The sequence below is a fragment of the Hyaena hyaena genome, unplaced genomic scaffold, assembly GCF_003009895.1.
Source record: "Hyaena hyaena isolate Hyena2069 unplaced genomic scaffold, ASM300989v1 scaffold_230, whole genome shotgun sequence".
NCBI classification, from domain to species: Eukaryota; Metazoa; Chordata; class Mammalia; order Carnivora; family Hyaenidae; genus Hyaena; species Hyaena hyaena.
Window position 1 is genome coordinate 651,756 of NW_024080863.1, and position 51,307 is coordinate 703,062.

General features: G+C 50.0%; 1 protein-coding gene across 3 annotated transcripts; it reads right to left on the minus strand.

Annotated features, from left to right (window-relative positions):
* Window positions 1-11,357: 11,357 nt before the first annotated feature.
* SLC25A37 (solute carrier family 25 member 37) lies at window positions 11,358-51,042 on the minus strand. Of its 3 annotated transcripts, XM_039243761.1 has the most exons (5): window positions 50,641-51,042; window positions 44,172-44,291; window positions 16,560-16,788; window positions 14,515-14,571; window positions 11,358-12,549 (listed from the first exon to the last, which is right to left on the minus strand). In XM_039243761.1, the coding sequence occupies exons 1-5, from the start codon at window positions 50,848-50,850 to the stop codon at window positions 12,029-12,031; spliced, it is 1,137 nt and encodes a 378-aa protein (XP_039099692.1). In that variant the 5' UTR covers window positions 50,851-51,042; the 3' UTR covers window positions 11,358-12,028. The 3 variants fall into 3 exon arrangements, with proteins under 3 accessions (XP_039099692.1, XP_039099693.1, XP_039099694.1); XM_039243762.1 differs by lacking the exon at window positions 44,172-44,291 and having other exon boundaries at window positions 50,641-51,039; XM_039243763.1 differs by lacking the exons at window positions 16,560-16,788; window positions 44,172-44,291; window positions 50,641-51,042 and adding an exon at window positions 16,060-16,532.
* Window positions 51,043-51,307: the final 265 nt, after the last annotated feature.

The following is a 51,307-nucleotide window of genomic DNA, read 5'->3' on the forward strand; positions in this document are numbered from 1 at the left end:
AAAAAAAAAAAGAAAGGTTGCAGGGATACATGGTTAACATACAAAAGTCCATCACCTCCCTATATACCAGCAATGAACAAAAGGAATTTGAAATTCAAAACACAATATCATTTACATTAGCAACCCAATACTTAGGTCTAAATCTAACAAAATATGTAAAAGATCTATATGAGTTAAACTACAAAACTCTGATGAAAGAAATCAGAGAATTGAATAAATGGAAGGATATTCTATATTCATGGATAGGAGGAGCCAATACTGTCAAGATGTCAGCTTTTTCCCAAATTGATCTATAGATTCAATACAATTTCAATCAAAATCCCAAGAAGTTATTTTGTGATATCAACAAACTGATTCTGAAGTTTATATGGAGAGGCAAAAACCCAGAATAGCCAATTCAATAATAAAGGAGAAGAAAGAACAAGGCCAAATGACTGACACGACTTCACCTCAAGATTTACTATAAAGCTACAGTAATCAAGACAGTGTGGTATTGATGAAAGAATACACAAGTAGATCAATGAAATGGAATAGAGAGCCCAGAAATAGATCCACATAAATATAGTCAACTGATCTTCTTTGACAAAAGTGCAAAGCCAGTACAATGGAAAAAAGATAGTCTCTTCAACAATGGTACTAGAACAACTGAACATCAATATGCCCCCCAAATTAATCTAGACACAGACTGTACAACCCACCCTTCACAAAATTTAACCCAAAATGGATCACTGACCTAAATTTAAAATGCAAAACTTACAAAACTCCTACAAGATTACATAGGAGGAAACCTAGATGACCTTGGGTTTGATGATGACTTTTCAGTTGTGACAGCAAAGGCATGACCCATGAAAGAAATAATCAATAAGCTGGACTTTATTAAAATTAAAACTTTCTGCTCTGCGAAGGATGCTGTCAAGAGAATGAAAAGACTAGTCATTGACAGGGAGAAAATATTTCAAAAGACATATCTGATAAAGGACTGTTATTCAAAATATACAAAGAACTCTCACAACTCAACAATAAGAAAATAAACAACCCAACCAAGAAATAGGCCAAAGACCGTAACAGATAGCTCACCAAAAAAAAAGATATACAGATGGCAAACCAGCGTAGGAAGAGATACTCCAGATGAGGTCATCAGAGAAGTGAAAATTAAAATGAACTACAAATACACACCCATTAAAATGGCCCAAATCCAGAACACTGACAAGGACATAAAGCAGCAGCAGCTCTTCATCATTGGCAGGAATGCAAAATGGCACAGTTGCTTTGGAAGACAGTTTGGCGGTTCCTCACAAAACGAAACATACTCTTTCCAAACAGTCCAGCAGTCACGTTCTATTCAAACCAAAGGAGCGAAAAACTATTTCTTTTATCTATCTACTTATTTATTTAGTTTATTTATTTTGAGAGACAGACACAGTGCAAGTGGGGGGAGGGGCAGAGAGCGAAGGTTGGGGGGAGAGAGAATCCCAAGCAGGCTCTGTGATGCCAGCACAGAGCCCAATCTCACAAACTGTGAGATCATGACCAGAGCCAAAACCAAAAGTCAGACGCTTAACCAACTGAGCCACTCAGGTGCCTGTGAAAAGTTATTTCTACACAAAAACCTACACACGATGTTCATAGCAGCTTTTTTGGGAAGCAACCAAGGTGTCTTTCAGTTGGTGAATGGATACATACACTGCGGTACATCCAGACAATGGAATAGTATTCAGCATTAAAAAGATTGAGACAGCAAGCCATGAAAAGAGATGGAGGAAGCTTAAAAGTATATTAAGTGAAAGAAGCCTCTCTGAAAAGACTACATACTCTATGATTCCAAGTATTGACATTCTAGAAAAGGCAAACTATGGAAACTGTAAATAGATCAGTAGTTGCCAGGGGTTAGGGGAAGGGACGGATTCACAGGCAAACCGCACCAGATTTCAGGCCAACAAAACTACCCTGTGTGATACTACAATAATGGACGCATGTCATCATACATCTGTCCAAACCCAGGGGCAACACCAAGTATGAACCCTAAACTATAGTCTTTGGAAGATACTGAGGTGTGGGTTCACCAACTGTGACAAATGTACCCCTCTGGTGGAATGTTAATAATGAGGGGGGCTGTGCGTGTGTGGAGGGGCAGGTGGTATATGAAACTCTCTGTACCTTCCTCACAATTTTACTGAACCTAAAACTATTTTAAAAAAATACAGATATATAAAAATATTAAGTTTAAACAAACATACAGTCTCTGTGATAAAAAAAGAAGCCACAGAAAACCCACATGGTGTCTTCCCATAGAAGAAAACAAGGGCATCACCACTATCACATTCCCCAAGCTGCAGGCACTTGGTACATTATGACCTATTTTGTTTCGAGCATTGTGCCGAGCCTAGAGTTCAACACACACCAACAGTCCTCAGAACTTAGGTAGACATATAGGCAAACGAATTATTTAATCACAGTTATACAGAAATGTCACCATTAAAAGCATATTAAAGAGAAGGGTGTGAAATACACTTAAGTCCATCCGTTTCCTATACCAAGTTCTTGGATTTCTGTATTTTATTTATATAGGAAATGAGAAGCAAATGGTGGTACAGAAAAATGATAATGAATGATTCATTATGGCAGGTGGACTAAAAGCTTGGTGAAGATTTTCTTTCCAATCTCATATAAAAAGCATGTAATCATACTTTAATTACAGACTGAGAGACTGGTTGGAGCCTATATTATATGAATATAAGCAACTGCAGCTTAAGGAACTATTACAGGACATCTGGCCCAACCCTTTCATTTTGAAGATGAGGAAACTGTAGACCAGAGAGATTAAATGATACGCCCGAGGCCACTCAAGATTGCCCAACCAGTCAGCGACGTATAGGACAGGTGTCCAGGCTATTGGACATGTTGACCCATCTGCTGCGTGCTCAATGGTTAAAATGGACCAGAGCAAATAAATTACTTCATTATAGCACAAATAAAATGATCCGTGTATTAGATCGTTCAGTATAAGATAATTGTTTTTCAAATATGTCTTTTAAAAATCTGATCTTAAAAACAAGAGAGTTAGAGAGGCCAAGGTGGAAATTCAAGAGAGCTTCATAAGCACAAAGATTTTGATCAAAGTCGTATCAGCAAAAAGTCTTCAAAATAGGAAGCTGGATCAGATGAAGCATGACAGGAAGACTCTAAGAACATCTGCATATATGAGTGCTCTTGGCAACTCTACCTCGCTGAAACACCACGAGGCTTAGAACCCCAGGCTCCATTTTGCGTGAAGGAAGTTTTTCTACCACAATGAATAATAATGGGCTCAGAGTCCAGGAGTCTAGTATAGTCTTTCCATCTAGAATATTCTTTTTCCTGGCTGCTCCTCTCAGTATGATTGCTCTCTCAGTATCATTAACCATGAACCCCTTAATGTATAATTTACCCAGATTAAGAGAGGGAGTCATACACATACAACTACTTGTAGACTGTGAACTGACCATAAAGTTTCACTACTATGGGTGTAAACTAAACCAGAAGGTTCACTGGAAATGCTAGAAAATAAACAAGAGCCAAAAGAAGCTGTTGGCACTTGGGTCTTACCAGCTTCTAGGCTGGTGATATTTTTTTCAGTCTTGGACCCAAGGTGGTTGGAACATGGACATTGCCTTAAAATACTGGGTGTTTTTGTTGCCCCAGACTCTCATTATCGGAAATGCGTGCCATAGAGCAGTATTCATTAAAACCTCGTGAAGTCCAGTGCTACACAAAATTAGGGTATTATGGGTTTTTCAGTAAAGTTTACACATTATTTTATTCCAAATATTACACAGATACAATTAGGGAAAGGGAGAAAATCTGCTAAATATTTCACTCACATGGTTGCACTAAGCTCAAAATGTGAATCTTGGGGTATATACTTGTCACCTGTCAACCTAAGCTAAAGGCATCCACAAAGACTATTCTCACTATTCACCAGAAAGCCAGAATCCACGGCCACAAGTCCACAGACTCATGAGAGCAGATGTTCCCGTGATTACTCTTCATGTCTTCTTTTTAAGCTACCTCTTCCCGAAGCAGCCACAAGGGCCAGCGTGACAGTAATGAGGATCCCAGATATCCACAGTGCCTGCTTCTGTCACTCGGGGCCCCATGAAGCTTCAGTTGGGTTCTGCTTGATTCAGGAAGAGCTTTCAGCAGTGAGTCCTTCACAACAACAGAATTCATGAGGACTCGAAAGCAATGACGGGCTTCAACTGCCATTGTCAAAGATAAAAAGCATTGCCAGGATCATCTGGATTTCTATTTCTTCTTCTCACAGAGGAGTTTCAGTAAACAGTGAACATGGGCTGGGCTGTCGCCTCCTATGGTGGCACGTGTGTTCTCTTAACAGAGCGCCTATGGCTCCCCCCACCCCCCCGCCCAGGTGCCCCACCAACAGTGGAAAATGCAATGTCATGGCTGCCACAGGTAAATAAGAACATAAGCAAAGAGCTTCCTAACGAAGCCGTGTCAACAGAAACCTGGAATTCTCAAGTGTCACCTCATACCCACACGTTCACCAAAGAAAGTGCACATGTTCCCTGAGATAATGTTACTTTTAGGAGGCAAGGCTAGGAAAGTAAGCTTGGAAGTATTCTCAAATTGTATAAATGTATTGGGGAGTCCGAATTTTAAAGGTGCTGTCTGGCCGGAGACCCTTTGTGAATTTTCCTTCCTTCCCACTAAACTACTAGGATAGCCCGGATGTTCTGCAAATCATTTAACTTCTTGAAAGATGTCGTTTGTTTCCAGCTTTTGGCTTTCGTGAAGAATCCTGGGAAGTGCACTGTAGAGTGCTTCTCTACTTACCACCTTGGGAGGTTACTGGAATATCACGTCAGATACATTAGGCACGGTGCTTGGAGGGAAAGTAGCTGAACTGTAAAGGTGGGGCTTAGAAGGATACCAGAAAAGGCAAAAGTAAGAGGAGGGGAAAACAAACCAAGAACAAAGAGGACAAGAGTAAGGAGGAAAATCTGGGAATTTTGTTAAAATGGTTTTAGTTGTTTTTCCCTTACACAGAAGCAGGTAGAACCGAGGACCCCTCCCCCTTCGTAAAAGTCTCACCTCTCAGCAACCTTCATCATGTTCTGACCACTCCAGTGTCTCCCAGTTCCTATTTCTCTCATTATCACATTTATTTTTTTAATGTTGTATTTATTTTTGAGAGAAAGAGTGCAAATGGGGGAGGGGTGGGAGGGCACAGAGGATCTGAAGTGGGCTCCATGCTGACAGCAGCGAGCCTGATGCGGGGTTCAAACTCCCAAACCATGAGATCATGACCTGAGTCAAAGTCTGACACTCAGTCGACTGAGCCATCCAGGCACTCCTGTTTCTCTCATCATTAAATATGAACATTCCACAAGGTTCTCTCTCTCTCTCTCTTGACTCTCATCTGTGTGCATTGCTTCAGCCATCACACCCCTTCAGGTAATGGTCAAATCCTTACCCTGATTCTGGCTTTTCTCCTGAGCACCGATACTGTCATTAATTCTGGGTAAGGATCTCTACCTCCGATGTCGCACAAGCCTTCCAAACTCAACAGGACTTCAGAAGTTTGCTAAGTACAAATAACAATGATTGTTGCTCTTATGCAGAAAGGGGGAAATGTTGGTTTGGGGGGCTGTGGAGAAGAGAGTGAATGAACAGCACTCATGGGGGACCCATTCCAGACAGACGGTGGCAAACGTGCAAAGGGAGGTAGGTCCCAGCCCTCTAGGCCAGGTGCTGATGAGGAAGAGAAAGCTCGCATTTGATATGAGAATCAGGAAGGACTGCGATGGGGTAGTAAGTGCCATCTTCAGGGCACCTTAAAAATAGGACTTGGAAGGCAGAGAAGGAAATAGGGAAGAAGGAAGCAGGAGAGGAAGGAGGACATTCCAAAAGTTCTGGAAGGGAGGTAGTACTGCCCTGTTTAGGATATTGAGACTAGGATCTCCTACCTCCATCCTGCTATCCTATCCCATTTCTTTGTTCCTTCATATGGGAAGCTAAGTCGGACACTGGGAGATGTCAGGGAGCCTCTTCTTAAGTTCAGGAGGCAAGGAGGAGCCCTCCAAGGTTTTGGGCAAGTGAGCAGCATGGCAAGCCTCTGGCAGCAGGGGGAAGGAGTCTCTTGGGGCTGGGGGACAAGTGTTAAGATCTGAGAGATCTCCAACAGGCACCTGTCCATTTGGATCTGGAGCTCGGGAGAGAAGTCAGGGGGCTGTGTCCCACTTCTGGGAGTCATCTTTCCAGCTGAAGCTGTGAAAGCAGACCGGCACCAAACAGGGATGGAGAAACAGGAGGTCCAGAGACAGAAGCTTCCTGAACAGCCATCCCTAGGTGGCCAAGAAAGGAACCGAAGCTGGTGAGGGGAGCCAGAGATGGTAGTAAAGGTGGGCAGCCTGGAGGAGGGCAAGGAGACAGAAGCAAAGAGAAGGGAGCTAAAGAGGCAGCTGTTGGCCAAGGGCTCAGAGCTCCGGTGTTGCACGTGCCTAAGGAGAAGCAGGGCTAGGAGAGATGGAAGGAGGTAGAGACATCTGCTGTGTCACCACCTGCTATTTCGCCCAGCCAGTTCTCCCTCCTGACACCACGCCTGCTTTCAGACAGCAAGTTCTTGGTCTCATCTTGCCCTACAGTCACGAGTGCCCCACCCCCCCAAGCCCTGTTGATTCCACTCTGACACTCTCATCAGCTGCGCACACTCTACTCCAGTCACCCTTACCTTTCCCTTCATTATCCCTCTTCTGGGCAATTTCACTGTGGCACCAAAGCGACTGCCTCCTGGCCTCCTCAGTGTTCCTTCTCCACTCCATCCTCTGCACTTGTGCCAGATGACTCTTCCCAAAGCTGAGCTCATGGTGTCCTGTGCTCCAAGACCCTTCATGGCTCCCCGTTACCTACTGATCAAAGGTCGAAGCTTTGACGGCAGTCAAAGCTCCTATTTGCAGCTTTATCACCACAGCAGCCCCTGCAGTGCCCAGATGGCTGCAAACTCAGCTGTTCTCCCTACTTGTCCTGGTTACTCTTAGGCCACTCGTCGCATTCTGCATTAGACCCAAGACAACTCTTTATTTCCCTGCGAGCCGTACTAGCGCCCCCTGCTCCTGGGGATTGCATCTCTGTCTTGTACAACTCTGGGCTTGTGACAGTCTTCTCTGAGATGTTTGTTCATTAAGGCTGCTCCTGTGGGTGGGACTGGAGTCCCTCCTGGAAGGGGTGGCCGAGCAATTAGAGGCCATGGGAACTCAGACAAAAAGGAGACCTAGGCCCAGCAGGAAAGGGAACCCCCTTCCCTTCATGGCTTTTCTTGGGCTGGAATGTGAGGAGCGAGCAGGTGCTGGAGAGGACTCCTAAGTGGTGAAGACGGCCGCTGGCTACAGGAGGAACCGAGAGGGCCAGCACTAGAAGGGATGCAGGCCAAGGATGACAAGTTTATCGCCTTCCCTTCTCTGTGCACACATTTACTAAACACCTGCCCGTACCAAGTGCTGCGTGCCAGCCGGGGTGGGCTGGCAAGCTGGTGAGAAAAAGCCCTTATTCAGAGCATTTGTCTATTTCTGAGGTTAACTATTCCCACCATTGCCGATTTCAAGCTAGCAACATGACAGTACTGAAGGCGAAGCTGGGAAGAAACGTGCGGTCTGCTATGGGAAGGTCGGTGCAGGGGCCGGCCCCAGCACACCACTGGTGGGGACGGAGCCATGAATAAGAGGGTCAAGTAGGTCAAGCCATGGAGTTTGGTCTAACGGCATTACATTACTGTTTTACTTCCATGTCTTCCCTCATGGTCTCCTATGAACTCAGGCCAGAAAGGGCAGAAGTCACATCTCACACTAGGCTATTTCCCCCACAGCACCAGGCAGGGTGCTCTGCTCACAGGACACACTGCAGACTGGGTGGCAGATCGACCTTGTGGGGCAGGGAGAGGAGGATTATCTGCCGCCAACTCCAGAGGAGTCAATCAACCACAAGCCACAGGTCCGCTTTGAGTCAGCCTTTGGTAAACTTACACAGCTGCAGGTCTATCTCAAGCCTTCTGCACCCTCTGGTCCTTCTTCCCACCTTCCCCGCACCCTTGCCCGTGGCTGGTTCTCAGGCCTGCCCTCAGCTGTGACTCTCCACCCTTGCTAAGGCCTTTGCAAGTAGGTTCTCTGACCACCAAACTGTGTGAAGGGTAAGACTCATCCCTGGCTTTTCAAGGAGGTCTGAGGCCTCCCTCCACCCTCCCCTACCTCCAGAAAAGGTTTAGGTCTCTGGCTTAACCTGAGATGTGAAAGAACGATGTGTGGATTCTGGTTACTCTCGAGCCTTCCAGGATGGCAGAGAGAGAGAGAGAGAGAGAGAGAGGAGAGGGGCATGTGCCAGGTACCAAGGCGATGCATACCATGCTCTTGTAGCCTGTCTGGCTGCACTCCCACGCAGGAAAGGCAGCTGCCACCCTCTTCCACATGGAGAGCAAAGCCAGAGGTGTCTCTTAGTTCTTGCACTGGCATCATAATGGGACTGTCCCTGGGCTGGTCAACATGGGAATCTACTTCCGTTTCTTTTCTTTCTCTTTTTTAATGTTTAGTTTTGAGAGAGAGAAAGAGGGAGAGAGAGAGAAGGAGACCCAAGATCCAAAGTGGGCTTCAGGCTCTGAGCTGTCAGCACAGAGTCTGATGTAGAGCTCAAACCCAGGAGCCATGAGATCATGACCTGAGCTGAAGATGCACACTTAATCGACTGAGCTACCGAGGCGCCCCGATCTGCTCCCATTTCTAAGAGAGCTGGAACGGCACTTTCTCCCCCAGCCATGGACCCAGTTTTTAATGAGCGGGGCTGGACGAGGCACAGGCCCCATGGATTAGGCTCCTTCTCTCCACCCACTCTCCTCATTTTTCAATATTCTCCCCACAGAGCCCACAACACTTCAAAGATCAAGGATTTTCTCTAGCTCCAGTGTCACAACCGTAGCAGCAAGCCCAAAATATCCCCACGCATAAACACACATTTGTCCCTGCTCCAAGAGGCAGGCAGAACTAAGTGCCAGCAAAAACTATGCTATTTCCTTTCAGGCATTTAGGAAACAACATCCGCTCATCCTCACACGTTGTGCGTCGCACAGGTCAGAAGCAGCAGTACCTTCGCACACAACAGACACAACTATCCTTAAATAAAGTTAAATAAAACCTTCTTAACATAACAATGGGTTGGAGATGCAGTGTTAGGGGGACATTGAAGGCCAGCCAGTGCTTGGAATAAGGCATCATCGTTAAAAAAAAAAAAAAAAAGGAAAGAAAAAGAAAAGAAAAGAAAACAAAGAGAAACAGAAAACACACAGAAGGATGTAGGCCAGTCAGTCACCAGATTCAATCCAAAGTTAAGACAAGAGTCCTGGGTTTTGAAGCTTTATAGCATCTGAAAAAAAAATCAATTTTTTTATTCTAAAATAACACTCTGATCTACAAATGATTACATCTCAAGTCACAGTCGTGTGCACGGACAGTTACAGAGCACTGTACTCAAGTGGCATTGCCTGACTGCAGATGTCACCCCAAAGACATGAAAGCCCAAGCACATGCCATGATCACGTGAATGTGGTTGACACTGGGGTGGGGCGGGAACATTTTCCTATTTACTTCTCAATGCCAAAGTCACAGTGTGCACGGGGCAACAATATAAACTTCGGGACTCAGAACAAGTGCGAAAACCAGTTCCCACAAAACTAACACCACTTCTATTTGTTTGGCGCTTCACAACCTTCAAAACTCAAAAGCATGGCTCATCCAGCCTCATGAAGATCCAGGGGCGGGGGGGAAGGTACCACCATCTCCCAGCCAATCCACGTATCTGGTGAGAAGACAGCCATGGGTGGACCTTCCAGTTTAGCCCACAGAGCCCAACTCCCTTCCTGCCTCTCCTTCTACATCCCTTACCCAAAGGAGTTCTCCTAGAGAAGGGAAGTTTCTTTTCTGAATAACATGGAAAACAAAATCCTGTGAGAGATAAAGAATGTTTTGCAACAGTGTGGTGTAACTTACGTGGACAAAAAAGTGGTTGGATCATTTAGATTTCTCTCTAGTCTTCTTCCTTTTGCAGAATTTAATAGTAATGCACGGCATGGTTAGTAGAGGATGTGAACACTTCCCACAGCACCATGGTCTCCATGGGCTTTTTGCACCCCCAGGTGGGACACCTGGCTTGCTGCCGCTGGTTTCCAACTGGCAGGGGGCAGGAGCGGTTAACTCCAAAGCGGGCTGGGTCGACAGCCGAGTGCTCCCAGCCCAGGAGCAAGGTCCGGCGCATGGGGCACAAGTGGCAGCTCCCCAATACGGCATTCTCCTGTCCCTGACCTCACAGGTAGCCCTGGAGGCAGCGTGCGGTAGCTCCAGATGAAAACTGTCCCTGACTTCTTGGCAAGAATAACAGCCCCCAAAGGGACCTGGGTCTGAGCCTCAGCAAGACGCACATCGACCATGTGGATGGTGAGGGGCAAACGAAGGTTGAACCTACTTGTGCTTCCTGCTTGTTTTTAAAGGGCTCTACGAGGAAACTGTGAAGCCATCTGGTCTTCCCCTGGAGAGGTCTGGCAGCCAGTCAAAGGACGCGCGGCTAGAGGAAACATGCTCGCATTTTCTTAGTGATAATCTGGCTCAGATGCGCCGTTTCAGAAAACAAGGACTCGTGCTCTCAGCTGATGCAGATCTACATGAGGCTGAAGATAGTTCTAGAGACGCATCTTGACTTGGGCGCTAGAGTCCAGGCCTCACTTCAGCAGCTGGGCCCAGCCAGAGCGCCAGGCCTGTCACTGGGAAGTGAGAGGCTCTGTGACAGGTGAGCTAAGGGTGAATGGAGTACACCCTTGACATACTTGCTATGCTGCCAAACATCCCTACAACGGCCCCAGGAAGCAGATTTAGGCCACACACACACAGGCAAGAGTATCTGAAGGGCCAGTTAAAGGCTGGAGCAGAAAGAAGTCCCAGGAATAAAGGCAGGATTTATCCCAGCTGCCTGCGCAACAAGGAAAACGTTGGTACTTCAAGAGCTGCTGAGCGGTGGCCCAGAGAGGCCTACGTTCCTGTCACTCAACGCAAGGGAGGGAATGGTCTTCATAGGTACAAGACTAGTCATCCTAACCCTACTGGGGACCACAGTCCTCCTGTGTGACCAACCTGGCCATCATTATATACGCAGGTGTGTGTGCATACAGTAAGACAAGGGGCCCTGGAGCCAGCTCTTTGGTCCTGGAATTTTTAGGAAGGACAAAGGGAAAAGGCACACAAAAGTGACTGAACAAAAGGAGAAAAAAAAAGCAGCTGGAAGTAGAATCTCATTATTTTGCTTTCCAAGTACCTTTTTCCCCCATGAAAAGAGATTCAAAATATAAACTTTATTATTTTACATTCAAGTGAAACTTCCATCTGGGGGGCTCAACACAATTTCAGCTGCATTCAGCAATTTACCACTTGGGCGCCTTTTTAACTTAACCCGATGGAAGAACTCAGCCCTCTGTTTTTTTTAAAAAAACAGCTTTATAGTCCCAGCTGTAACACGCTATCTGTACACACGCACAGGCACACACACACAAATCCAAAAACTTCTACATAGAAAAATAAAGGATAAACATTATCCATCTATTTTATACTGTGTGCTGGAACTTTTATATACAGAATTCTCTGTTTTCTTTAATGTATTCAGTCACTGCACATTTTCTCCCCTCTCATGCGAACTGCGAGCCTGGAGACCGCTTCGGTGAGGCAGAGAAGCTACATTCTTGTCAGAGGAAGGGAGAAAAAAAGCCCTTTCTTGCTCCCCTTCTGGTCTTTCCCCACCTACCAACTTGGATATCCCTGCGGACAGCCTTCAGGTAAGCGGCTGTCCCGCTGTTCCCCTCTCTCTAAGGCATCAGGGAGCAGAGGGCCCACCCTGAAAACACCCTGCCAAAATCGCCTCAGTGTGAGGACAAGGGAACGGAAGCAGGCAGGGAAAGCCTTTTAAAAATAAAAGATTCTAGATTCACGGCCCACAGCCCATTCTTTTAGTACGGAGTTCGATTCTCCAGCTTGTGCTTGGTGAGGAAGTACTTGAAAAACTCATAGACGGACCAGGAAATGGCAGTGGAGGGCATCTGGTAGATGACGCGTGCCTGTATGCCTTTGAAGTAGCCGGGCAACCCATTGAGCTGGTACACCGTCCGAAAGGCGTTGGCCATGCCCGACAGCCGGCCGCTGATGTTGGCCAGGTTGAGGGCCACATTCTCCTGAGTGTTAAGGAGGGTCTTACAGACGTCCAGGGGCGTGGTGGCGGCCGCAGCGAGGGCCCCGGCCAGCCCACCTGAGATGATGTGGGACTGTGGGTTGTAGCCCCGGTGAGGGTTGACTTGCTCTTGCAGGAACTCGTAGGTGATGAAGTGGATGGACTGGAAGGGAATGTTCATGGTCAGCTGTGTGGTGTAGCTCCGGTAGAAGGCCCCCAGGCCCTCGGTCCTCCACACTGTCCACACGCAGCTAAGGGCCGAGCGGTGCGGTGAGTCGTACATCTGCATGCGCTGCTTGACGACTGGGGTTGGCGCCACAGGCAGGCAATGGGTTGGGACGGGCCCCACCCCAGGTCGGAGTGAAATGGGAAGCCGGGCCATAAAGAGAAACAAGCAAGTTTAGACACACTGGTAACAGGTCACCGAGAGCCAGCACACAAGCAGCCCCAGCCTGAGAAACCGGGGCAGCCCCAGGCAACTCCCCGGTTACAGAGGTGGTCCCAGGACCCAGGGCCTGGTGTCTCCTGCCTGAATCCTGTTTAAGGTGGCCCCCAAATGAGGCAGCCACTTCAGACTAGAACACTGATCTGATCCCCCGGATCCCGGAGGCCTCCAGCATTGCACCCGCCACAAAACTGAATCTCGCCCCCTGGTCTCTCTGTCCTTCTCCATCCCAGCTGCACTTGCGTCCTGTCTTTTATTCTCTGGATGTGGCCTGGACTCAGCGTTTTTAGCCTCTGTGTGTCACAGCGCTCTTTGAAGAAACACGGGAACTAGGTCAGCCCAAATTCAATGACAAAGTCAACTGCTGGTTCAAAGGTTAAGGCCAATGAACTTGAGAGCTTGAGAGTCTGAGTAGCCCCCAGGCCAAATGAACACATACGGGGTGCTCGTCTTTACTTTGAAAGAAATGAAGTCCTTAAATCAATATGTCAAAGAGAGAGGGTGTTGAACCTCACTTATTTGTTTCTCCTTTAAAAGTAAAAACAAAATTCTTGCCGGGATGATGTGGTCTAATTAAGCGATCCCTGACCAGGTCCCTGTCCACACTGCCTTAACCACATAGAAACAAAAGCCCACCTCCCAGTCTGACCCAACAAGTCCCTGAAGGTCAGAACAAGGAGTCCCTGTCTGCCAGGGCATGGGAGGCAGCTGGCAGCACATTAAGAAATTTCAACCTTAAGAGACAAAAACAGACAAACTCGTAACATAAGACTTGAAATGCTGACATTTTACCTCTGATTTTTCCCTTCTGGCAAGGGACCATTTTTAGATGGGGAGAAAGGTGTAAGGAGTCCTACGTGTCACACAGAGAACAGCCCAGCTAAGTGGCCCAATACCAGGTTCCAAATCTCCTCACTGTGCGGACCTGAGTCAACTAAGGACTCAAGTCTGCACACCTGACAACTGGTTTATAGTGCTCCCAAAACTCAAAATAAAAAGGAGAGAATGTGGGAGGAGCTGGCTAAGACAAGATGGCCAAAGGTCAATTCACGAGTAGAGTGAGGTGTCCATGGTCATTCCTGACACTCTTCTCTCTATACTTGCGTTCTCTCTACACTTGCGTTACGTTTCAAATTGTCCATAGGAATTTCAAATCTCTTTTAAAAAAGCAAATTGAACCGAAGCTCTCATGACAGGCGCACGAGTGCGCCTGTGCATATGCACATGTATACACAGGCTTTAGAGGAGTGCAAAAGAATTGCCCTAGGAGCTTGTTAAAACAGATTCCTGGGGCGCCTGGGTGGCTCAGTCAGTTGAGCATCTGACTTCAGCTCAGGTCATGATCTCACAGTTTGTGGGTTTGAGCCCCATGTCAGGCTCTGTGCCGACAGCTTGGAGCCTGAAGCCTGCTTCAGATTCTGTGTCTCCCTCTCTCTCTGCCCCTCCCCTGCTCATGCTCTGTCTTCTCTCTCTCTCAAAAAATATTTTTTTAATTAAAAAAAAAAAACATTAAAACATTCTCTGTCTATACCCCCAGAAATTCTGATTTAGCAGGTCTGAGATGGGACTCGAACTGGCATTCCTAACGTGCTCTCAGGAGATGCTGATGCTGTTGGTCCATGGATCAGAGTCCCAGTAGCTGTTTAAGAGGAACACCATAAGCTCAAAGCCCTTTCCAAGGACTTTGCTAATGTAAAGAATTCTCCTGCTTATTCTGACTGCGGCCTGAAGGTCCCCTTGACCGACCTTCTGTCCCCCCCACCACCTTTTTCCTGCCCCTTTGCAGCCCGTTCTTGCCATTCCCTGGGACCATGAAGCATTACCTTCTGCTGGATTCATTACCGCATCGTGGAGCAGGGTGGCCATACTCCCAGCTATCCCTGCAAAACAAACTCCAGAAAATTACCCTCTGGGACCGGGTGTTCGGAGGAAGTTCTTGGAACCTAAAATCAGATGCAGCCCTGCACAGCTTTCTAAGAAGCAAAATCTACGACCAGCTCCACCCAGGTGAGCACTGACTCTTCAAGATGTAAAGTAACGACCGGGTTCCTGGGGGAGATGGGGAACGTAACACAGGCACAGTTACCCACATTTTCATCCTCCAGATCTGTAGTCAATACTGGGGGAAAGGCTAGACCTGCTGATGTGGGATGGTCCCCAGAAACCACACTTCATGGCTTTCTCCATTGGAAAACTGTCCAGACTTTAATTCTTGCCCCGTCCCTCACCTTTGTCTACACACTAACTCACTCTGTCCTTGAGCCCAAAGCAATCAAAAGGAATGATATCATGTACACAGCTAAAGGAGAGAAAAAGTCAGAAAAGAAAAATTTTTTTTAAATCCTTAATCAAATCCAGGCGTTTTCATGAAAACAGGCAGGGGAAGCAGACAATCAGGAAGATCTGCATGTGGCAGATTTCCAAGGTTAGTTTGCAAAGCCTCGACTTGTCTCCGAGACGCAGACTCCCTCTGAGGCTCTCATCTGGCCTGGTGTCAAGCACCAGGCACTTCCCAAGTCTGATACAGGCCTGGAACTTTGCTTTTCGCTCTGGGTTTCCTCCTCAGGCAGATGACACTGCCCAGCCATTAAGATGAGTGCCCAGAGGCAGGAGGAATGCAAAACATCAGGAGAGCGCTCTAGAAATGCGTACACAGCCCCGTCCCCCTCTGCACACACTTACGATTACCATCAGAAAGGTCAAAATGCAACCAGCGTACATCGCAGCGAAGCAGTAACTGCACTGGGCAGAACTGTGTCCCATCAAACCCCCTCCATGGGGTTCAGTGACCAAGGGACTAAACATTACACGAGGCAGCTTCAGCAAAAGGCAAACCCTGAGGTCACAGACTCAGGGATGGCATCAGCACGTGGCCCTTAGTGCCTGTCTTAATAAATGCAACCAGGGGCCCATTTTTAAAAAGGGAAACAAATGCCTGCAAACCAGCCGGGCAGTTATTATCACCAGGGTTTGCTGATAGAAGGGATGTTCTGGGGTGCTCTTGGTAGAAAAAAAAAAGGGAAAGACTGGCAGCTGGTCACTCTACCTGTCGCTGTTGAAACATGAATTTTGTTCAAGTACACCTTACGCTTCATTCCGCAGTCCCTTTCCATACCCAAACAAAACCCGGCAAAAGCCAAACCCACAGGAGAGGTGGAAAGGGCCACTGAGCCGGGCCCAGAAAACACGTCTGTGTAGGAGCCCCACGCCAACTCCTTGCCCTCAAAACAACAAAAGAAAACTCCTCCTCCCACTGAGACCAACAACAGAAGATAATGGGGGTGAAATTCCCAAATCCCCAGAAGCTTAAGGTGGGAAAGGTCGCCTGCGCTGCAGCAAATCCTTTGTCAGCCATAAAACTTCTTGACCTTTTAAAGCTTAGTTACATCTTGACGTTGTAGAGACCTGTTGAACCAGTTTTTTTAATAGTCTCAAAGAAGCTGTCCAGATAGCTTTTTTTTTTTTTTTTTTTTTGGAATCCAGTATTGAAAAGTTTTGTTTCTATTCAGGGTTTTGTATTGTTTTTTTTCCTAGATCTGATTAATTGCTTTTGCATGTTTAAAAAAAACAAAAAAGAAAAAAGAAAACAAACTGGAAGAACCCATACAACAACGAAAACTGAAACACCTCTGTCACCGACTTCCCCCAGGCTTTAGAAAGCAAAGGAGGGGAACAGAAAAAAGCGTGTGCATGTGTGTGTGTGCGTGTGTTTGGGTGTGTGCGCACACAAGGCTCTAGAGTTCTTTATTCATAAGCAAGCGTGGCGGAGATGAGGCGTCAGGCTGCTGGGTCACAGGGAGGAGAGCCCTGGGGAAGGGTCTGTTGAAGGAGAGAGCTCTCTAACTCCAGACAAACGCTTTCAAAATACCGTTGGCTAGGTGGCTGTTTCCTTGGTGGTGGAAAACGGCATTTAAAGTCCTTTTCATGTTTTCGTAGCAGGCAAAATACATGGCATGGGCCGGGCCGGCACCCATCACCATCACGTTGAGGCCTCGCAGGGGCCTCCAGAAGCCTTCAGTCCGAATGATTTTCTTGAGGGCTCCGTAGACACTTGTGTACTGTGCTTTGGGATCTGGATTCAAACTCTGCATTCGTGTCTAGGGGAGGGTGAGAAAACAAAATGGAGGAAGTTAACAAAGATGGTGAAGAGGAAAAAGAAGACCCGGGGTGGGGAGAGTGAGAGAAAACTGCCCATTTTCAGAGTTTCACAGGATTTCTTGGTGAAGAACACATTTGTTCCCTCCTTCCTCCTTCACATACACACAGCGATTTCATTAGCCCAGCAAAGGGGGATTTGGTTGGGGGTCAGGATTTGGAATAGGCAGATAGCAAGCTGTGTGACCACTGAGGAACCCCTTAACCTCTCTGGATGTCAGGACCCCCAATTAAAAAAACAACAACAGGATTCTCACAAACATCTAATAAAATCATGTATACGAAACCCTTAAAAAACGTGGAGACCTAGTTAAATGGAAGTATTATTATCCTGTGGTTCCCACTTTGGTCCTAAAGCCTGTGTCCTCACTTATCTGGGACTTCCATGGTCTGAATGCTTCTGCCATTCAGCCCCAACCAGGAGTCTCCCAGGGGCCCTCGGGGCCTCATCCCACATCTCCTCTAAATGCACTTCTCATTTTGTCTTCCAAAGTTGGCACTTATATATGGTCTTGTCCTTAACTTCTTCCTGTGGATAGCCTTGCGTCCTTGAGGCAGAAGCTCGGCCTTCCACATCTCTGTTATCCCTTCAGACTTTCTGGGCACTTACGTTGGTGTGACAGTTAATCCACATGTCAATGCAGCAAGACCACAGTACCCACACTGGCTCCAACTATAGTTAAACAGTAGTCTAGATGTTGCTATGGAGGTATTTCTTAGGTGTAATTAACATTTAAGCCATTAAATCAGGCTGAGTAAAACAGGTAACCCTCTGTAGTATGGTGGGCCTCATCTAATCGGTTGAAAGCCCGAAGAAGAAAAACACTTGCTGTCCTCCAAGGAAGAAAGAATTCTGCCTCCAGAAAGTCTCCGCACTTGAGCTGCAACACCAACTCTCCCCTGAGTCCCCGGCTGGCCTGCCTTGCACATTCTGATTTCCCAAGCCTCCATAATAATCACATGAGCCAATTCCTTCCCCATTCACACACACTCCCCCCACCATCTCTCTCCTGGCTTGGTCTCTCTGGAGAACCCAATATCTCCCAGGTGGAAGACCCAGTCCTGCAAAAGCAACAGACAGCAATGCCTTCCTCCACTCCCCTCAGCACACACAGCCCAGAGGAGAGGGTCTCCCATCGTTAGCAGGGATGCCCTTCTACCACACCAGGCAGAATCATACCCAAACCTAATACATAGAACTGAAGAAGAATTTCTCTAGTTGAGAATGGGGTGAAGGGCCCTGGGCCCTCCTCTCAACTCCAAAGCAGAGACACCCCTACCTCCCCACCCAGCAACTCAAGGGCTCAGAGGAACAGTGTGAAAACCAATGATCTAAATTAACACTCATATGTGGAAGTTAAGAAACAAACGCATGAACAAAGAAAACAAAAAAACAAAAACAAAACCAGACTCTTAACTATAAAGAACAAACTGGCATTTGCCAGAAAGCAGGTGAGCAGGGGATGGGCGAAATAAGTGGTGGGGATGAAGTAGTGCACTTATCGTGATGAACACTGAGTAATGTGTGGAAGTGTTGAATCATTATATTGAACACCTGAAACTAATATAACACTGTGTTAATTACACTTGAATTAAAAAATATTTTTTTAAAATTAGTAGTCATTTCGGATATCGTATGTTTTCACTCATCTGTGGAACAGGAGAAACTTAGCAGAGAACCATGGGGGAGGGGCAGGGGAAAAATAGTTAAGGAGAGGGAGGAGGGCAAACCACAAGAGACTCTTAAATACTGAGAACAAACTGAGGGCTGATGGGGGTGGGGGAGCGGCAAAGAGGGTGATGGGCATGGAGGAGGGCACTTGTTGGGATGAGAACTGGGTGTTATATGGAAACCAACTTGACAATAAACTATATTTTTAAAAATAAATAAAAAATAAAATTAATAGTTATTTTCAGATTTCATAAGCTCGTATAATTATTGGCAACTTTTCATTTCGCCAAGAAAGGACATAAAACAGTGATAACATGAGTGACAATCACCACTGCACTCTATGAGAATCATTTTCTACAAGAAAAGACATTCTTTAATGTTTTTTTGTTTATTTATTTTTGAGAGAGAGAGGCAGCATGAGCCGAGGAGGGTCAGAGTGGGAGACACAGAACTCGAAGACAGGCTCCAGGCTCTGAGCTCGCTGTCAGCACAGAGCCTGATGCGGGACTCGAACCCACAAACCGTGAGATCATGACCTGAGCCGAAGTTGGACATTCAACCGACTGAGCCGCCCAGGTGCCCCAAGAAAAGACATTTTTAATGCTTAAAAAAAAAAAAAAAACCAAAGACTACTTCTGATCATAAAACTGTCCTTTAAGTTAAATTTAGCTTTATCAAAAGTTCACCACTTTATCCCACTGAAAATACCTGCTGGCCCGGCCAGGATGGCTGCCAGACACTGGGGCCCACATTCCAGGGGAGTGCCAGGTGGGACTGGATGGGGTCCATACCCCTGTGCCTTTCTGTTTGTGTTTTAGTCTAACATGTTTCCAAAAGAATCTGAAGGGGCTTAATAAGGGAGGATACATTATAACAAACAAGGGCAAGGGAAGAAGCATGCGTACTTGTCAATGAGGAGGGCACCTGACTCGCAGGGGTGAAGCCTCCGCCTTGCTCAGAATGAACTACGGGAAATGCAAAGCGTTTACTCTGGAAGAAGCAGCCTTGCTTCTCCAAGGACAACAGAGGTTATCTAGAACTAAATTCTAAAAGCAATTCTAGAGCAAAGAAAGCTTTGCTCCCTGGCTTCTCCGTACAACTGCCCCAGATAAAAAGCTGGAGCACGATGCAGGAGGCGGTAGAGAGAGAACAGGGATGGGATTCAGATTCTATCATTTCCATGTGACCCTGGGCAAAAGGGTTAACCTCTCCAAGCTTTTGTTTCCTCCTCTGACAAAATGGTTAAGAAAATTAGACATCTACGACCATCATTACTTTTAATAACAAAGGCTGCATCAGGAGGCTCAGTAATGTGGTTCTAGTATATAATGTGCAGAAGTCTAAGCTACATGGTGGGGTGGTGGTGTCTGTGTCTTCAGTATACCTATGACACCTATTATGGTATCTAAATCACACTGGGGGCCCAACAAGTATTTGTTGAACGAATGGATGAACAAGCAAATGTGTGCAACTAAGGGTACCAATTGGGACGATGGGGTTTTTCTCTTCTCTCACTGCCCCTAAAATATGAGTAGCTTTCCTGGAGTTACGTGTTCCTCCCACCAACCTTTCTCTGTTTGTTTGTTTGTTTGTTTGTTTGTTTGTTTTTAAATTTTAGAGAGAGAGAGGAGAGCACAAGTAGGGAAGAGTGGCAGGGGGAGCGGGGGGACAGAGGGAGAGAAAGAGAAAGACAAAGAGAAAAAGAAAGAGAAAGAGAGAGAGAATGAATCTCCAGCAGGCTCCACACTCAGCATGGAGCCCAGCACATGGCTCGATCCCATGAATGCTGAAATCCTGAACCAGGCCAACATCAAGAGTCAGATGCTCTGAGCCACCCAGGGGCCCCCATCCTTTCCCTATTGATAACAACAATCCTGCCACTCCCATTCCCAGAGGAGAGATCTTTGGGGAGGGACTCCAGAACTGGTTCTCCAACCTCCCCCCCACCCCCCCACCCTGGCCCTAATCTCTGGCCTTGGGCAGCAAGGCTAGCCTGTGGTGAAGGCCCTCCTTGGGTCCTAGTGGGTAGCCCCTTACAAGCAGGGGTGGCAGAGCGAGAAAACACACAGGACCCGGGGGGAGGAGCTGAGTGGCTGGATCCCGGCCCCAATACGGGCTCCAACAGACCCAAGTGGCCTCGGCTATGGCATCTCATCTCCCTGGTCCCCAGTGTCCTCAACTGGAAAATTCAGGAGACAATCAGAACAGTGGCCGATTACCAGAATCACCAGGAAATGTTTGAAATGTCCTTCTGGGCACCACTCCAACACACTGATTCAAGACTTTTTTTAACTCCCCAGATGATTCTGGTCATCGCTTAGTTTGGAGAACCACTAAATAAAGGGCTCTCTCAGCCCTAGCACTTTCTAGTAACATTCTGTGTCCAGCCTTGGCTGAAAGGCAGGCACCTGGGTTAAGTGAGGGGGGCGTGGCTGGGGAGGCAGTGTGTACAGAGGGGAGCAGAGGCAGGAAGCTTTAGGGCCAGCCAATCCGACATTGCCGGTCTGAATTCCAACTCAGGGACCTCAAGCAGGTTCCTCAAGGTTGGGGCATGGAATAATCCCCCAGGGAGCTGTGGCAGGCAGAGTGAGGTAACTGTGGGCATGATGTGGCTCAGGTTGGCAGGTAACCATGACCGTCCCCTCTCCCACCCATCCTTTCCACACGTGATGATGTCGGGAAGGTTTCTCCCTTACAAAGCCGCTCACAGAGGACAGCTCTCGAAGACTTACAAGGGAAATTCAGGGTTGATTTCTCACCTCTCCCTTTTTAAGGGGGTGAGGCAAGTGGAGTAAGTATTACTGAACCAAAATGCACCACCTCCTGCGGAAAAGGAAAGGGCAACTGGGTATCTCTGCACACTCAGTAGATTTCTCTGTTCTGGGGGCCCGGGGGTTGACTCAAAGAAGGCCACGTTTAATGACACATACTTGGGACAGAGGCAAGTGACCTCTGAGCATGGAGGAGGACACAGTCAAGGCCCCTCTGGGCCCACCATGGCCAAGTTCAGGGTCAGAGCCACTTCAGTCCTATAGCACCTTCATCTCTTCAACCTGCCCACGGGGACAACCCACCACCGATCAGGCACCAGGGTGCAGAAAGGAAAGGTTGATGGGGGAAGTAAAGAACAAAGAATGCTCTGTCAGTTAAGCGTCTGACTTCAGCTCAGGTCGTGGTCTTGTGGTTCATGGGTTTGAGCCCCGCGTCAGGCTCTGTGCTGACAGCTCAGAGCCCAGAGCCTGCTTCAGATTCTGTGTCTCCCTCTCTCTCTGCCCTTCCCCCGCTGTGTGCACCCCACCCCTCTCAAAAATAATAAACATTAAAAAAATAAAAAAGAATGTGGGAGATGAGGTCAGAATGACCCATACAGGCCGTCCGGGTGCCACAAGGGAGCTCAGAGGAGAGGGCGGAGTGGGCAGCGTGCCCCAGTACGGTCTCCGGAACTCCCTCAGAAGGGAGGCTGAGAGAAGCCGAGGTGGCCAGCCAGTGGCTGGAGTGAGGGTGACCACCAGCTTATTAGCCTCTAGTTCTTCTCCATAGACTCTACTTGTAAAATGTACAACTGAGAGCCAGGCATTGTTTTAGCTTCCTGGGGGCCAGAAAAGAAGTTGGGGGTGAGTGGAAACAACCCAAGTGTCCCTCGATGGACGAATGGATAAACAAGTGGTCCACAGAGACAATGGAAGAGTACTCAGCCTTAAAACAGAAGGACATTCTGACACTGGCTACATTAATGCTGAAGGAAATAAGCCTGTCACACACACACACACACACACACACACACACACACATACACACACACATGCTGTACGATTTCACATAACATGAGGTACCTGGAGTTATCAAAACCATAGAAACAGAAAGTAGAATGGTGGTTGCCAGGGGCTCGAGGGAGGGCAATGGGGTTGTTTAACGGGCACCATGTTTCACTTTTGCAAGACATACAGTTGTGAAAACCGTCCTTTCATGCCTGAACTGTATACACTTAAAAATGGTTAGGATGGTACTTTCAATGTTACATGTATTTTTTACCACAACGTTTTTTGACTCAGGGTGGGAGGGTGGAGAGAAAGAAGATGAATGCAGTAGGCTCCACAGAGAAAAGGGCAGAGACTCAAAAAACGCAACCCAAACAAACCAAGGAGACGAAGACAAGAATCTCACAAGCTGCCTTTCCTGCCCTGGGTTTCAGTTCCTGTTCAGGCCTGGCTGCGAGGCTCTCCCTTTCTTTGTAACAAATCGCCATCCTTAGCATTTTAATTCTCCACCCTCTTGGAAATTCAGAACGCATATTAGCATATTAAAGGCTCTGGGAAGTTCTGCCAGTGAATTCTGTTCCACAAGGCACTTCTTCAACGTCTGTATTGGGCAACAGAAACCTCATCTGGCAGAGTGACCAGATCCACCTTGGGGAACACACTTTGAGAAAACAGCTGTAGCCAGCTGGTGGGAGGGGGGGGTCCCGGAAGCAGGAAGCACAGAGATCAGCTGGGGGGTGGTCAGTCAGCAGGACCCCCGGGGGGCCCAGGCCCGGGAGGTGGCAGGAGCAGGCTGAAGACAGGCCTGAGCGGGGCGGGGGGGGGGGGGGGGGGGGGGCCCGCCAGGCCCTCAAGTGCCAGGGCCCAGACCTGGGTCTCTGGCCTGGTTCTGCCATTCGCCGTGTGACCTGAGCAAGTCTCCTGGAGCTCTCGAAGGGCACTTTTAGAACAGGCTCCCCACCAACGACACAGAGTCTGTACCTGCATTAAACCAGCTCCATAGGCTTCTGGAAAGGCTAGAATGGAGCGAGGGGCAAGCCTCTTGCTCAAACTACCTCCCTAATAAGACAAATCAGGACGGGCCTGCCTTGCTTTCCTGCTGTCTTCTGGAGAGGGGGCAGGTGGACAGAGAGTGGAAAATGTGTGCTCCGTCCCAGGTGAGCTCACAGGATCGTATGACAGGAGCTGCAAGGGCCCGGGCAGAGGGTACACGGAGCTCAGCACCTGCCTTTGCAGATAGGAAACTGGAGGCCAGCAAGAAGAGCGAAGGGGGCAAGCTGCGCCTTGCAGGGAGACCTCTGCCCTCCCGGGCCTCCTGCAGAGGACGGCCCAGCCCAAGGCCCACAGCATCACTGGGCCTCTGTCCTCCCACCCGGGTTCTGAGTCCTCCTTTCTCGGTACTTCTCAACAATAAAGAGCAAGTGGGGTGGGGGTGCCTGGGTGGCTCAGTCGGTGGAGCATGTGACTCTTGACCTTAGCGTTGTGGGTTCAAGCCCCACACTGAACATAGAGCTTACGAAAGAGAGAGAGAGAGAGAAGGAAAAAAATGAATGAATGAATGAAAGAAAGAAAGAAAGAAAGAAAAGAAGAAGTAATAATATAAAAACTGTCTACATCGAAAAACATGCACTTTCAGGACCAGGAGAAGATAATGCAAAATCTACCCATCCATCCATTCAAAAGTGTTTGCCAAGCTCTTACTTTAAAGGCAGGTGCAGAGACACAGCAGGAATAGGCATGAGAGGGGCTCCCAGTTCATGGTGTGGACAAATGTGACAGCACAATGGCTGGGCACAATGCCCAGACCAGGCCTGGGCCTCAAAAGGCTACCCAGGAGTCTCTGTTCCAGACTCTCTCCCAGAGAAAGGAAATTCACTTCAGGCACCCACTGAATGCCAGGAAAATGCCAAACAGCATTAGCGTCTGCTACCCGGTGTCTGTTGCAGAGTCAGCAATCAAATCGGTAAATTTAATTCTGTCCCGTGGGCTGACGTTCCCAAGTTGCATAGACAGTCACTGAGCAGAGCCTGAGCCAGACTGCAGGTCCCAACCCCCTCCCAGCCCCACAGCCAGCCAGCCACGGGCACATGGCCTCACCCTTCAGCCCAAGGCCCAAAGCTTTCCCACTTGCACCCACCGCCCATCTATGGCACACTGTACCCCCTGCACTGGGGTCTGCTGATGACACTCCAGCTGCCCATCCACAACTGCACAGGGCAGAGCATGTCAGACCAAGGAGCTGTCCCCACCCAGGCACGCAGATCCCAGCAGGCAGCCAGGAGAGCACAGTGCTGTGTCAGGGAAGAATTGCCTTCCGGGATGAAGCCACAGACCTCATAAAGGGCTTAGAAAGTCCTATCCTCACCTTCCAGAATAGGAGGCAAGCACATCAGAGAAGAAACTCAAACCACATCAAGGAGAACCATGCACACACAGTAAAACCTAAGGCACTCTTGGGTTCAAGACTGCCGGCATTCCAACTCAGAATCTGCGTTGCAACTCGGAATCTCGTCCTTCCACGTTTGATACAGAAGACGGACAATCATGTCCTGGCCCTTTGGAAAACACTTGGAGAAACCATAAAAAATGAGCCATGAGGATACCGCCCAGTACCATCCCCACATGCACATTAACTGGGAACAGAGCACTGAAGGAAATGCTTTAAGGAGACCTACACAGTTTGTGGCAAGCAGAGGTACATCAAAGTTCAAGTTCAAGATTCCAAATCATGTCTTTTTAAATCTCCCAAACTGGCAAGAGTGTATACATAAAGAAAATATACTTTGTCTCTCTTTTTTGTTAATCAAAAGGAAAACTTGATCCTCTCAAAAATTTTTAAATGTTTATTATTCATTTTTGAGAGAGAAAGATAGAGACAGAGCATGAGTGGGGGAGGGGCAGAGGGAGAGAGAGGGAGACACAGAATCTGAAGCAGGTTCCAGGTTCTGAGCTGTCAGCAGAGAGCCCCCATGCGGGGCTCGAACCTACGGTGCATGAGATCATGACCTGAGCTGAAGTAGGACACCCAACCGAATGACCCACCCAGGCATCCCCTTGATCCTCTTGAAGTTTAGGAACCAGCAGGAGAAAAATGACTCCTTAAAAGAAGTCCTTGCCTCCCTCTCCCCTCCCTGCAAATAAAAGGGGAGAAGAAGGAAGAGAAAGAAGCATGTGCTGGCGTGGAGATGAGGAGTTCCAGGCACATACATTTTGAAAGCCCCTGGGGAGAACCACCATTTTAGAGCAAGAAAAAGGGCAAGTTCATTGTCCAATCAGTCAGAAGAGCGATGCCAAGACAGAACAGAAAGATGAGAGCCGGTGGGAACGCACGTCTGCATCAATTTCCCTGCCTCACCTATGGGAAGGTGCAGACGCCCCTCAGTTCCAGGCCACCCTGGTGCTCGAGGGAGGGTGGGAGGAAGCAGGCTTGCACACGTGAGAAAAAACCAGCGAGGCCACTCTGTTCCTGGTGTCTCTGAAGTGTGGAGCCTGGCCTGTGGACCGTTTATGCCATCTCTCATTCATACTCGCTAGACGAAATCCTGAAACCTTCAGGGCCCCTTCGGGGTGTGCTTTGGCGTCACTGCTGTTTCTAGGGCTAAAATGACGCAGTATTCAGTAGAAAATACAAATTCCACCAAGATCGCCAAAACCAAGTTCCTCGGCCTCCCAGGGAAGGAGCCGCGGCACCAAATAGCACTTTTGCGAACAGGCACAGTGTGAGAAGTCAGATCCCAAATCGCACCCAACCCAGAAAGGGTGGCCCAGGAGGGGCCACGTGAGCTGTACCTAGAGAGAGGAACGTTACCTCAATTGGTTAAAAATAAATAAATAAAAGGAGGTGTCTTTACCGTCCCTTCTATTAGGATTTGATTTTTTGACTTTGAGCATGTGTTACTTTGAAAAAAAGGCAAATGGGCAGGGGGAGGAAGTGACCAATTCTGCCACAGGGGGATTGTGAATGTGCGGGTAGTTCTGGGAAACGGGAAGGTATGGCCAAAGGCTACGTTCAAGGGTAAACGCAGAGGAAAGTGTGGACGGAGAGTCGTTCCAGACTCAGGTGGGTGGCTGGGCACTGGATAATCAATAAACCTTTGCTGAGAAAAAGGCAGGCTGGGGCTGGATGATGGAAGCCCTGAACAGTTTGCTCAGGAGCTTGGAATTTACTTTATAGGCAAGTGTTTTCCAAGGTTACATATTGCGCATGATGGCAGCTATGAAGAGGCACATGGTAGGCAGTACAGATGGGGTCTCTCGCATCTGGACAAGGGATAAGGCCCAGACAACAGAAGCCCTCCCTACCAGGCCTCATTATAGGCTGGCCTCTCTCTGCTCTCTCCAAACCCATGGCCCCATGCAAGGCCACCGTAATGCCACCTTACACCCACTGGCAGCGGCACACTGCACCGCTAGGGCCCAAAGGATACCATTCCCACATCCCTTCCTCCTAGGAGCTAACCCTGGTCACTCCTCCCCTTCTCTAGAAAATTCCCCAGCAGATGGAGGCAGGGATGAGAGAATCTGTGCCTGGCTCAGACCCAATATACCCAGGAAATACTCAGAGCAATCCAGTGGCCAGCCCAAAGGATTAAGTGACTTCTGCTCCACATGTGGGAAAATTTCCAAGATTCCAGGTAACAGGGCTCGGGGTTCATAGACGGGACTGGTGACCCTCTGGGGAGATGGTGAGGGGAGGGAGAACACGGGGCTGTAGGGGAAGCCTGAACCACCAGTCACTCCTATCCACCTGGCTTGGCCCTAGCAAGATGAGCAGGGACCCAGAGTCCTGCGTTCTGGTCCTACACCTGATATTAAGGACTACAGTGGCCTTCAACAAGTCAGCCTGCTTCTCAGAGCCCCAAAGCCTCTTTTCACAAAATAAGTATAATAATAAAAGTCACACTGGCAAAGATCTCCACTTTACAAACAAGGAAACTGAGGCACAGAGGGGCTAAGCAACTTGCTCCAAGATCACAGAGTACACACAGGCCTGGAAGCCAGACAGATTGGCTCCAAAGCCATGCTCTGAACCAGGAGGGACCACAGGTGATCCCTAACTACCTTCCTGTCGCTGATGCGCTCTGCTTCTCCTACCATGCTAAGTCAGCAATGCAGACTACCCCGCATGTGCCCGACCTCTTTGAAGAGCGAGTAGTACCCTGACTATGTCAAAGTCACTGAAAGCTTCACTGCTTAAGCCCACGAAATTCCTGGGGTATCTGCGTCCAGCCTGCAAGCTTACAGACAGTCACGAGCCCGGTCACAGAGAGCTCACGGAGCTCCCGTTTCCCATTGCTGGCCATCAGCCTGGCCACTGATTCCAAGTGGAACAGGGTAGTAGTGGCTCGCCCAATACGAACCTGTTCTCATTCAGAAAGAGCTTGAACCATATGCCCGCCCAGGTGGTGGGCAGGAGGGGCATCTGGAGGGAAGAAAGCCTGGCCTGCTTTCTGTACTCAAAAGCTACGACTGAATATTCCAAAGTTCAGACTGCTTTCAGGGAAGAATTCAATTCAATGCTACTCCCTGGCCTCCCCGGTGCCTCTCCTGACTCAGCAGCCTTGTCTCTGTCACTGGCTTATAAACACCCCACCTACAAGTAAGGACAAGATGTCAGAGGCAGAGCTGAAGAAACGCCTCATTCTCAAAAGTGTTTTAGTTTCCTCATATATAGGTAAACTCGCTTAAGCATCCTAACACCACATCAAAGAGTAAATTGAATGCAAGAATCCACATGGACGTGCCCTCGAAGAACATGAAGCCACCCCAAGGCACCAGGATGACCTGGGTGCAGAAGAACAGAACGCCGGCGCTGATTCTGCCCATGACCATTCTGGTCCCCGCTGGCTCCTTTGGCCCCGGCCGCTCAGCCATCACGGCTGTGCGTGGTGGGACTCCCTACGGGCTTTTGTTTGATTTCAGAGCTCTGCCACCCTCCTCACCCCCAACCTCCACTTTGCTCTCCCTCATTAGGAAACAGTCATGGGATTTGCCCACGTTCCCAGAGCTGGTCACCACAGTGCCAGGACGGGCCAACACTCCCAAGCCCCGCAACCACGTTTTGCTGAAAATTCCAACTGTGCAATCTCAAAGAGATCTTGGTCACCCGCCCACCGGCCTGATGCTCAGATAGTCTCTCGGGGTGTGGAGTTCGTCCGTTCAATCACCAATGACATCTGGGGCTTCTACTCCAGGCCTGACTCTGTAATTCGTACCTGAGGACACAAAGATGTCCCCTGTCCCCAACCACCCCACAGTCGAAGTCCTATTCTAGTCTTCAGCTGGATGCACTTCGAGGAAGTTACTCAACTTCTCTGAACTTCGGTTCCCTCATCTGTGAAAACCCCTATGTCACGTGCTTCCTGCAATGGATACTAAGAAAACTTCTCAGCACACAGATCACCTAGCACAGTACAGGAGGGGCTCTGCGAATGTTTATCATCTTAGTCATTCTTTTTATAAGGGCTCCAGCACGTTCCTTAACCACCATCGATGTTAATACAAATGACTTTGAAATCTTATTTTTCTTTAATGTTTATTTTTGAGAGAGAGAGAGAGAATGTGAGCAGGGGAGGGGCAAAGAGAGAGGGAGACCAGAAACCAAAGCAAGTTCCAGGCTCTGAGCTGTCAGCACAGAGCCCAACGTGGGGCTTGAACCCATGAACTGTGAGATCATGATCTGAGCTGAAGTTGGAAGCTTAACCGAATGAGCCATCCAGGTGCCTCGGCTTTGAAATCTTATTAAGAACCACCACCAAAAACTGGTCGAATCTTGCCAGGAAGGAGTGAGGCTTTTCCTTCCTCCTGCTTGCTGACAGAGGGCTCTCATTACAGGTTGGAGCTGAACACCAGACAACAGAGTAGAATAGGCTATAAACCACTCACACAACAGACCACAGGGTCCCACAAGGAAGCTGCCAGCCACAGCGCACAGACGTTGAGGACTCCAAGCCACAGTGCCTATGACCACACAAGGTAAGCACAGGAGTGAAGCCTAACCACCACCCCCTCTGATCAGAAAGAGTCTGAGGGCACCCGGTGTAGTTTAGTCGGTTAAGCATCCGACTCATGATTTCAGCTCGGGTCATGATCTCACGAGTTTATGAGTTCGGGATTTTTTGTTTTTTGTTCTTTGGGGGGTTTTAAAAAAATTTTTTTAATGTTTATTTTTGAGAGAGACAGAGTGTGAGTGGGGTAGGGGCAGAGAGAGAGAGAGAGAGAGAGAGAGAGAGAGACAGAATCTGAAGCAGGCTCCAGGCTCTGAGATGTCAGCACAGAGCCCGATGCGGGGCTCAAACCCACGAACTGTGAGCTCATGACCTGAGCTGAAATCAGAGGCTTAACTGACTGAGCCACCCAGGCGCCCCTGAGTTCAGGCCCCACATCAGGCTCTGCACTGGCAGCACAGAGCCTGCTTGGAATTCTCTCTCTCTCTCTCTCTCTCTCAGTCTCTCTCTCTCTCTCCCTCTCAGTCTCTCTCTCTCTCTCCCTCTCTCTCTGTCTTTCAAAATAAATAAAATAAAGAAAGAAAGAGAGAGAGAGAGAGAGTGAGAGAGAGAGACTGGACAAAGCAAGGTCACCTTCTCATTCCCACTGGTGTCCAGGCCCACAAGGGCCAGCCCCGCAGGCTCAAGGGCTCTGCCTGGGTCTAAACCCCATTCTGCTGCTTCCTCCTTGCACCTTTGCACCTTTGGCAAATTATTCCATCTCTCCGAGCCTGTTTCCGTATCTGTGAATGACGGATCATAACAGCATCTACCTTCTAACGTGTCTGTGAGGATTAAAGGAAATAAGGAATGAATGACAAGCCCTTTGCCTGGGGTCTGGCATACAGTTGCTGTTGCTCTCATTCATGTTTGGGTTTGGGTTTTGTTTGTTTGTTTGTGTTTTGTTCTGTTTTTGGAGAAAGAGCAAATTCCTAGGAAGATCTAACTTCTACTCTAATTCCTTCTTAAAACTCTCATCCCCTTGGAGCAGGGTGCCACCCAGATCAGCCCCAGTTGGGAGCAACCCCCTGCCCACCACAATGACTGCACACTGAGACTAGACTACCTGAGTCACCGTTGGGAGAGCCCTAGCTGCATATATTCTGTTGCCCTCTTAACCGCAGAGAAACTGAGGCCCGGGAAACCAGAGGACTTGCCCACAGGGCGCACAAGGGACTCTGGCCCTCCCACCCACCCCACTTCCGCATTCGCCTTTCTTGGCTCTCGGTTTCTAGACCGGACCTGGCTGCTCGCATTAATCCTGATTATGTAACAAAGGGAACCTGGGCAGCCTGCAAGGTAGGGGGGAAATCTCCAGTGTCATTTTACACGGACGCAAAGGGCCCCAGATGACAGTGCCTCGGGAAAGTCGCCCAGCTGGCCTGGCTGCTTGGAGGCAAGGGCGGCTCTGGAGACCTTTAACCAGCGCGAAAGTCTGGGGCCGGGCGGGCTGGGCGGGAGCCTGAGGTCCCAAGGTTCCCCGATGCTGCTGACAGCAGCCCATTCCCTGGAGGTCACCACTGTGCAAAGGGCCCTCCTGCGCTCAAGGACCTGCTCTTCTCTGAACTGCAGGGAAGCAGCCAGAAGGGGCCAAGCGGAACTAGAGAACCCTCTGTGCGTTCTGCCCCCTTTCCTGTGCTCCACCGTCACCCTGCAGGCCCTGGGCCCCTACCGTGGGCGTGGGCAGGCTCTCAGGTCCCCCGGATTCTGGGGGATAAGTCCACGTGGCACTGCAGGGCACGGATGTCTCCACTGAGTATGCCTCACTCTGCCAAACAGGGGCAATCCTCCCAAACGGTGCATTTAAATGTGAGCATGAAGGGACAGAGCCCTGTTCCAAGAGTCTGAAGGCCTAGGCTCCTGCCCAGCCCTGCCCTCACATCCCTGAGGAGCTGGGAGCGATCTAGCTAACTGGGCATCAACATGGGTTTCCACCAGAAGGTAAACGCCAGAAAGGGTGAGAAATTTCTTCTGTTTTGATCACGGATCTATTACAACTGCAAATATCTGTCAAATGGATAAATAGGAGTTAACACTGATGTCTCTAAATATTTCCTTTTTGGCTCGCACAGTCTAAACCTATGAAATGGGGAAAGAATCCTTTGAAAAACAAACGCGCATGGGTGTGTTTTACTTGCAGGGAGATAAATCTATAGATCTCCTTTACTATCCATCAGGCCCACTTGCAGCTTTAAAATGTTTACTTGTGTTAGAAAGAAAGAAAAGAAAGGAAACAAAGTAAGAAAGAAAGAAGGGAAGAAAGAAAGAAAGAAACAAAGAACGAAAGAAAAGGAAAGAAAGAGAAAGAAAGAAAGAAAAGAAAGGAAAATGAAAAATGAAATGAAACGCAAGAGAAATTGGAAGGCTTTTTTATACTGTAGGTAAGAATGTAAAATGGTGCAGCCCCTATGGAGAAAGTACAGTGGTTTCCAAAAAAATTAAAAATAGAATTACCATATGATCCAGCAATCCCAGTTCTGGTTTATAACAAAAAAATGTAAAGCAGGGTCCCAAAGAGAAATCTGCACACCCATGTGCAATAGCAACATTATTGATGGTAGCCAACAGGTGGAAGCCACCCAAATGGCCATCTGTGGGTGAACGGATAAACAGAACGTGGTATCTCCTACAATATTATCACTCAGCCTTACAAAGGAAAGAAATTCTAACACATGCTACAACATGGGTGAACCTTAAGGACATTATGAGATAAGCCAGTCACAAAAAGACAATGATTTCACTTACATAAGGCAATTAGAACAGCCAAATTCAGAGACAGAATGTGGTTGGGGGCTGCAGGGGCTGCAGTGGGGTGGAAAATGGGGAGTGGCTGTTTAAAAGGGGCAGTTGTACTCAGAAAGTCAAAACCGTCCCGGAGATGGGTTGCACAATAGTGTGAACGTACTCGACATTCCTGAACGACACACTTAAAACCGTTAAGATGGTATTAGACACCTGAAACTAGCATAACACAGTAGGTAAAGTACACTAGAATTAAAATGTAAAGCGTCATGAAAATGGAAAAAAACAGTATGAGGTAAATTTCACATTCTATGTATTTAACACCACCTTTTTAAAATCCTAAATTTAATCAACAGCTCATTCCACCTGCTTTTCATAGTCTGAGATCCTGTCATACAATCAGGTAATCCTCTAACCTTCCCCTAACCCTTGAAATAGCATTTGTTTGTCTGCTTGCTCGCTTATGGTAAAGGCAGGCAGGGGTCTCAAATGCACAGCATGACCCCTAGACACTGTGATATTCCCGGCTCCAGAGCCGGCCTTGGAAGCACCTGGAATGTGAGCCCAGGGAGAAAGCAGAAATGGTTAAACTGCAAAATCTGTAGAATCCTGTCAGCTTCTGCAACAGCAGGCACACCCTCCCCAGAGGCCACTCCTTCTAACGCTTGCCCCACTATTAGCCTATTAGCCACAGGAAGAAAAGGCTTTTCAAAGCAGCCCTGTCGCCAGCCTCCTCTTGCTCATTTCTCTACTTATAATTATATCAGGTGATGTGTCTGCATGCCTGTCTTCCATTAAAGTCTGAGGGCACGAAGGGGGGGACAGCCTCCTGGCGTTTGTGATCTCAGTGCTCTGGCACCGCGCTTTATACGACACTCTGTGATTGTGGAGGACTCAGAGGTACACAAAATTTTACCCACAGGCATAGACACAGTAGGCACTTGAACCCCCCGCCAACAGCTGTCTCCTTGCTGCTTGCTCCTCAAAAGGCTGTCTACATGCTGTGTCCCGCAGCACAATGCGTGTCACCATCTCCTGGGGCCGACCGCCCAGGGCAGCAGCCCATCAGAGCAGGGCTCCAGAGTTCAGCATAGGCTGGAGGTCTTGGCAAGGGCTCAGAGGAAACGTCCCAGAGGTTGCCAAAAGCCAGATTTCACACAGGTGCTAAGATCAAATGATCTCCATAATGCTGGCTGATTTACACATGTGGGGTGGGGGGCAGATCACAGCCCGAGATGCTGTTCTCCTTTCTTCGCACACCTTGCACACCAGCCAACAACAGAAAAAGACCAAATGCCAGAAACACCGGGCTTGATGTTCTAAGCATGTCAGGGGAAAGACGCCAGAGGAAACATCCTGAAGTTTCACCTTCCAGCCTCTGGAAGCCACTCACATGTACAAATGTCTGCATGTACAAACAGTTTCATAAGCTTTGGGGGGAGTCATATTTAAGTTTTACTGGACGCCAAAGAGAATGGTGGGACCTACAATCAAGGATGAGCTTTCATGCCGACTAAACCTTTGTCTTGGAAACAACAACTTGGGTGTTGAATTGAAACTGAGGCCCTCTTGGGGCACCTGTGGTGGATCAGTCAGTTAAGCGTCCGGCTTCGGCTCAGGTCACAATCTCAGGGTTCACGGGTTCGAGCCCCGTGTAGAGCTCTGTGCTGACAGCTCAGAGCCTGGAGCCTGCTTCGGATTGTGTCTCCCTTTCTCTCTATCCCTCCCTCCCTTATGCTCTGTCTCTGTCTCTCAAAAATAAACAAACATTTTTTAAAAATAAGCTGAAGCCATCTGACGAGAAGGGTTTCCAGAAGGGAGAGCATGAGACTGGCACGGTGGATGCGAGTGAGTGGCCTCAAACTAGTAAAACACCAGGGTTTGTGTCCCCGCTCCGTGAACACGGGCAGTGTGCCAGCAGGGGTGCTGGGCACCGGTCCTTGCCTGCAAGGAGTCTGTCATCTAGCAGGGACAGGCAGCGTGAACCAAAAATCACACAAATTTAAAAACAGGCAAAGTCTAAGGACCCTGAAGCAAAGTGAAAGGACAACAGCAAAGGCACCTAATTTACATGTGGGGAGGGGTCCTGGAAGTGACTTGGAAGCGGAGAACTGAAGGCTGGGCGAGTCAGCCAAGTGGAGCTCAGGACAGAGGGGCTATGCTGGGCACGGGCAGTGGCAGGTGGGGGTGGCCAGAGGCCCTGAGAAGGCTGGTGTCGCTGTCAGCCTGCTGACTTCCAGGGGGTAAGCCCAGAAAGGCACAGAAGGACACAGAGCCCACAGGGAGCCCTGAAAACATCATTGTAATCTTCAGTCTGTTAGGTCCTGACCTCCTGCCTTGGATTTTCGAGCAGAGAAGAGGGGGAAGAAAGGGGGAGAACACAGGAGAGCGTTCTCACTGTGAAATCTAAATGGGAGTGCCAACCATGAGGAGCAGAGGTATTCCCATAACCAGGAGCGGACACACCCGAGAGTCTCCCAAGTGAGGAGCTCCCCCACTCCGGCATTCACAACACTCCCCCAAACGCTCGGGTCGTCCAGGCTAAATCATCTGTGACGCTGGCAACACTGTGTGACCTTGGCCATGCCAGCTGACCCCTCAATGACTCAGCTTCCTGGTAGTGAACTTGTAAAAGGTCCCCGGCAGGAAGGAGTCAGAGTCATAAACAGGGCCTTCCAGAAGCATCTGCTACATGTCTCCCCTTGATTCCAGGGTGGGGCCGTGGCCATTCAGCATTTCTGGAATTGCATGAATGAATGGTTTGCAGCCTTCAAGCATTGTAGTTGGAGGCTTAAGGAAATCAAACAGACTATAATTTCTAGGCAGGCACTCTGGGATGCAGGGACCCCAAATGGTATATTGACAGCTGGCTCCTGTCCCTGCTCCTCAGCCCCCAGGAGAATTCCAGGGCAAGGGTCTTCCAGTGTTTTCCTCCAAACAGAAGTGCCTGTCAGTCTATATTCAAAGTCAGAAGGGGATGGCCAAAAGTTATACTGCCCCATGGAAGTAAAGAGTGGAAGGGCACCTGCGTGGCTCAGTCACTTAAGTGTCTGACTTCCGCTCAGGTCATGATCTCACAGTTCGTGGGTTCGAGCCCTGCGTCAGGCTCTGTGCTGGCAGCTCAGAGCCTGGAGCCTGCTTCAGACTCTGTGGCTTGCTCTCTCTCTCTGCCTCTTCCCCACTCACGCTCTGTCTGTCTCTCTCTCTCTCTCTCTCTCTCTCTCAAAAATAAATCAACATTATAAATAAAGAGCGGAGAAAATTTAGAATCTTGCCATTTTACAGATGAAGAAACTGAGACTCGAACCAGTGACCTGTTTTTCTCAGGGTCACTCAGCTGGTGGGCCCCTGGTTATCTTACGCTAATTATGATTCACCCTAAAATACAAATGTTACATGTGCCTGTATCCAGAAAGAAAAGGCCTTTCTTTTCTTTTTTTTTTTTTGCCTTGCCTTTTCCTCAGTTCCTTCCCTGCCCTCCATGCTCAAGTCCTGGGTTGACAAAGTGCTCCCTGTCCCTTAAAGTGGCTGCTCACAGATCAGAAATCTGTTTTCAATTTAAAGCAGTTCCTGGTAAAAGTCCAGCTCCGTAGTGACGTTCACTTCTTAGGGTCCAGAGGAGAATTTCAGAAACTTCCTTGTGACTGGATTCTCAGAAAATACAAAGGATCCCTGAAAGAGACACTCACGGGAGGTCTCACATGAGGATTTCTTACTCAAGGTCAGGGGCAGCACCACCAGCGGTCTATGGTGGGACAGTAACGGAAGGTGCGGCCACCTGAGGCTGTCCCAGCTGCATCCTCATCACTGCAAACTGTCTGCACTGCCAGCCCCTTCTCCACCTCCTTCCGAAACTTGAAAGATTCTTCTGGAAGCACAGAAGGAGCTAAGAGTCTTCCAACTTGTTGATATACTCCCTATGGTTATTACATTGTTTCTACCATGAAAAGTTACTTTTGAAGCTGATATTCTTAATGCTCTAAGTGCTAACCATAAATAGTAATTTGCAAAGCAAGTTCAAGTAACGCTTGACCCTTCCTGGCCTGCATAAATACGTGTATATTAATTCAGTTTATTATCTGAGAAGCCAGGGAAAAGATTATTAACATAAGGTTCCAGGAAACCAAAAAATTAACACAGTTCCATTAAAAGAGAGCTCTCTGGTCTCACGTAGTCTTTGGGATTTTAACGACTTCACTGACTGCTCCTGTCCCGACAGGGCACTTTCTGTGGCATACCTTGAAGCCAGATCAAATCTTGGCTTCTATCTCGACCATTTCTTCTGGATAACAAGCTCAGCATTGTCTAACGACACTGAAAAGGCCCACACACGTCCTCCTTCAAAACATTCAGCAAACAGATTTGGTAACAAAGACCGCCTGTGCCAGGGGGATCCGCAGACACAGAAACCGAGGGCTGGCCTCGGGCTCAGCCGATTCTTGTCCGTGTCACCGGACTGGCCTTTTACAGAAACAGGACTCGGGTTCCAGAAGCTGCGAGGTCCAGGAGCTTCTGTCTAAACCCTGGCCTCACACAGACACCAGGGAACATGCCTCAAGAGCCCAGTTTCAGACTTTTGATCCAAACTGCCAGAGGTTGATGGACAAGCCAAGGGACGGTACTCTCTGCATTTTATAGGAAGCCCCGCCGAGCCAGAGAGGCTACAAAGGGAAGACAGGACAGGCAAGAATGTTCAGCTATATAGGCACCTTTAACAAGTGCTAAGGAGGGGTGCCTGGGTGGGTCAGTCGGTTAAACATCTGACTTTGGTACAGGTCATGATGTCTCAGTTCATGAGTTCGAATCCTGCATCAGGCTGTGTGTTGACAGCTCGGAGCCTGGAACCTGTTTCAGATTCTGTGTTTCCCTCCCTCTCTCTCTCTCTGCCCCTCCCTGGCTCTCACTGTCTCTGTCTCAAAAAAGAAAATAAACATTAAACTTTTTTAATAAAAAATAAACAAACAAAAAGTGCTAAGGAACGGCATACGGATCTGAGTTTCAAGAACAGGTCCAGGTGCACTGGGGCTCCAGGTCCCAAGCTCTGTGCTTTGGAGAGCACAGTGGTGGCCTAGAGTTTGTCGTCTCTCTCTCATAACCCTACAAACTGTGACCTGTGCCAGTAAAGGTCGCTCAGGCAAACCCTAAACCTCCACAAGTCATGTGACTGTATTTAATTTTTAGCCACGTACCTGGCGGCGGCTGCAGCTGGCACTTGCCACTAAAGCCACCCATTAATTATGAGCCAATTATGAGCAGAAATACCTCTGACAGGACAGCCTCCCTCTCTCTCCCCCTCCCTCCTGGTTTCTACCCTCCTCGGGTCTTTCATGCTGCAGTAAAAGTTCCTACTCAGGAAGGGAAAGGCCGCCAGGCAGTCCCTTGGCAGGGAACTGGGAATCAAAATTTCAGACCGTGGAGAGGAAAAGAAGGAATTTCAGAAAAAAGGGGAGACTATTTCACCATGGGGGGCAGGTCCCACGTGGAGCCCCAGAGAGATGACCTCAGACCACAAAAACTTTGTAGATTCTGCAGTCAGGAGGCTCAGGGCAGAACCCCAAAATCAGAGAGTCAGAGGGGTGCAGGTGTCCTGCTTATGGCCAGGCACCTTGAGGACAGAAGTGACAGTCGAGGGGACAGAGAGAATCACATGGTTTTGTTCTAATATCTCCATCTCCTTCGGTCTAAATATGGATACTGAGCTATTGCCCCAAGAGGTCCTTTCCTGTTCCCTCCAGATGAGGCTCCGGTGCCTTAAGGACAGGCTCAATGCCTCCTACAGGACCTCTGTCCTCCCTGCCACACAGGGACTTCTGCGGACAGAGACCACAGAGGCGTCGAGCCTTCTGGCTCCCCTGTACCCAGCACACATTGTCACTCTCTGTGTGCACCACTCCTGAATTAATTTCATCACTGAGTAGAGTCCAGGGGCTGAAGTTGTGTTCCACTCTTCCCCGTTTCTCTGAATCAGGCTAACGCAAGCCCACATTTAGCAAATAAGCCGTGGAGACAGTGACTAAGGAAAGAGGCGGTCTTGGTTCGTTGGTTAAAGACACGCCCCGGGCTTGCCCCTTCCACACTCACAGCACACACGTATACGCAGTCCGACATCTTTCCTTAGGGAAGGCTTCCCTGCTCTGGCCTGGTTCTTAGATCTGCTCATCAGCTCCTTTTTCATCCAGGCTCGTGACAGCCCCAGGACATCCTTGGGACATCCCCTATTCCAGGGGGGTGGAGCACGGTGGTCCCCTCCCAAGCAGGCCTGGCTGGCAAGCTTCCTGTGGGCTGCCGGCGTCCACCCACGACCTTCCGCACCTACTGCCAGGCCCGGGGCAGGCGAGGCGCCAGCACCGCCCTCAAAGTGGGCAGCAGGAGGAAATGAGGACTGGAGGACCTGGGGACAAAGGCGTCCGTGTCCTACCTCCTCCCCCTCTTACTTGTCTATGACAGCGGTCATGAACAAACCAGGAAAACAGACAGGGGGGACCGAGATTGGGAAATCCTCAACCTCATCTGCCCGGCACTCAAGAGCAGACTTGCTTAAAAAGGAAAAGTGAGCCTATAGAATGCGAACCCCCAGAGATGAGCGGGGCCCGAACTCCCCTGCCCGTGGCCTGGTCATTCACTAGCCTTGATCTCAGGAGCCGCACGCAGCTCCCCACAACGCCAGCCCTACAGGGTCAATTCTGAACGTGTTTCTGAGCACACTCGGAGCATAACTGGCCCTTCCTCATTAGCCAGCAAAAGAGGCGGGAGCAGGCGGCCATCCCGGTCTCTACTCAACAGATGGGAGACACTGTGTAAGGAGAGAGGTGCAGTGCTGGTGGCCACGCTGCTGCAGCGAATCCTACAGTGGCTGGAAGAAGAGCCTGTATTTTCCATTGCAGGGAGCTAACCTTACCCCTTTAACAGGATCCCAGTCTGATAATAAATACCATGACCTGGCACCCGCAGACAGCTTTATACTTTTTCAGCAGCAGAAAGTCGTTTGCTGCAAGCCTGTCCATCCATCCTTTCTTCCTAGATGCACTAAGTCGACCCGCAAGGAAGGCGAGTCAGGCACCGCTACTCTTCCCCATGTAAGAAAAGAAACGGCTGCCCTAGATGAAGGAACTCTGATGTAGAGCTCTTCCCAAGAGTCCATCTTCATATCGTGATTTGGAAAAGGATTCTTGGGCCAGTCCAAATTCAAATCACTATACTGAGCCCAACTTTTCAACTCCCTGATGAAATGAGAAGGTGCCTCTGCAATTTACTCCAGAGGGAGAAGCCACAACTCATCCACAGCAGTAACTAACCATTTGCCATCATCCTCTTGCCCTCTGTACTGGAGTATCTGACCAAAGAACTCTTACATATACGTTGGAGCCCTGCATTCCATGCCATACTTTGATTCCCTGCCGGCGCTCCTATAATTCCAATCCCTCCCTCCCAAGAATGCAGCTGGGGCACATCATCATCTCCTCTCAGAACCCAGCTCAGGGGCTCTGCTGCCATTAACATGTGAGTCTACTTCCCAGCACCTCACTTGCTTGCTCTCACCTGCTGCCTTCCTCATTGTCCCCCCTTCGCTCTGGTGTAGCAGAAAATGCTATTTTTCTGAAGCTGGGTTTTCTCATTTGTGAAATGTGAAACAGCACATGCCTTTTCCCACTTGCAAAGGAAAGCTAAGAGAATCAAATGACAGAAGGTAGATTGAAACAATAAAAAATACGGCAATATACAAGTACAAAAAAAAAACAAAACCCACACACAGTGGCATAACCAGGCTTTCAAGCAATAACACTTTTAGAAATGATATAGGAGCTAAAATGAACTCAGTGCTTACCAGGTACCTGATGCTATTCTTAACCTGCTAGGTGTATCATAATTCAGTATCATAATTCTCATAGCAACGTGGAGGTGGGTACTGTTATTATCACTGTATTACAGATGAGAAAAATCAGGCACAGAGAGGTGTGTCTAGGCACCGTGCCCAGGCAGTCTGGCCCCAGATCCTGCACTGCTAACCTGAACGGCTCTCAGTCCTAAGGCATATGGCCTCTGATATGACCTGTCATTATCTGGGCAGGTCAGGGTTTAGAAAAGCTGCCCACAAGTGAGATCCCACCCGAGGTTCTCAACAGGCCCATCAAATAGGGAAACAGACGATGTTAGTCTAAGACTAGTATCAGAGGAGCCTGGGTGGCTCAGTCCGTTGGTTCAGCCTCCAATTCTTGATTTCAGCTCAGGTCTTGATCTTACAGTTCCTGAGATTGAGCCCTGAGCTAAGAGTGTGGAGCCTGCTTGGGATTCTCTCCCTCTCTCTCTCTCTCTCTCTCAATGCCCCTCTTCCGCTTGCACATGTGTACTCTCTCAAAATAAATAAATAAACATTTAAAATAAAAAACAGGGATGCCTGGGTGGCTCAGTCGGTTAAGCATCCAACTTCAGCTGAGGTCATGATCTCGCGGTCCATGAGTTCGAGCCCCATGTTGGGCTCCATGCTGATGGCTCAGAGCCTGAAGCCGCATTGGATTGTGTCCCCTTCTCTCTCTGCCCCTCCCCCGCCCACACTCTGTCTCTCTCTCTCTCTCAAAAATAAATAAACATTAAAAAAAATTGGGGGTGGGCACCTGGGTGGCTCAGTTGGCTAGGCATCCAATGTTGGCTCAGGTCATGATCTCATGGTTCTCAAGTTCAAGCCCCACACTGGACTCTGTGCTGACAGCCTGGAGCCTGTTTTGGATTCTGTGTTACTCTCTCTCTGCCCCTCCCCTGTTCACGCTCTCTCTCAAAAATAAGTATTTGAAAAAACTTTTTAAAGATTTTTAGATAAATCAAATGAAATAAAACATAAAAAAAAAAAAAAAAAGACTAGTATTCGTCTATCAGACAAGGAGCCACCAGCCTAGAGAAGTAACTTGCCCAAGGTTTCAAAGCTGGTCAATGGCAGGACCAGGATTTAACTTCTTAAAGCCTATCCTGCCCCAGTTTGGTGCCCTTTCTAGGAGCCTGAAGGCCAGCACAAGCCTGAATGCACACACACCCCTGCCCAGCCCCTGCCCACAGGAGCATCTCAAATGCAGCCTTCACTTCCAGGCCTGGGAACAAAAGCTGTCACTACAGGGAGAGATTAGGCCTCGGGGGCCAACGCTTTCAGTGTCTCTCACCCAGAAGCCCCAGAGAAAAGTCCCCTCAAGTGACGCGAAGCTGCAGCCCCTCACTTGACCCAATGAGGGCCAGACGTTTCTTAAAGCCGTTACGCAATTCTTGCTTCAACCAAGCTGCTGCTGGGATCTCTATTTCAACACGTTTTGTTTTCTCTTCAGAGAGAAAGCACGAATGTGAAACCAGAACACCTCTTGGTGACCAGACAACGGCCCTTCCCGACTGTCTGGGATTACTGGTAGGGTGGAGAGTGTTTTCAGAGGCACCTTCTGGAAGCCAAGTTCAGCTTCCAGAATGACTAATGACCTCAGGGGTAAGGAAGAGGATCGGGGGGAGGGGTGCAGGTAGTACAACTGAGGGCCACTGTCTCCTCCAGGGGAAGGAGCCAACTCAAGATTGCTCAGCAAAGAAGCCGGAAATGATGCTCCCAGCAGGCCCCAGACCTGCAAGATGGCAGCCCGAGTCCAGACTCCAGACGCCCCAGACCTTATGCCTGTCTGAAAGCAAATACCAAGTTGGGCCATTCTTCTCGTCAAAGAGAGCCAGTCCTCCCTTTAGACCCTTAGCTCAGGGTCTAATTATAGGGAGCAATGCCCTGGGAACAGGGGCCGGGACTTATTTTTGTTGCCCGGTGTCTAGCACAGAGCCTGGCAAGGAAGGCGCTCAGTAAATGTGGAATGAAGTGGGCGGCCAGATGAATTAACAGCCTCACCGGGGTAAAACTGAGACTTGTGAGTCCACTGCAAAAAAAAAGAAAGGCCAACAAAAGGGCTGAGAAAGTCTTTCTGTGGGGAAGATCCATACAGATCCAAAAACAACACACACACACAACAAATGAAATTAAAATAGCATTTTTTAATAGCTTATTTCAAAGCACTGTTTCCCCCCGCATCTCTGTAAAACAACTATGCCTGCATTCATCCAACCGGTATTCACAGAACACCTTTATCGGTCTTGCTCTGGCCGACAAGTCAGAGGGAGGAGGCTCTGGCCCTCTGCACACTACTCAGGGTTCAGGCTTTATTCTGAAAGCAGAGAGGACAGCTGGGGGAGTGGGCGGAGAGAGACTCCAGGCTATGTGAGAGGCAGATGATGGGGCTGGTCTGCAGCCCCCCCCCCCCCCCCCCCACCCCCCGGCGGGATCTGCTGCACTTGAAGAACAGGCTGGATTTTCCATCCCAATCAGCTAACCTTACCTTTTAACAGGATCCCAGTCTGATAATAACCATGACTTGGCACCTGCAGCGAGCTTTATACTTTTGAAATTGTGTTCACTGTTTAAGCACAGTTCACTGCAAATCTGGCTGCATTTTCATCCCAGATGCAGTAACTGGACCTGAAAGGCGGGCAGGATGGGCATTGTGCCTCTTCCCTGCTCAAGAAAACTGCAGCCTGCCAGGACGCTGGAGGCCTCAGAGCTGAGAGTGACCAGGACCAGCTAGCTATGAATGATTTACAGTGATTCATTCAACAAATCCTTAACTGAGCATCTACTATGCACTGGGTATGGTTTCTGGCTACAGGAACAAACGAGAGAACAAAAGAGCAAAAGATTCCCACCCACTTAGAGCTTACATCCAAATAAGGGCAGACGAACCATAAATAACATATAAATAAACACACAAGGAATAGAAGTAATAAATAGAAGTAAAGGGCATTGTGTGTTAGAAGGTACCACATGCGGTGGGGAACAACAGCAGGACCAGGCAAGGGGGGAGCGGGGGCGAGGAGAGGCAGGGCACACTCAGTTATGACTCAGGTCGTCAGGGAAGCCATCACTGCAAAGGAGACCGTGACTCCCCTGAACCCAGGTGGCCGCAGTGGGAGGGAGAAGAACAAATGAAAGGAACTATTAAAGATGCAGAAACAGAAGGGTCTTGGAAACATACGGGGGGCGGGGGGGACAGTGGGCAGAAGTGAGAGGAAAGCTGACCAGGGCCACGAATTCCTGAGGGACGGGCCAGCAGGGGCGTGGACATCACGGACACCGAGGCAGCCACGTCTACACCATGGCTGCGAGGCAACAGGACACCCAGCCCCTGGGAAGACGAGACCAAAGCCACCAATCTGCCATCTGCGAATTACCAGGACCCAGGCAGAAACTGAGACATGCGTCCTGAGGGAGGAAAAGAGGGGGGTGGGCTGGTTTCTATGCAAGACCAGGAGGCCACCCCCCATCAGAGGGGCCAGGAAAACGACGAGTAGATTTATTAACAAGGAGATCACCAGCAGCTTCTGTGAGGTTGCAGCCGAGTGGTGGGCACAAAGCCAAAGGCCTGGCCAGTGGACAGGTGAGGAAGTAGAGACCGAGTACCAATGTTACTGTCATAACACTTGTTATTTAAAAATCTTTTTTAATGTTTTTTTTATTATTGAGAGACAGAGAGAGACAGAGCATGAGCAGGAGAGGAGCAGAGAGAGGGGGAGACACAGAATCCGGAGGCTCCAGGCTCTGAGCTGTCAGCACAGAGCCCACCACAGGGCTCAAACTCACAAACCGCGAGATCATGACTTAAGCTGAAGTCGGCCGCTCAACTGACTGAGCCACCCAGGAGCCCATCACTTGTTATTTTAAGGAGAAAAACCCTCAGGGCACTCGGGGTCAAGGGGAGATGTCTGGGCTTTGTCTGTTATTTAAGACGGGACAAGTTTGGACTGTATACATGCTTTTAGGAAGGAATCGCCGGTCAGGGGGAAGGCTAAAGATACCAAAACCAAGTTGCTCGTGAGAGTGACCAAAATGACTGCCACCACGGCCATTTATAGAGCGCCTGTGCAGCAGCCACTGCAGCAAGAGCTTTAGGCACGTTCCCTCGTTCAATTCGGTCAACAGTCTTCTGTCAAGGTTGACCTCAGCATTACCATCCCCACTCTGCGGACAAGGAGACAGCGCTGAGAGAGGTCACTAATGTGCCCCAGGTGCAGGGCCAGGCCTGAAGTGCAGGTGTATGTGGGAGGTCCCCACACCCCTTTTCCCTAGGCCTGCTGGCTCCCCTCTAACAGAGGAAGGGCCCTCTTACCTTATGACAGTAGGAAGGTGGGGAACAGCACGCTGGTTGGAAGGACAGGGACAGGAAGGTGAGCTTGACTGGGGTTCTGGTTTCTGTATGAACTAGAGCAAGCAAGATGCCACGCAGAGGCTGAAAAAGCAGAGGGAAGGGGATTTGAGAAGCAAGAGCATGGTCTGGAGCAGCTGTTGAGACCGACCAGAAGCCACAGAAAGACAGGCTGAGGGCCCCAGAGAAGTGGGCATACAGGGCACCAAAGGAGGCAATGTGGGGGGTTTCTCCGGAAGGGCTCGGCTGCCCAACGGGGCATCCCGGACTGGGGTGTGGGCAGGCAGGTGCGGAAGAACCGAAGGCAGGGGAAGAGAGGCCCCTGGAGTGGATGTGCTGAGTGGGCCACAGGCCCTGGTCTGAATGAGGAAGACGGGGACAGGCTTAAGGGGAGAAGAGGCTGAGACCCAGCCCAGTGCAGCCAGGCTGAGACGTCGGGATTCAAGACTTCGGAGGTGGCAAAGTTCTGGGTTAGGACGAGGCCCCACGGAGGTAAACGCCATCAGCCTGAGGGGCATAAAGAACACAGGGATTTGGATGTTAGTCGGGTGGTGCCCAGGAGGGGGCATCCTCAGGACGATGATGGGATTCATCGGTGGTGGGAGTAGTCTGTGGGCCAGCCACCAAAGCCCTGGGGGCATGGGGGGGAGTGGCTACAAAATAGTGTTGGTGAAGACCCCCCAGAGAGCACTCACTGCATAGCAGGTGCTGTCCTCAGTGCTTTAGGGACTGAACCCTTCCATCCACTAGCAGACAGAGGGACCACTTGCCTCCTTTTCACAAACAGTAAACTCAGCACAGAGAGGAGAAGGGACTTGCCCAAGGCCACACTAAGGGGAGCCAGGACCCAGTCCACACAGGGCTCGGGAGTCCCTGATCCTCACCAGTCCGCCTCCTGGCGGAGGTGAGCGGGCGACAGGGGGAGGAGGAGGAGGAGAGGAGCGACAAAGAAGGAGAGGCTGAGAAGAGCATGGTCGGTAACGGTGCCTGGGTCTGAGCTGATGGGAATCCTACACGTGACTGGCTTCCAGGGAGGAGTGGCTCAGGAGGAGAGCTGAATTTCTATTGGCACAGGCAGGCAGGAGCAAACCGGGGTGAGGACACAAGGGAGCCTGTTACGAGGAACTTCCACAGGGTTGGACCAATATTAAGGGAAGAAGAAAGCCATGGAAAGCTGGGTCAGGAAATTAGTGTCTGCATTTTATAAAGAAATGACAACCCAGAGAAGCTAAGTGTCCTGCCCCAACCAGTAAGGCAAAGACCAGGGTGGGAATCTCCAATCTCCACAGGATAGTTCTCTGAGGGCGACACATCCGGCTCAGAAAGAGCTTGATGGAAGGTTTATATCTGGAGACGAAGTGATTAGATACATCTCCCCTATGAAAAATGTCAGCCACGAGCACTGGAGGTGGAGGTGGAGAGGGGAAGGGCGGGCGTAGGGCTCACAGAGCCTCCTGAAGCGTTGGGCAAACAGCATGGCTGTAGAGATGCGTCACTCGTGAGGCAAAAGGGCTCACTGAAGATTAAAAAAAGAGAAAGAAAATTCGCTGAGAAGGAAATGTTGGGCACTAGGAGCAATATGAAGAGAGCCAGAGTATTCTGGGGCTTAACTGCCAAAGGCTTCATTCAACACACAGACGCCAGTTCATCCAGTGGGTTGGGGAAAGGCAGCCCTACTGGAGTTGGAAGGGGGTCAAAAACCCGTAAAAAAAAAAAAAGGGAAAGTGGGACTACAGTTGGTTATTGCTCCAAAGAGCAGATGAGACAAAAGCCCTCATGAATGAGATGGCCAACACTAGTTAAACCGTGCCCAGATGAAAACCAGGAAAAGGCTGAGGAAGAACACTTCACAGAGCAAGGCCCTCTCCCTACCCCACCCCCGTGTTACGTGCACACCCCTGAATGCTTTAAACGACAGTTAAATCTCCCATGAAGCCCCCAACTGCCTCTCTCTATGAAGAGGTGACGAGGTGATGGCACCTTCCCTGCTCACTAGAATCCCAGGGGCACCCCCTCAAGGCCTCTGCCCCAGCCCACCCCACCCCCACTTCCGGCAGAGGGGCTGGGTCAGATCCACCCCTCCTACAGCGGCAGGCCTGCAAGGTGCAGATCAGGGCTCTGGACAGCAGCAAGGGTGCTCATGGTAAAGAACAGGACAGGAGTTTAAGGGCACTCCTTTCTGACTCCAGGGCCCTCCCAAACGACCCTTTTGGAAAAGCACTTCCCACTTGGGGACAGAAAAGAAGGGAGGGGTGGGACAAGAAGGAGACAAGACAGGAGAAGAGAGACAGAAAAATCACTGTAATTTTCTTGCAAGAACTGGAGCAATTTGGGATTTCACGCCCTTTTGACGCTGAATGGCATCTACTGAACTGTACTGGGTTTTGAAAGCCCTGACACGGGTGGGAGGAGACTATGGCTGAGCAACCCTCCTACCAGTCAGCCTGCACCGCTGGGACCCAGGGGAGCACACCCTGAAGGTGAGGAGTGCTGAGCCTCCTGGCCTTGCCTGGCTCTCTCCTGCTCAGAGCTCAGCTGCGGAGCGCCCCCCTCCCCCCGCGCGGGGCCAACTGAGATTTCCAAGGGGCTCAGCACCCACGGGCCGCTAGAAAGAAGGATGAGCCTCACACCCTCACCATCAGCGCTTCTCCCCCACAGTTAAGGGCAGCCTTTCACTGACCAGGAACGCAAGGCGAAGGTCTGAGAAAGGGTCAGCGGAAGTTCCCTCGCTTCAAATCTTTCCTGTTTCCTTCTGCCCCTGCTTTCGCCACCACGGGACTCGGCATGGTCTAGAGTGGTGTGCCTAATCTGGATGGAATTTCCTCCTCCACCCACCTGGCATTCTCCCCACAGTCCCGCGAGCTCCGGACCAGGGCTTCTCGTAGCCACCCCGACATGCTGGTCTAGGTGACCATGCCACTTGCCACCCCAGAGCGCCGGCTAGTGAATCGTGGGGAACCTGCGGCAAAGGTCCCAGTTGGAAAGGAATGTGTAACTGCTACCAGTGTTCCCCTGTGTTCCCTCCTTTGGTACCAGGCAGGGGCTCAGAACTGACGGGGGGGCCAGAGTGGAGGGTCCCTCATGGGCTAGTAAGTACTCACACCCCCCACCCCAGGAACTGAGAGAAGGGCACAGGAAGAAGTAGTGAAGTCTGCCGAAAGTCTTCCAAATAACGCTTTAATAATCACAGGCTGTCGATTGCTGGAGCTCAAGAGACATTAGTTAGCCCACGAGGTTCAGTGTTCTTCACACTTTTTGAGACCATGAGCTCCCGTCAGAAGAGCATTTTGCACAGCCATCCACAGAACACACACACACACACACACACACACACAATTCCACCAAGCAACACTCTCCTTATTGGATGCCACACACGCTTGGATTCTGCACTCTCACCACTCTGTCCTTCTTAAAATGTTGATGCAATTAATGGATCACAGCCCACAGTTTGAAAAACGCAGGTCATGAAAACGACACCAGGGGGTGGGACAGGACTTCGTGGGAAAGCACCTTCAACATAATACTTTAAAGCATCAGTAAGGCTGGCCTTCTGCCCACGTGACCACAAAAGCAAGCAGTTTGTTAGGCTCAGCGGTGAAAGTGACCAGCACCTAATTCCATGGTCCCCACCATCTAGGATTGAAAAACTGAAGAAAGCAGGCCCACTCCATACTCTCTCTTAACTTCACGTGATCCAAGTTCAAAATGTGTGCCTTATCAAAAAAATCAAAGAAAACGTTTTCTTCCAACCTACCGTTTACACTGACGTGGCTTCAACTGTAATAATTATTTGGAATTTCAAGAATCATAAAGGAGGACAATGGGTGTTCTGTGTACATACAAAGGGGGAAGGGTTGAGAATGGGGAGAAATACTGAACTGGTCCACTGCCCCGTTCTTACAGCAACGAACCTAAGGCAAAGAACAGTGTCTAAGGCATGAAGCAAGTTAGGGGCAGGGCCGGAAACCCGACCTAGGCTCCTGACTCCATTACCCATGGTCTCCAACACCCAAAATATTTAAGAATACAGTCGCGGTCTCCGCAAATGGAGCATTTCCATGACTGAAGCATGGACGCATCCCTGGTACGTCATGCTGGGCACGGACAATTCAGCTGATCTTGGCAGAACTTGGCGTTCTGCTGCAGCCCCCTTGGGCTCATGGGATGGGGGTGCACACTACCTTTCTCTGTGCCTTTTCTCTCAGCTGAAAAATGAAAAGGATAATCCTTGCTACCCACTTCCAGGAAAGTTGTAGTGGAAAACGAGGTGCTCTGACAGCAAACCTGCATGCTTAAAAACAGAAGAACCCCTCACCTTCAGTTTACAGTCAAGCCCCGTAAGGGGGGTGACTTGTCTAGGACAGCGACCAGCTCCATCTACCACACACACCCTGTTACCTATCCACGGGTGAAAACTGCTATGTAAAGTATCACTAAGTACACAGTGACATCTGTATCAAAACAGACGATGTTTAAGAGCAGGAGGAGGGGCAGGGAAAAAACTAACCAGAACACACAATTTCAACATGTAAGACCAATGCCTCCTCAGGGTGTTGAAAAGGGAGATGAAAAGGCATGAGTAATTATTTCTAATCCTAAAGATAAGTTACAGGGATGCTCTGCAGCAAATGCAGCAAAATCTCTTAAGCGGTAGAGCTCCTCGATGGACCGTTCATCTCTGAGATGCTGTGGGTCCGGTACCTGCTCCAATAACATCTCCCTGCCCCTAACTTTCCAGATACTCCGTCCAGCGCCCTGGAGACAACAGCTTCAAATATGGGAAAGTTTATTACCCATGGGGGATTCTTTCCTATACAAATGCCACCCGGCATCTGTCCAGGGTCTTCCTTGGAGAAGCTCTGAAAACCTAAGAGGCAAGATCTTTCCCCCCGCCCTCCAAAACCCCAATGGCAAGGGCCATTCCCTCCATTCCCTGCTGGGATGCTGGGTGGTGGGAAGATGTGATGGCTCAGGCCCAGCAGCACAGTTAAAGGCTTGGGCCTCACCTTTCCTCAAACGCTCATGCTTTCTTTCCCTCACTGCATCCCTGTCTGTGTGTCTGTCCACTGATGGCTAGCTCTAGGAGAGCTGTCCAGGACTGGGAAGAAAAACCCTTCTGAGTCCGACACCCTGGTCCTCACACGCCGCATGTGGGGCCAGCATCAGCGCGAAGATAACAGCTGCAGTGAGGGGGCGCCTCGAGCCCTGCCTTTCAAGATAACTGCCACCAAGGCCCAACAGGACTGGAGTCCGAGGAAACAGGCGGAGTGTCAGCCTGGCAGGTTAATCATTTCATCATCTCTTCGCCTCAGTTTCTTCCTCTGTTAATCCCTGGGCTGCTGGACGAACTAGTTGAGTTCTGTTTACAAAAGTGCAAGGGGTCAATAGTACCCGCATTACCTTCCTGCCACTGGGTGTCCTGAATAGGCGGACAGAAGGCAGCTCTCAGTCTAACAGGAAAACTCCTCCTGGCTAACGCTGCCTCCTTGCAGAAACGCATGTAAAACTACCTGGGGAAGTGACGGGCAAGCCGAGCGCCTATTACACAACCCACAGTGAAAGCTGCATAGCTCCCGCTCTCCTTGCCTGCCTGCCTCCTGCAACAAAAAAAGAAGGCAAATGTCACTGCTGGGCTCACGGCCTCTAGGCTGCTCGGCCGCCAGAGCTCCTGGGGAAAAGGTGCAGAAACCCCGTGAAAAGGGGATCGCGTAGGGCGTCGCTGAACCGGTATCCCCAAGAGAGCTGCCAAGAACCGAGAGAACCAACCCTACCCCTCCCACGCCTCCCCAGAAACCCGGGGAGCAGGAGCAGAAGCTACAGCCCACACGCCAGGGCCACAGGGCGCGCGGCCGAGCCGGGGCCACGTTTCTCGGCGCTGGCGTGGTTAGCGCTTCCCGGCGGCGAGCTCCGTAGCAAACTGCGCACGTGTGGGCAACCGCGGCCACCCGGCACAGACCGGCGGGGACACCTCTCGCCGCGGCTCGGACGCCGGGCGCGCCGGCGGGAGCCACGAAGCGCTGGGGCCCCTAAGCCCTAGGACGGCGTGGGCAGACGCGGTAAGACTGGGCAGCGCTGCACCGATGGCTCCCTCGGGCACCCCGCCGCCGCCACCGAGCCCAGGGGGGCTCGCCAATCCCCCTCCGCCGCCGCAGCGCCGCCAGCAGCCAGCGTCGGGAAGGCGACAGGAGCGGCGGTGCGGGGCGCCGGCGGGAGCACCCTCGTGGGCAGAGGGGCGCCCCCGGGGCCCAGGCGCGCGGCGGAAGGAGCGGCGCGCTCGCGGCGAGACACGGGGCGCCGCGCCCCACGCCCGCCGCAGCCCGGGGGAGAGGTGTTTTCGGGGCGCTCTCCAGGCGGCTCTGGCGCGGGATGCAAACGCACACGCGCGCGCTCCCCTCTCTGCTCACTCCGTGCCTACAGTCTCCTCCCGCCTCACCTTCACGGAGTCTACCGGGTACATGACCGAGTGCTCCAGGATCCCGGCCATCGCTCCGGCTGTCATGTGGGTGGATAAGGAGGCGCTGGTCGGCAGGTTCTCATAGTCCTCCGACCCGCCGTCCTTGCAGCCGCCGCCGCCATCTCGGCTGTCCCCATCCATCCTGCGTCCCACAGCCTGGCTCCCGACGCCGCCGCGACGCAGCTCCATCCGCCAGCTGCGCAGGGCGCGGGAGGCTGCAGGAGGTGGGCAGGGAGGGGGAGGGGGCGAAAAACTTCACTTCTTAAAGTGGGCACCACCTCCCGGGTTTTGCGGCGCCTGACGCCATGGCGGGCTGGGGTGGAGCAAAGGGGTCCAGACACCAATCGCTGGAAAAGAAGAGGCCATCCGCGGCCCCACCATTGGTGTGCGGGATAGTGGGGACCCGCCTTCCTGTGTGACGTCACTGTCCAGTGCAAATTTCCAAGCAACCGGACGGGGGCGAGAGGAGACGTTGGTGTGTCCCGGGAAGTTGTACTACCTCCAGGGTGCTGCTGCTGCTGCGCTGGGGGCGGGCGGGGCAGAGGGGGGCTGGTGGTCACTGGGCAAAGTCACCCGGACCGCGGAGGGGCCAAACCCAGGGCTGAAGGGAGATCAGAAACAACGGATAATCTTACCCCAGAGCCCG

Excerpts from the sequence above, each read along its gene's own strand:
- SLC25A37 (XM_039243761.1), bottom strand. The coding sequence starts at position 50,850 with ATGGAGCTGCGTCGCGGCGGCGTCGGGAGCCAGGCTGTGGGACGCAGG. Across the intron at positions 14,572-16,559 it reads AAACAGCCACCTAGCCAACG|GGATAGCTGGGAGTATGGCC; the intron begins GTATTTTGAAAG and ends TTTGTTTTGCAG. Across the intron at positions 12,550-14,514 it reads GGTAATGAATCCAGCAGAAG|TCGTCAAGCAGCGCATGCAG; the intron begins GTAATGCTTCAT and ends CGCCAACCCCAG.